General features: G+C 40.1%; 1 protein-coding gene across 2 annotated transcripts; it reads right to left on the bottom strand.

Moving 5' to 3' along the window:
• Nucleotides 1–30,194: 30,194 nt before the first annotated feature.
• On the bottom strand, nucleotides 30,195–43,494 carry LOC120574295. Of its 2 annotated transcripts, XM_039824597.1 has the most exons (7): nucleotides 43,097–43,494; nucleotides 40,151–40,351; nucleotides 38,014–39,008; nucleotides 37,442–37,511; nucleotides 36,445–36,622; nucleotides 34,605–34,770; nucleotides 30,195–30,793 (listed from the first exon to the last, which is right to left on the bottom strand). In XM_039824597.1, exons 2-6 carry the CDS (start codon nucleotides 40,338–40,340, stop codon nucleotides 34,611–34,613), a joined length of 1,593 nt encoding a protein of 530 aa, XP_039680531.1. In that variant the 5' UTR covers nucleotides 40,341–40,351; nucleotides 43,097–43,494; the 3' UTR covers nucleotides 30,195–30,793; nucleotides 34,605–34,610. The 2 variants fall into 2 exon arrangements, with proteins under 2 accessions (XP_039680531.1, XP_039680532.1); XM_039824598.1 differs by lacking the exons at nucleotides 30,195–30,793; nucleotides 34,605–34,770 and adding an exon at nucleotides 37,859–37,890 and having other exon boundaries at nucleotides 36,588–36,622.
• Between the last annotated feature and the right edge of the window lie 28,595 nt (nucleotides 43,495–72,089).

The following is a 72,089-nucleotide window of genomic DNA, read 5'->3' as shown; positions in this document are numbered from 1 at the left end:
TCTGAAACTGAGCTTTGTTGTCCTGAAACATTTGTTTCTGAAAGAAACTTCTCCGAATGTCAAACAAGAGTCTTTCAGGATCAAATTCAGCATATGTGAAAAAATAATTACAGATTGTAAAGAGTTGGTTTGATTTGATCTCTATACAAAATAAATCTTTTGTTTTCTACTCGACTGTTTTCTTATTCTTTTTCAGATTCATTCTTTTTCATGGCAGTTCAACTGTCTGGCTGCACTTCATGAATTACTTTTTTACTTGTACTTCACTTTGTTTTGTGTTACTTAGTTTTGATTATGATTGATTATCTTGTATGTTTTTATGTAATGCACAACAAGTGTTCTTTAAATAAAGCTGTTCACCCAGCAGGAAGGATTGCCTCTTCCTATTAGGCCTGGCAAACTCGATTCCTTTTAAGGACTCGAGTCACTCACTAAACTGATCCGGGTTGTGCGAGTCACTTGAGTCAGTATTGCTAAATCGCTAAGGAAACTCAGTCCTACTCATGAGTCCCATGGTCTGCGAAGTGAGCCAAGGCGAGCTTGCAATGTTGCGGACTGTCTCCTCCACCTAATTGCATTTTAACATACTACATTTACACTCGCCTAAAGGATTATTAGGAACACCCTACTAAGACCGTGTTTGACCCCCTTTCGCCTTCAGAACTGCCTTAATTCCTCATGGCATTGATTCAACAAGGTGCTGGAAGCATTCTTTAGAAATGTTGGCACATATTGATAGGATAGCATCTTGCAGTTGATGGAGATTTGTGGGATGCACATCCAGGGTACGAAGCTCCCGTTCCACCACATCCCAAAGATTTTCTCTTGGGTTGAAATCTGGTGACTGTGGGGGCCATTTTAGTACAGTGAACTCATTGTCCTGTTCAAGAAACCAATTTGAAATGATTCAAGCTTTGTGACATGGTGCATTATCGTGCTGGAAGTAGCAATCAGAGGATGGGTACATGGTAGTCATAAAGGGATGGACATGGTCAGAAACAATGCTCAGGTAGGCTGTGGCATTTAAACGATGCCCAATTGGCCTAAAGTGTGCCATGAAAACATTCCCCACACCATTACACCACCACCACCAGCCTGCACAGTGGTAACAAGGCATGACGGATCCATGTTCTCATTTTCTTTATGCCAAATTCTGACTCTACCATCTGAATGTCTCAACAGACATCGAGACTCATCAGACCAGGCAAAATTTTTCCAGTCTTCAACTGTCAAATTTTGGTGAGCTCGTGCAAATTGTAGCCTTTTTCCTATTTTTAGTGGAGATGAGTGGTCCCCGGTGGAGTCTTCTGCTGGTGTAGCCCATCCGCCTCAAGGTTGTGCAGGTTGCTTTGCTGCATACCTCGGTTGTATCAAGTGGTTATTTGAGTGGCTTTGTTGATCTTCCAGCATCAACAAGGCATTTTCGATGTTTTTCCTTTTTCAGACCATTTGTAAACCCTATTTATTTATTTATTTTATTTTATAAAATTTATATAGCACTTTATCATAGACACTCAAAGTGCTTTTGGGGGAGAGAGGGGGGACTGCTCTCTAACACCACCAATGTGTAGCACCCACCTGGGTGATGCACGGCAGCCATACAACACCTTACAACGCCAGACGCTCACCACACATTAGCAAGTTAAGGAGGGGGAACATATTTAGTGGTGGGGGAAACCGGAGAACCTGGAGAAAACCCACGCAGACACAGGGAGCACATGCAAACTCCACCCAGAAAGGCCTGGATTCAAACCCAGAACCTTCTTGCTGTGAGGCCACAGCACTAACCACTGGGCCACCATGCTGCCCAACTAAACCCTAGAAATGGTTGTGCGGGAAAATCCCAGTAACTGAGCAGATTGGGAAATACTCAAACCAGCCCGTCTGGCACCAACAACCATGCCATGCTCAAAGTTGCTTAGATCACTTTTCTTTCCCATTCTGACATTCAGATTGGAGTTCAGGAGATTGTCTAGACCAGGACCACACCCCTAAATGCATGGAAGCAGCTGCCATGTGATTGGTTGATTAGATAATTGCATTAACGAGAAATCTTACAGGTGTTCCTAATAATCTTTAAGGTGAGTGTATACACCAAACCTACAGTAGGCCTAGCTATGCTACGTGCAGAACATTGTATGTTATTTCAGAAGTGAAAGAATGGCTTTTGTTGTGGATTTGCTTTACCCTGAGCTCGAGGAGAGACTTCACTCGCTTGTCTGCTACAGATCCACTCATGACAACGTAGCCGGCTGATTTGTACGAGAACTCATGAGAATTCATGAGTCATCGAGAACTCATGAGAGGGTCTGTGAGCTTGCAATGTTTCCGGCTCTGAGTCCGCAGGTCATGAAGTTCCTATAACCTGTCTCGGACTGTCTCTCTGCTCACTCAGTCGCTTGAGTTGACTTGTGGAGTTGTGATTGCTTACGAAATTGTAAGTTATAAAGCTTTTGGCATTGCTAGGACTAGTAGTAGCTAATGTTGCAAGAGGTTTTTGTGTGACACTTATCATTTTAGATTGAATTGTAGTAGGACTCAACTGATCCAAGTTAATGATACTAGACTCGCGACCCATAATTTAATTTAAAGAGTCGGGTGAAATATCTGAGTGAGTCACGACTCAAACAGGTTTACTTCCCATTGAGAAACGCCACCAGCTCCGTGCGTTTGGGTGTGTGTGGGGGGGAAGTGGGCAGAAGAGAGATAGAGAAAGAGGAAGCAGATGTGTAGATGCGATTGGAGCAGAGTTGGTGGAATAAGTTTCAATTTTGTATACAGTGCATGCGGTGTCCGAAATAAACCCCAGACTAAAAGCCAAGCTCATTCATTTGCTCATCAGAAACGGGATTTTAACCCCAATGTTATTTATTTTATAACGTTGGCCCTGGACGTAACGAGTCTCCCCTGGTTTTCTGACCACAGTCGGAAACGAAGCAATCAGGAAAGGTTAACTCGGTACATCACGTAACATCTCTGGAGAGTCTCTGACTGGGAATCATCTGTAAGTTAGTTTTCTGTCACATTTACACACTGATAAAAATATAGAGCCTGATCTACTTAAAAAACGTAAGGCAACTTTTTGCATCAGATTATTATGTTAATAAAGCAAGGCTAGTCTTTGTATAGGCTACTTAATTTCTTGTGTATAAGAAATGAGTTTTGGAAGTAAAGTCAACATTAATTTATCAAGCAAATGACTGAACTTGCAAAGTTAAGTAGACTTTACTTAATACATTAAGTAAGTAAAGTGACTTTACTTACTAAATTAAGTGACTTTTACTCAAAAAACTAATTTCTTATATTCAAGAAATTAAGTAGCCTATACAAAGACTAGCCTTGCTTTATCTACATAATAATCTGATGCAAAAAGTTGCCTTACCTTTTTAAAGTAGATCAGGCACAATATTTTGTATCATGCTTGGTCTACTTAAAAAGTTAAGTATGTGTCATCTATGTGTTAGAAATGACAGTCCTCTTAGCACAAGTGTTAGAGACCATACTGATAAAAAGACAGGAGCTGCAACGATTAGTTGATTGATCAATTAGTTTCTGACAGCTAAATTAATCATCAACAATTAGGATACATTTTCAAGAAGAAAAATCCCAGATTCTCTGATGTGAATGTTTTAAATTGTGAACTGCTGATCAGGACAAAACAAGACATTTTAGGTTGCGTATTGGGCTTTGGGAGAGAGTAATAGATTTTTAACCATTGTCTTACATTGTATGGACCAAACTACAAATCGATTTATCAAGAAAATTGACAGATTAAATCAGTGGTTGCAGTTCCAACACTGTATACTATGAACAACTCCCACATGAGCCAAACAATCTCAGGTATAATTATGCATCTTAACCCAAAACAAGACTTGGAAGTCGTTTAGCTCAAATAAATTAATTTATTTGACAATAAAATCAGAACCCCATTCCACAGAGTCATGAACACTGAATGAATCAGTGCCATCAGCACAGGACATGCTATCAGAACCCCACTAACAGTCTTTCTTAGATGTTAGAACACCATAACAACATGAAATCCTAGCTTTTACAAGGCTACATTCAAATCCACAGCTACATTCAGATGACCCAAACATTCAAAAACACCAAAATCCAGCAGCTTTCAAAATTTTAAACTGTAGTGAAGAAATGTCCAGTTCTACATGGTTTCTCTTCCTCTTGTGGCAGTACATGAAAAACTTCTTGAAAAATAGAGTTCAGGTTACTTTAAATGCTTTACTCGAGCTGGAGCTGAATTATGTGTGCCATTTAAAGTGCAAAGAACAGATACAATTCACAATACATATATAGTTGTGCTCATAAGTTTATGAACCCATGCTAAAGTTGACTTTGAAGATACCCTTCACTATACCTAGAGATTGGCATGGTTTTATTTCAGTTAGCCTAATAGCTGGTTTGATTTGCATTGAGATTGATTGCATTTGCATTGGGCTATTTTAATTCCAGAGGCCAAGGGAACTTTATCAGGATGCATAGTTTCCTGGATCCATGAAATAACTGGCCTTTAAAAATAAAAATCTGCCTGCCTATATGGGAATTTAACATAGGGGTGTACTTACTTATACCCCCTGTATTTTAAGGAACAACATTTATTTAATTAAATTAAGACACATTATTCATTCAAAGAAAATTGGTTGAATTTCCCCTCATTTTTTTAAATTAAGGCATTAAGATCAATTTCCAAAATATAATTTTTTATTCCTCTTTTAGTCAACTTAAGCATGAGTTCATAAACTTATGAGCACCACTGTAACATAATAAAGCATGCGCCAGCACATTAAACTCTATCAAATAAATGATTTCCCAACATCATAGAAAAAAAACGAGCAGTGTAACCTGAGAGAGTGCATTGGGAGAACCTCAGAAGAACTGTTTAAAACTCTGTAAAACTTGATAAGAGTGAGCTTACTCAAATCCTACACCTTCAACACCATCTGTATAGCTTTTAAGCATGCAAACAGACCTTGAGATCATGGACTTTGGAGGACATTTTTGGTTCGCATCCTCCAACTCTAGGAAGATCTTCTGAAAGACCTCAAATGTGTATTTCAGTTTATTAGGGTACCTTAGTTCCACGGCATAGATAAGGCCCATCAGATAGGTGCAAGCATGTGCCACATCTGGGATACCAAAAAGGATTTCTGCTTCCTCAACGGCTATTCCAGCTTGCTTGGGGAGACCATCCCTGGCTTTGCTGACAACAAAGATGCCGAGGACAAAAGTAGTAAGAGCTTCTTGGACGGCTGGAGCATAGTCGTCATTGAAAACCTGTGAAATACACCAGAGAGAATAAAACATTTATTGTATAGTAATGTGAAGGATGCATACCTCTTTGTTCCCTCTCCAAACAGAAGGTCAGATTGTTATGTGGTACTTTTGAGTAGTATTATAGCTTAGCAAGGGTGTCTACAGGTATCACATAGTTCAATTAAAATGCCATTTAAGGCCATTCTAAGTCAATTTAAGACCTATTTTTGGAGAAATAATCTTTCGCTCATTCAATTATGCAATGCAGCTTTATATAAAGAGTATCATATATTTGGTGCTGTTAGCTACATACATAAATGGTTATACATCTGTCATTACTGTCTTGTTCTTTCACTACAGAATTTTAAATAATCATATAGCAAAGCAAAATCATATTCCAATCTTCTAAATTCCATAAAAAAAATCTAATCCAATTGTAAGCATAAGTTATCAGCAAACCTTAGAATATTCTTGTACATGTTTCTAGATATCTGTGATGATTTCCCATGTTATACTGCAGCATTTCAATAATGAAATACTACAATATTATAATGGAAATAAGTCCTGGACCTTTTTATCCTTGATTGTACTTAGTGTCCATCATGTGCAAGGCATTTTGATACAATTAAATGAATCAAATCCCATTTCATAGGCACATTATTTAAAATCTCCTAAAATCTTGTTAAATTATCAGCAAACACCTATTTTTGCACAAACTTGTCTCATATTGGCAGGGCTTTGAATCAGAGCTACAGCATAGTATTTTTTTTTTTTACCTGGTAGTCCTTGATCACAACTTCTCTTCGGGACTCAATGTTGCTGTCCTACAAAAATATGAAATTAGATTACTAATTAAACGAGAAATATGAGATTAATATAAAACATGAGATTACAGATGTCAGAAAGCAACTACATAAAACTAACTACTACTACACTGTTGTAAATACATGCCTCATTTAACATGTCGAGGGTCATCAAGTTTCTTCCCAATGGCTCCAACCTTCCTCCTGTACAGGCTCAACAGCTTGGATGTGTATTGGTCCAACTTGCCCAGGAATGTGGACTGCAGTGGCATCAGTGTAACCCTGCAGAATTCCTCCTCGCTCTGACAGAGACCAAGAGATGTAGACAAGACACTGAGATGTAGAAACATAATGAGACAGACACACATGGGCAAGAGAAACAGAATAAGAATAATCCAAAGACTACACTGAAATTACAATTTACAATACAATACAGTATTACAATTACAGACAATAATTTTTTCACAGGTAATAAGGTAAGAATAGCTTTTCATTCAGATAAATATATTGTAAGAGATAAAACAAACTTGTAGAGTCACCTGGTAAGGATACCTTCATCCAGTGTGGTTGTAGAGACAGCTGGTAAATATACATCATAGTTAGTTACTAACCACTGCAATTAACATAAACTACACTATAATATAAAAAGTACAAAATAAAATGCATGAAAAATAGTAATTCAAGTATTCAGATTTGCATTGACCTAAACTTCTTTATTTTACGTCTTCCACATTTATCATTTATCTGATGTTAATTTCATTTCTTTGCAGATTATTTCTGTTTTTGGATGCATTCACATCTTTTCTGAAGCACATTGTACATTTATTCTGCTGTTGTTAGAATAAATTAGTCTGCTGTTTGCAGAACTGGTTGCATAAAGACATTGCCTCTCATAGACTTACATGTACATTTCTTTCCTTATCTCATTAAACAACTTCAGGAAATTTCTATCAACAGTGAGTAATTTATACATTATGGGTCACATTCTGCATAATACCTCCAAAACCATTATGATCTGACAAGTGGCTTTTGAGATTTTAACATCTCAAAAGTTGCAATGAATATTTTTCCTACTCGTAGCTTCTTAAACTAGCTGTTGCTGTGGTAGGCTACTTCCAAGTCCAACAAACACATTAAAAGCCTGTCGTATTAGATAAGACATAAAACAGGATATTAATGTTTTGTTTTAATTGTTTGCTGTCTCAATAACAGCAAATGGCTAGCTGACGTGAGTTTAGAAAATAACGATAGGCTAACTTGTCTAGCCTGTTTAACTACATAGTTTGTTTGCCATCAAACAGACATGCTATTTTTACATCATTTTAAATAAATCCAGGTTACACATACAACACAAGTTCATGTGTAGGGACCATAGTAATACTAAGCAACGTGTCATGTTGTGTCGAGCCTTCATAATATTTTAAAAATAACGATTTTGACATGTATTAGCAGCAAGTTGGCTAGCTGCTAATACACTAGCAGGTCTTGAGGAAAGCCACTTGCTAATCTTCAAATTAAACGAAAAGACGATGACAGCAGACCTGATATAGATATCAGGCCTACTGTCAATGGTTAGATTAGAATCTAACCAGGTACTTGGCAAACTTCATTCTTACCTTAACATTCAGCCGACTCAACCATAAACTCAGCCTCTGGAAATGTGGTCTGCTGTTTATTTTCAATCAGGAGGGCAGGTGTGCGTGCCAGTTGGCGGTTTATGGAACAGTGTAAATGAAACAAGCTTATTGTTTGTTGAGGGTTACGTGAGAAGATCGACTGGGATAACTAAATAATGCATGTACATGAAAGAAAACACAATGTTATTGTATTTTGAACAAATGCAGATGAATTTCAAACAATACATTTTCATGTAAAGATACAAACTGAGACTTTTATTGTTAATTTCACAGATTTAATTTACGTTATATCTACAAATGCTCAGAATCACATTTTTCAGTGCACTTTGTGTGTGGCTGTTTATGATGGGATGTGAGTCCGGAGCAGTGCTGAAGTTACTGTTTGAACACAGTGTTTGGGGAAAACACAACATAAATCAACATACTGTCGAATTATTGATGATTGGAATTAATAAGTCAGTCTTTTTGAGAAACAATGGGTCACTGAGACTTTGTTATTCTACTTAACATGACAACTTTCTAATGTCCGGTTATTAAACCTTTGGGGGCAGCAGTGTAAAGACAGATACACTAACACGCTGACATTTCCGGTGAATCCCTTCAAAATAAAGTGTAGGGTCTGAAGTGAGGATCAGAGAGACTTCAGCAGACTGCAAGTGGGTCTGAAGGGTCAGGATGTACTGCAAAGTACTTTTACTCATAAAATGCCTGAAAACCTTTAGTACAGATACACATCATTACCCAGCCAGGCATGCAGCGGGACGTTGTTTTATTCTACCTAAAGTGAAAACCAAATCACTTCAACATTCAGTCACATCCAGAGCAATGTGTGAATGGAACTTACTCCCAAATAATATTAAATAACAAAAACACTCAGTTCAGTTTTAAACAATCACTTAAAGATTATTACCTACAAAGAAACACAAATTATTTATAGGGAGTCGGTTATAGGGGCTTTTTTTGTTATCACTTATTCTTTAAAAATAGATTCATTCGGAGTAGTGTAATGTTATTTTCCTTTGTTTTTGATTAATTGCGTCAGCTGTAATTATGTAAATATATGAGTTGTATTGTGTGAAATGTTGAGTAATGTGAGATAATGTCTAATGTGTGTGTTGTGTTTAATTTGATGTTGTAAACTGTATTCACACAAAATATTCACAAAATAGACTGCAGGAAGATTAGCTTCTAGCTCCTGCTGAAGCTAACGGGGATCCAAATAAAACAAAGTCTTAATTTGATGTAACACAGAACAGCCATGATATAAATATAATGTTTCTTAGACTGTTGGTAAAATACTGAAACATTTGACGATGTCACCTTGGACTCTGAGAAAACATAACAGAATTTTTTTTCACATTTTTAGACTAAACGATTAATCAAGAAAATAATCAGCAGATTAATCATTAATGAAAATAATCCTCACTTGCAGTTTATCTATAATATAGTTATATTGATACTTTACTTGTTTAAATGTGTGAATAGAGAACTTTTATTTGTAACACAGTATATTATTATTATGAACACAAAGTGTTCATAATAATAATAATATAATATATAATAATATTAATAATAATAATAAAGTGTTGTAAAGTAATTTACAAACTGACTGGAAACCAATATTAATCCAAAAACAAAGATGAAAATAAAAGTTAAATGTCTGATAACAGCATGATAAAACGATCTTTTTACATGTTTGAACAAGACAGAGCTTTTCTGTCTGCAGGTTGTTCAGAACTCCGCTGCGAGGCTTTTAACTCACACAAGCAAAAGAGCGCCACATCTCACCTGTTTTAGCATCACTTCACTGGTTACCAGTTCATTTTAGAATTCATTTTAAAATTCTGGTCCTTACTTTTAGAGCCTTGCACGGACAAGCTTCTCTTTCTATGTCTGACCTGATACAGCATCACTCTTCATCCCAGAGTCTGAGGTCATCAGGTCAGATGTTGTTAGTGGTCCCCCCCCCGCACACTCATGTTAAAATCAGGAGATCGTTCTTTTCAGGCAGTGGCTCCCAGGCTGTGAAATGCATTGCCACTCTCTTTACTTTGTTCAAACTCTGTTGATTATGTAAAAAAGCAGTTGAAAACTACTCAAACAGGCTTTTAGTTACACAAGGGCTTTTATGGCTGTCTGATTTTATGTACCTATGTTTTCCTTGTATTCTTATGTCTTCTATTTATCATATTCCAATTTATTGTAAAGCACTTTGTGATTTTATTTGTGAAAAGGGCTATATAAACAAACTTTACTTACTTACATACAAACTTTCACAATAAAACCAAGAGTGAAAATGATTGAAAGTGCCCATATTATGAAAACAATCACTTTTTCTGGGATTCGGGGCGTTATTTTGTGCCTCTGGTGCTTCCACACGCATACAAATGTAATGCGTGTGCAGGTTATATAAAGATAAATGCCCACAAACCGTTTCAACAGTAAGCGAGGATTTTATTCAATTCACAATAAGTTGTCCTAGTTGGCGATACAGGTGAGAACTTGTAATCACCTCAAAACAGTGGCATAAGTCTTAACACTGTGCCCCTTTAACACAAGAAAACAATGACACATTTAGAAATACAACAAATGCCATAAAACAAACAACACACCCATAACCTTCATAAACAAAGATGCGTACCGGTCTAAAATCAGCCACTCTAAACGATAGACAAGCCTCACCACATCCGCGCACTTTCACACTATACAATACAAACAAACGTTCACAATTCAGATAGCACCACAGTATAAATAGCATATAAATAACATCATGCACAAAACAGGATTTTCACATACCATTGATAAAACCTGAGTACCCAAGAGGAAGAAACTGCTCCACGCTGCCAGGTAATCAGTGTCCAACAAACATTACCCTCCAGCTGAGTTTGACGCTCCCTTATGCCGTCATCAGCAGCGTGCCCGGCTACCGTGCGTGTAACCACACCTGTAGCGGCAGCGCCTTACATTCACCCCCCAGAACACAAATCATTGCCCCGATGATAGGGCTAAGAACCAACCCTTAGGTACCTGCCGGGTCCAATACCTCACAGCATGGAAGATTTACTTAAGTTATCCATAACGGTGGACAGAATCTCTTTTAAGGTACCTAACCATAAATTGTTAAGATGGGCCACTACCTAAGCTCCAGCCCGTCACCCTCGCCTTGGCACTGCAGACCGTGGTAGATGAAAGGGATTGGAATGCACTCCTGCCGTGCTCCTAGCCGACCGTCGCAACCCCACTGGAGACGGGTCTCGTTCCTCCTCTGACGACTCTGGGTCCGACACCTGTTGTGCAACAGCTGCTACATCCCCCATCTCACTCTCTCCTGATCCTTCAGGGCCCACCTGCATGCTCACTTCCACCTCCTCCGGATTGCTGTCCTGTCCCGGGGCGTCATTGCAGACACCCCCATCGAACCCCACTTCTGGAGAAACCTTCTTGAGCAGCACCCCCATGTCCTCTTCTGACTCCTCACCTGCCGAAACCTCGTTCTGCTGCACGCCATCTCTCACACTCTGTCCCAGAGGTGGTTCCACAGACCCAGCCTTACCACAGGGCCTGAGCTCCATCCGATGTACATTACTGGGGGCCAAGGACCCATCCACCGGAGCCACAGTGTACACCCCCCCCTTGGGGTTCGGCCGAGACAGCACTTGGTAGGGAACTGGCAGCCATACGTCCTGAATCTTATGCCGACCCTTAAAGGTGCGATTCCGCCTATAGACTAACTGACCCTCCTGCAAAGCACTCTGCCGAGATGAAGGCCCATGGCTTTGTCTACGTGCATCCGCATGCAGGGTCATTTGCCTTCGCGCATGATTGTGAGCGGTCTTTAGTTGCTGCTGGTGTATATGGATCCAATCATAGGTCGTCCCTCCAAACTCCTCTTCTCCTACTCCCAATAAAACATCCACTGGCAGGTTGGGGGACCTGCCAAACATCAGGAAATATGGGGTGTAGCCAGTACTGGCATGTTCTGAGGTGTTGTAAGCGAAAACCACCTCCGGCAAGTGCTCCACCCATCTCCTCTTTTTTTCTGGGGGCAGCGTCCTCAATAGATCGTGAAGGGTGCGATTAAAATGCTCGCACTGACCATTCCCCTGGGGGTGATATGGGGTGGTGCGGCTCCGGCTCATTCCATACACCTTGCACAGATTCTTTATTATTTCTGCTTCAAAACACCGCCCTTGATCCGAGTGAATTCTTTGAGGAACTCCGTACTTCTGAATCCACTCCCTCACCAAGACCCTTGCCACCATCACAGCCTTCTGATCTCGGGTGGGCACGGCCACTGTGAACTTGGAGAATACATCGGTGAACAGAAGTACATTTTCACGACCATCGCTAGATGGCTCTAATACTGTAAAATCCATGGCCAGCACCTCCAATGGCCGAGCGGCCAGCAAACTTCCCCATTCCGTCACCACTTTCGGCAGTGGGGCCTTAGCCACAATACAGCGCTTGCATCTCCGACAGTACTCCTCAGTACTCCTGCATCCCTGGCCAGTAGCATCTGGCCCGAACCAGCTGGAATGTCCTCTCAACGCCTTGATGTCCATGACTATCGTGCATATGGCGCAGGACTTCAGCACGCAAACTGTGGGGCAGCAACAGCTGTTTCAAACGTCCCCTTCTCGAGTCCAGTAGCTCCCGATACAGTACCCCAGCCTCCTCCGTAATAGTCTCCCACTGCCGCAGGAGCTCCAATGTTTTCCTGCCCTCCGTTACACGTTCTGCCCGGTGGGTTTCTGCCCTCGCCTCCAATATTTCAGAAACGCCACGAACACTGCATCAGCCTGCTGTTTGGAAGCCAAAAAGTCACTAGAATACATTGGGAAGCTTGATGAGGCCCCCATAGTATTCATTGCAGCTGTGAACTGGCCTCCTACCCCGGCTGCCAAAGTAGTTTTCACCTGCTCGATGGTTTGACAAACCCCTGGGCCATCGTCCTTCACATACTGCCTTGACAACCCATCAGCATTTGCATTCTGCTTCCCAGGCCGGTAGCGCAGCTCAAAATCAAACTGAGCTAGCTCCGCCACCCACCTTTGCTCCACGGCTCCCAACCTGGCGGTCGCCAGATGACTCAGTGGGTTATTGTCCGTGAAAAAAGTGAATCGCCGTCCCAGCAGATAGTCATGGAACTTATCTGTAACGGCCCACTTAAGGGCCAGTAGCTCCAATTTCATAGCACTGTAGTTATCCATATTCCTCTCAGAGCGCCGCAACCCTCGGCTTGCATAGGCCACCGGCCTCCGGCCCCCCTCCCCATCCTGCGATAAAACCGCCCCCAACCCTTGATGGCTAGCGTCAATCTCCACATAGAAAGGCTTCGTGAAATCCGCATAGGCCAGCACCGGAGCTGAGGTGAGCCGCCTTTTTAGTACATGGAACGCACTCTCACATTCCAAACTCCACAACTGCTTAAAGGGGACCCCACTAGACCTGGCGCCCCGGCCCTTGTGGGAACCCATAGCCGAGAGAGTGTGGAGAGGGGCGGCAATACGTGAAAAGTTTTCCACAAACCTCCGGTAATATCCCGCAAAGCCCAGGAAAGACAGAAGCTCTGCAAAATTAGCAGGGCACCTCCACTCGGCCACAGCCCGAATTTTCTCTGGATCGGTTGCTACAACCTCGGCCGAGATAACATGGCCCAAAAATGGCACCTCAGGTTGGAACAGCGAACATTTGCTCCACTTCACCTTCAGGCCGTGCTCCCGAAACCTGGAGAGCACCATCCGCAGGCGGAGTCAGGTGCTGACTAAACGATGTGGAAAACACCACCCGCGTCATCCAGGTACAGCAACAAAGACTGGAAATGTCGTCACCAAATATCCGGCTCCATGAGTCGCTGAAAGGTCCCAGGTGCATTGCAAAGACCAAACGGCATTCGATTAAATTCAAACAAGCCGAATGGTGTGCAAAATGCAGTCTTCTGCCGGTCATTCTCTGCTACCACCACCTGGTTGTAACCGCTCGCCAAGTCCAGCGTTGAAAACCACTGGGCACCTCCCAGTGCATCCAATGACTCTTCAATCCTGGGCAGAGGGTACGCATCCTTCCGGGTCTTGGTGTTGAGTTGCCGGTAGTCTACACACATCCTCAAAGTCCCGTCCTTCTTCCGCACAATTACCAGAGGGGGAAAGAGGTAAGGGCTGCAACTCTCCCTAATCACTCCCTGCTGTAAAAGCTGCATTATATGTGCCTTAACCTCCTCATACTGACTTGGGGGAAGTCTGCGATAGCGCTGTTTAACTGGGGCGTTATCTAACAGTGGAATCTCATGCTGTATAACCTCGGTGCAGCCCAACTCACTATCACTTCTAGCAAATACATCAGCATTCTCCTCCAGCAACTCCCTCACCTGGGCTAACTGATGTTCATCCAAATAAGCACTACTGAATTCAAAAGGAAACCTAGGTGACTCTGCTGAAGGCTGCACCAAGGTGGCCTCTTGCATATGGACAGACACTTCCACCTCCTGCGGCCCTACCTCCTGAAATGTCACTGGACTTACACCCCCAGCCACTACATCTGCTACACTTATACGGGCCAGGCGGGTGCGTGGTTCTAAGCATACATCTGTATGGCCAACATTAACAACAGGGACTATCAGCTTTCCTCCCTGCATCCACACATATGAGGTAGACACTAGCAAGTTATGGGGTAGCAACCCTTCCTCAACTTCTAATGCTTCTACTACTACTGATTGACCGTGGGGGCAATTACCCTGAAATCCCGAGGCTGAAACAAGGCACATCGACCCGGCAGGTACTACAACAGTTGAAGAGGCTAACACTTTAGCAAACCCCCCCGTAGTAACAGATGAAGGTGGAGTACATGAAAGACCAGGGGGACAGGAAGAACACTCTTTGCATTTCTTTATTATATTCATCCCAATTATGCCCGGCACCATTCTCCTTCTTTCCCGTGTGACCTCATCAGGGGAGTCTTTCACTACCAGGAGCCCACACTGGGGGTACACCACCCCTGCAATTTCCACATTGAGTCTCAAATACCCCACATATGGTAACGGTGTCCCATGAGCCCCTTTCAAACTAAGCCACCCACAAGCCTTCAGAGCAGCCTCATCCATCTCTGAGAAATGTTGCTGAAAGAAACTTTCAGTGAGCACTGACATATTAGACCCCGTATCCCACAAACAGGCTAATGGTACCCCACCCACCACAGCCTGTATTACAGGAACCGGACCCACCAGTGCCTCGGCTAACTCGGCATGATCACCCAGTACCTCCTCTGAGCCCATTTGTCTCCCTTCCGTAGTTTGGCTCTCCACTACAGAGGGAGAAAGTTTCCCTGCTGTCCCTGGTTAACCTCTCCTCCTACTGCTGCTGCACTAACAGCCCCCCTACCCTCAGCGCTAACTATTGGTGCTGGCATCCCCCTACACATCCTAGCTAGATGCCCCACACCCTGGCATCGAAAACAAATAGGTCTACCTGCGGCGTCAAACCTGGGCTCCTGTCTTATGGCCCGAGGCCTCCCCCCCATCTGTACCTGAAGCTGTGCTACCTCTTTGGCTTGAGCCTCCATTTTTTCATCCTGTCTCCTCATAGCCTCCCTCAGCTCCAGTACTATGGGGTCCGGCCGAGCCACAGACCCTACAGCTGAACACTCTGCTGACGCCTCACAGGTATATGCAGCTCTCCCCCTAACATCATCATCCGCCAACAGGATAGCCTCCCCACATAATTTCTTCATGCTAAGGGAGGAATCCTGACGAAGCAGCTTTTTAAGCTCTCTACGTAACGTTACATCTCTCACATTTTCTGCAAACTGATGTTTAATGGACTCCTCTCCACACAATTGATCACCCCCCTTACAGCGGCTCACCTCTGCCGCAAGGGCGAGTAAAGAATGGGAATACTCTCTCAACCCCTCCCCCTCCCTCTGTTTCCTGTCAAAGAAACATTTTTGTGCTCTAACCAAAGAAGGTGGGCGACCATAGGCCTCCTCCAGCACCGCTAACATTAACTCGGGATTTCTCCTCACCTCTGTTACAGAATGCTTGATCCCCTGCTGAGCCTCTCCTTCCAAATGATCATAAATATAAGCCGCTTTCTCTTTGCCCCTATACCTATGATAACTAACCGAGTTCTCTAGCTCATCAATCCAATCACTAAAAGCTAATGAACCAGGCTTGCCCGAAAACATCACAATTCTTCTCTCCTTTGGCAAATACACAATCTCCAAAGAAGATGGGGAGGGTACAGAGAAGGAGGATGGTGCAGCAGACGCTTCAACAGGTGAATCACTGGTTTGCATATCAGGTTTTATAGTCTCATGCAGCTGTGCAGCCAAATGTTCATTCTGCGTACGCAATCTGTCCATCTCTGCCTTTTCACTTGACAGCCTCTCCTTTAACGCCTGAACCTCGTCCTCCAAATCCTGCCGCGACATGGCGAGCCCACCAAGGAAAGCCGACAGCAAGCGTCCTGCGCTGATCTGGCCAATGCCTTCCCCTATGCCACTGTTTCTACAAATACCACCCAACACTGTATCCCACCAGCCAACAATTGAAGACCCTGCTCACAGCGCCAAATGTAATGCGTGTGCAGGTTATATAAAGATAAATGCCCACAAACCGTTTCAACAGTAAGCGAGGATTTTATTCAATTCACAATAAGTTGTCCTAGTTGGCGATACAGGTGAGAACTTGTAATCACCTCAAAACAGTGGCATAAGTCTTAACACTGTGCCCCTTTAACACAAGAAAACAATGACACATTTAGAAATACAACAAATGCCATAAAACAAACAACACACCCATAACCTTCATAAACAAAGATGCGTACCGGTCTAAAATCAGCCACTCTAAACGATAGACAAGCCTCACCACATCCGCGCACCTTCACACTATACAATACAAACAAACGTTCACAATTCAGATAGCACCACAGTATAAATAGCATATAAATAACATCATGCACATAACAGGATTTTCACATACCATTGATAAAACCTGAGTACCCAAGAGGAAGAAACTGCTCCACGCTGCCAGGTAATCAGTGTCCAACAAACATTACCCTCCAGCTGAGTTTGACGCTCCCTTATGCCGTCATCAGCAGCGTGCCGTGGGCGTAACCACACCTGTAGCGGCAGCGCCTCACACAAACTTGGAAAAAAAACATCCATGCGGTTTTGAGTGAGATAAGGGTTTCTTTATGTCTTCTGCCTTCAGTCTCCGGGTGAGCTGTTCAAAATCTGCACGGCTTTCTATGTCACTGGCCGAAACGAGCTGGCCTACTGCTAGCATGCTAGCGCTAGCATGCTACATCATTGTCAATGGCAAAGCAATGCTACAACACACAAGTTCACCATAATCTACAAAATAACTACTTACATGTCCCTGTTCTGCATGTATTCCACGCAAAGTTGGAAGTGCGCCCTCGTTTAGAAGAAGTCCCCTGGATAATCCTGCCGTGTAACTGACCGAAGTTGGAGAAACAGCCTTTCTTTTACTGTCTATGGAAACAGCTAGCTAGCTGATATGATCCTTACCTACCTACTGCGCATGTGCGACTACCAACAAAGAAGATACAGAAGTGAGATGTCTCACTCTGTAGCTAAAACAGAGACCCGAACACACAGGATGAAAAGAGGAGCTGCAGCAATGTGCAGTACAACAAAAATATGGTGTTTTTTGAAAATGAAACCATGTAAACCTATTCTGGTACAACCTCAAAATACAATTATTAACCTGAAAATCAGCATAATATGGGCGCTTTAAATAGCAAAGATAAAATGTCAGATTACATTGTGGTATTTGTACTTTTGCTTCAGTAAAGGATGTAAATACTTCTTCCAGTGCTGCATTTAGGTTAAGGTCAATGTGTCAGAATCTCTGCTGGAAACCAGTCAAAGTTTAAACTGTTCCCTCTGAGACATGAAACTTTATCAAACTTCACTCTCAGTAACAAGATCTCTTTAGAACGACTTCACCGTTTTACAACACTGATATGAAACAGAGAGAAGCAGCCAATCAGAGGACCAGCTGCTGATATTTCGCTTTTTTGAATGAAGGATGAATGAGTGATGAATGATTGGACTGCTGCTCTCAGTGTTTCCTCTCCAGATGAAGGTGTGGACTCTGCTAGTGTCAGTAGTCAGTGTGAGGACAGAGAGGAGGGAGTCCCTCCCTCTAAAACGACTCTGTTGGGGGAACATGACAGCCAGACCAAAGCTTAGAGGTGAAAAGACCATCTCTAACTGTCCACCACTTAGATCACTCCACATATCATTATTATTCACACTCAAAACTCTGTGTTGTATTCCAGCCCAGAGAAGCAGCACAGACCTTGACCTGGACCTGGACCCAGCTGTGTGTCATTCAAGAGTAACCTGTCGATGGATGATGGTGCTAATTTTAAACAACAAGACAAAAAGTACTTAGTTGTAAATTGTGTTCAGTAACACGTCCGTAATGTCAGTAATTAAATACAGTTTTTGATTGTATTCAAACATTTAAATTAGATATAAAAGTCTTTGATGAGCTTTAATGACTTTCTTTCTATCCGGATCCATCAGAGACCAGACTGTCCTGAAGCTGAACCCAGCTGTGTGTCCATGAAGAGTGACAAATCTATGGGTCATCTTCTAGTCTTCAAAGATGGATGCCACTCTGATGATCAAAGGTGAGGATTTCAAAGTGATGATGAAAACAAAATTATGTGTTTTTATTGTGAGATTTCCAGGTTTTAGATGTTTTTAAAAAGTCTTTTAATAGACGGTGACGGCATGTGTCCTGTCAGCTCACTTTAACTCAGTCTCAGTTTCTAAGTTTGCAACAAATAGTAAAATGTAGAATTACAGTTTATTCACGTTGTTTATTTTAACAATATATATTATATTTTCGGAGTGTCTATTTGCACCCCCGGTACGAATAGCCTCACCTTGTGACGTAACAACAAAAAAACTTTGCTGACGTGCACCAAAATCATGGCGGATGTTCATCTTCCATGACTGCAGAAACTGGCATATTAGGAAAGTTTTGTCTCTAAAGTTTACAACAATTGAATATGGATACTACAGTTGCACTTTCTGTCTTCAGTGAAAGCATACAAACGTTAGTTTGTTAGTTAGTACCATGGTACCTATTTTTTGTATACAGTATGGTCACCTAGCAACCGAGGCTTGAAGACACCAAGTGGTAAACAGTTGTACAACATTCAGTAAGAATTGCTAGGAGAGTGGTTAGAACACTGAGCTTAGGTCTGGGAGTTGGGAGTTCAATTCTTGGATGAGGTGATTTTGTTTTTTTCATTTTGGATTGGATAATTTGCATGCAATTGCGCAAGCCAAGGCCCGCGAACGCAAAATCTTTTTTGCAGGGTGGTAGGGGAAGACTCATGAATATGCCTGCTCTGGTTGGGTTGGTTAGGTTTAGGCAAGAGGAGTGGGATTGGTTATGGTTAGGGTAAGAATGTCAGGGCGATAATATTCCAAAAAGGTGTAATACATGAGTAGTATGGATAACTGTGTGTAAATATATGCCAAGGTACTGTAAATGCACAGGGGTGCAAATAGCATACATTGATATTTGCACCAGATGGTAGACCTGTTCGAGTTGTGATTCACTCGGATCTTTAACCCGAGTCTTTAAATTGACTCACGAATCACGAGTCTCTAGCATCATTAACCCGGTTCAGTTGAGTCCTACTACAATTCAATCTAACATGATAACAGCGGCACACACAAACCTCTTGCAACATTAGCTTCTACTATTCCTAGCCATCTTAGCTGCAAAAAGCTTTATAACTTACAATTTTGTAGTTAACAGCAACTCCACAAGTCAACTCACGCCTGAGTGAGCAGAGAGACAGTCCCGACCCGCAGACTCAGAGCCGGAAGCTCGCAGACCGTGGGATTCACTTCGAGAACTCACGAGCCCTTCGGTGACTTGTGTGAGTTGTTGGTGATTCATGAGTTGTTGATGACTTCGTGAGTTCTCGCGGATTTTACTGACTCCGCGAATCAACTGAATCAGCCGGCTACGTTGTCATGAGTGGATCTGATTCAGATGAGCGAGCAGCGAGCGGGTGCAGCTTCTCCTCGAGCTCAGGGTAATGCAAATCAACAACAAAAGCCATTCTTTCACTTCTGAAATAACATACAATGTTCTGCACGTAGCCTAGCTAGGCCTACTGTAGGTTTGGTGTATAAATGTAGTATGCTAAATGCAATCAGGTTGAGCAGACAGTCCGAAACATTACAAGCTCGACTCAGCTCGGCTCGCAGACAACAACTCATGAGTTGTCGACAACTCACGAGCCCTCGATGACTCATGAGTTGTTGATGACTGTGAGTTCTCGCGAGTCAGTAATCCGGAATCAATCCGCAACTGAATCAGCCGGCCACGTTGGTTGCTGAGTGGATCTGATTCAGATAAGCGCAGTAGCGGAACGAAAGTGCACCTCCTCTCGGAACTCAGGGTAAAGCAAATCAACAACAAAAGCCATTCTTTCACTTCTGAAATAACATACAATGTTCTGCACGTAGCCCAGCTAGGCCTACTGTAGGTTTGGTGTATAAATGTAGTATATTAAAATGCAATTAGGTCGAGCAGACAGTCCGAAACATTATAGCCGCCTCGCCGACAACTCATGTTTTTTTTTTTTACTTCACAAAAACTTATTATTCAAATACAGATGCACATACACATTTAAAACATTAAATGCATACAGTGCATACATGAAAAAGGGGCGCATGGAATTTACATTAAAGAGATTTTAAGTAATTGTAAATGTTCAGAGTCCAGATGGCTTTCTTATTTGTCAGTCCTATTAAAGTTAAAAAATATAATTCCATGTCATTTTTAAATGAATATTCGGTTTTCCTTCAGACCATTTATATTTATGGATATTTTTTTCAAATAAAATTAAAAGATTCTAAATGAAAACATGGCATTTTATCCAAATCAAAAGCTCGCCTTGGATGTAGCATACAATACTGACTCAAGTGATTCAAGTGACTCGCACAACCCGGATCAGTTTAGTGAGTGACTCAGAATAACCTGAATCCTAAAAAGGAATCGAGTTTGCCAAGCCTACCAGATGGGGTATTAATAGAACACATTGCTGTGTGCACGGAATACAAATAGCATTCATTTCTAATTTCACCAGGGTACGAATAGCATTAATTTCTAATTGCAGCAGGGTACGAATAGCACTTCTAATTGCACCAGGGTACGAATAGCATACACTGCTAATTGTACCAGGGGTGCAAATAGCCTCACCCTTATATTTACCTTAACTGCCCTATTTTATGTCTTTGATTTTCTTTTTATACATATTTGTTTGAGCACAACTGGAGGGAGCCTGATAACTTTTATTATTTGATTGCTTCACTGTAATTGTTGTGCATTTGGAAGTCATCGCATACATTATCCTTATTAGACATTAGCTTTACTATTCCACCATCATGGTCACCCCACAGCATCATATTCAAGCCTGTGCTGCACACTGCACTGAATAAAGCTTTAAAACATGTCTAAATTAGATATTGACCATAGATTGCATGTGGCTAATAACTACCTGGATACAAATATAGTGTACAGACGATGTATTAAACCACTGGCAGATTTTGTTTCAGTGTGTTGTGGGTGCAGTGCAGAATTTATCTTGTGTTTCTATCAGGAGGAATCTGGAAGAACCTGAACCCAGCTGTGTGTCCATGAAGAGTGACCAGTCCATGGGACTTCCTTTAGAGTTCCAAGATGGACGCCACTTTGTTGATCAAAGGTGAGGATTTCAAACTGATAATCAGCAGGACTAGTAAACGTTTACCACTACAGGGAGTCCTCTGATTCACTGTTAACATCCATATATCACTTCATGGACCTTTACCTTGTGTTTGTCTCTGTGGGGAAAGGAAATCATTTCTTATGCATATTATTTGATGTATTTTATGATGATAGTTGTTATTCTACATGTCATGGTAATGTGCTGTATAAGTGACTTTAGACTATAGTGAGAAAGCAAAACAGCTGGACATGTGTGTACAAATGCATCACTACTAGTGACAATAGTAATTCAAGTTCATCAGTTCACCTTTGACCTCTGACTACAGTAGGATAGCTGAGATGGTCGACAATGTGCTGTGTTAGCATAAGGCTGTGTCAGCTTCAATGCATTTTTTTATGAGATATAAAAGTCTTTGATTCAGAGAGAATTTCCCTAAATATGTGAGCTTTAATGACTTTCTTTCTATCAGGATCCACCAGCGACCAGCCAGTCCTGAGGTTGAACCCAGCTGTGTGTCCATAAAGAGTGATGAGTCTATGGGTCATCCATATACCTTCAAAGATGGACGCCACTCTGATGATCAAAGGTGAGGATTTCAAACTGAAAATCAGCAGGAAGAGTAAATGTTTGCCATTACAGGGAGTCCTCTGATTCACTGTTAACATCCATTTATCACTTCATGGAACTTTACCTTGTGTTTGTCTCTATATGGACAGACATAATGTAAGCTAATTCTTCATGATTCCTCCACAGAGTGGACCAGGAGAGCTCAGAGGTTCCCAGTGGTCAGTCTGCCCAGCAGCATCAAACACACCTGGACTCCATATTTATGGTCAGTACATGTACAACAACTACTTTTACATCTATTCTGTTCACAATCATCTCCATGCTGCACTTTTTAGACCAGTGGATTGTCAGTCTGTCCAACATGGATCTGATGTTTGCTTCCATGATTTCAGTTTGATTTTTCATTCATATATTCTTCTGTTCCAGCTGCTGGAGGAGGACATCTACACTTTTGTGAAGAACTTTTGCTGAAGAAGATCCAGATGGTTCTGAGTCCAGATTACCCAGAATGCTGAGAGAGTCAGAGGGAGGATGAGGTGTTGGATTGTGAGGATGAAGAGCAGAGGAGGAGCAGCAGAGAGGCATTTTTTGAAGATCACACTGCACTTCCTGAGGAGAATAAAGCAGGAGGAGCTGGCTGACCGTCTGCAGAGCAGTAAGAGGATTTCTCTAAAGACTTAAAGATAAATGGGTCGTTTACTAATGTCTCAAGACATTGTCTCAATGAACCAAAATATATTAATTTAATCATTCTCTGAGGAAATGTTGAAATATTTTCTTTGACTGATTTATCTGTTTTGTTGTGTTTATTTAAGAAATCCTGCTGCAGGTGGTAAATGTAAACTCAAATATAAGCTGCACAAAAAGTTCCAGTGTGTGTTTGAGGGGATTGCTAAAGCAGGAAACCCAACTGTTCTGAATCAGATGTTCACAGAGATCTACATCACAGAGGGAGGGACTGCAGAGGTCAATGATGAACATGAGGTCAGACAGATTGAAACAGCATCCAGGAAACCAGACAGACCAGAAACACCAATCAGACAAGAAGACATATCTAAAGCCTCAACTGGAAGAGATGAACCAATCAGAACAGTGATGACAAAGGGAGTGGCTTGCATCGGGAAAACAGTCTTAACACAGAAGTTCACTCTGGACTGGGCTGAAGACAAAGCAAACCAGGACATCCAGTTCACATTTCCATTCACTTTCAGAGAGCTGAATGTGCTGACAGAGGAAAAGTACAGCTTGGTGGAACTTGTTGATCGCTTCTTTAGTGAAACCAAAGAAGCAGGAATCTGCAGGTTTGAAGAGGTCGTGTTCATCTTTGACGGTTTGGATGAGTATCGACTTCCTCTGGACTTCCACAACACTGAGATCCTGACTGATGTTACAGAGTCCACATCAGTGGATGTGCTGCTGACAAACCTAATCAGGGGGAAACTGCTTCCCTCTGCTCGCCTCTGGATAACCACACAACCTGCAGCAGCCAATCAGATCCCTCCTGAGTGTGTTGACATGGTGACAGAGGTCAGAGGGTTCACTGATCCACAGAAGGAGCAGTACTTCAGGAAGAGATTCAGAGATGAGGAGCAGGCCAGCAGAATCATCTCCCACATCAAGACATCACGAAGCCTTCACATCATGTGCTAAAACATCTCCTTGTGAGGAGGACACTGTTGTCACAATGAGTGTACTCTCTCAGTTAATGGAGCAACTGAGAGGGATCTATAAAGATATGTTATTGCAGCAGCAAGATAACTTCAAATGTTTCATTCAGCTGATCATGGATGGAACTAACAAAAGATTGGATGGTGTTATCAGAGATGTACAGGAGCTGAAGACCAGCTTGGAATTTACCCAATCAAAGTTTGAAGAGGAGAAGATGGGATGCAAGGAGATTGAGTCAAAGATAAGGGCATTTGAGCCAAACATCAATACTTCCAAGCAGGAATTGAATGCAATGCTCAACAAGCTTGATTACATTGAAAATCAGAACAGGAGAACAAATATTTTAATCGATGGCATTGCTGACGAGAAAGGAGAGAATTGGTGTGAATCAGAGAAAAAGGTGCGAGAAATGTTTTCAAAAAACTTGGGCTTAGATGGAATAAATATGGACATTGAGCGTGCCCAGAGACTTGGTCAGTTTCAGGAGAGGGGCAGGCCAAGGAAAATTGTTGTTAAACTTCTTCGCATTAAGGATAGAGAGCTGATTCTTTCCTGCCGCCAGAAATTAAAGGGCACCAAGATCTACATTAACGAAGATTTCGCGAAGCTGTGCAACTGAGGAGGAAAGAGTTGTACGAAGGTTAAAGCTGCCAGAGAGAAAAGGATAAAGCGAGTTTGAAGTATGATAAACTGATCATCATCCCAAGGGATGGACAAAGTCAGTTATTGGTCTAATGAGCTTTAAAGATCAATTTTATATATGTTTGTGTACATGTATGTGAGTCTGTGTTCAGGACTTATATGTATGTAGCCTACTTGATGAAGATAAAATAACTTAGGGTACAAGATATTCAATTAGATTATATTATAGGACTTATTTACTTTTAACTAAGATGACCAGTATAAATAAACTACCTAAAGGTTTAATACTTGCACATATTAATATATGTAGTCTAAGGAACAAAATTCAAGACCTGTCCTTATTTTTGCAACTAAACCAAATAGACATACTCATGATTTCTGAAACTCATCTGGATCACTTCATAGATAATTCAGATGTGGATATAGGGGGGTATTCAATTTATAGAAATGATCGAAACAGGTTTGGAGGTGGTGTGGCCATTTATATACGGGATCATTTCCCTGTTAGACTGAGACATGACTTAATGGTTGATGATGTTGAAGTGTTATGGTTACAGGTACATCTTCCACATTTAAAACCGATTATTCTTGGTTGTTGTTATAGGCCACCTAGTGCCAGGATAGAGTATGTAAATGGTTTATGTAATATGCTAGACAAGGTGACTGAGGAAAACAGAGAGCTATACTGGCTGGGTGATCTAAATATTGATTGGCTATCTGAGATTTGTCCTCTGAAGAATAAGCTTAAAACCATGACAGACACCTGTGGTTTATCTCAATTAATGGATCAACCTACAAGAGTTTGTAGTAACAATACAGGATCTTTAATATCAAAATGTATTGATCATATTTACACTAATAATCCTGTGCTCAACACCTATTTCTGTGACAGTTGGCTTTAGCGATCGCAACTGTATTGCTGTCTCCAGGAGAACTAAGCTACCTAGAGCCTGTCCTAAAATTATTATGAAAAGATCTTATAGGGTATTTCATAAGTATTTAAATGAATTGGATAATATTAAATGGAATTTGATAAGTGACATTGATGATGTGGATATATCCCTTAATTTATTTATGGATTGTTTTATGAGAGTTGTTAACAATCATGCCCCATTAAATAAATTTACAGTTAGAGCCAAAGGTGCTCCTTGGGTTGATACTGAGTTAAAGAGCATAATGGCTCAAAGGGAAGAGGCTAAAAAGGTTGCGGTTCTTTCTAACTCTCTTGAGGACAGAACATTTGATTGTATTTTAAGGAATCAGGTGACCAAGGAGAACAGAGTGAAAAAGAAAAAATATTTTCAGAAGAGAATTGAAGATAGTGGTATAGATAGTAAGAGAATGTGGAATGTACTTAATGAAATCATGGGGGAAAAATCTACTTGTACTTCTTTTGTTGAATTGAATGGAGTTTATTTGACTAAGCCAATACAGATTGCAAATTATTTTAATGATTATTTTGTTAATAGATTTCTAACTTTAGAGAGACAATGAAATACACTGTTGATTCCAACTCAAATGAGCTAATTGAAAGGTGTATTATGAAAGATAAACTGTGTAGTTTTGAATTTCATCAGGTTAATGTTGTGCAGGTGGAAATGTTGTTGAGATATTTGACTGTTGGAGGGTTTGTTGGTACAGACAACTTGGATAGTCGGCTGTTGAAGTTAGCAGCTGGACATATCTCTAAACCAATCTGTCACATTTTTAACAGATGTCTGGTTAGTGGTGTGTGTCAAAAACTTTGGTAGGAGCGTAAGATAATCCCTTTACCGAAAGACACAAAATCAACTTTCTGTGGCCCAAATAGTAGGCCTATTAGCATTTTGCCTATTCTAAGTAAATTATTGGAAAAGATTGTATTTGAGCAAGTGCAAGATTACTTTACTAACAATGATTTGACCACTATGTTTCAGCATGCTTATAGGTATGGTCATTCCACCTGCACTGCAATGACACAAATGTCGGATAGCTGGTTAACATCAATTGATAACTCAATGCTGGTGGGTACACTACTACTGGACTTCAGTGCTGCCTTCGATGTGATTGACCATGACATTTTGATTTCTAAACTTTTTTTTTTTTTTTTTTTTTCGCAAAAAAAAAGTGGTTTAAAAGTTTTTTTGGGGAAAGAGTTTATTTTAATGGTGGTTTATGCATTATCTTGTAGCAAGTCCCTGGATTGTGGTGTTCCTCAAGGAAGTTGCCTCGGACCTTTGTTATTTTTAATTTTCACAAATGATATGCCATACATACTCAGTAAGGCTACATTGACTATGTTTGCTGATGATTCTACTCTTTATTATGCAGCCCCTACATGTTCAGAGCTTAATCAGGTTCTGTCTTGTGAGATTAGCAAATTGTATAACTGGATCAAAACAAATAAACTTGTTCTAAATATTTCAAAAACTATGAGTATAATATTTGGTTCTAAGTATAGATTATCTGACAATCCTAAAATTAATATACAAGTAAATGGTCAAAATGTACAGCAAGTAAAAAAAGTGAAGCTTCTTGGACTTTGGCTCGATTCTACATTGTCATGGTCTGATCACATCAACAAAGTTGTTGCTAAAATGGGCAGAGCTGTTGCAGTAATGCATAAATGTGCACAATTTCTAAATTCACGGTTGTTTAGTCGTGTTGTTAGTACATTGGTTTTGTGTCATTTGGATTACTGTTCTGTTGTATCCGGGGGGACTTCCTTCCTTTGACACACTGAGCTGCTCTCTCCTCTCCCTTTCTATTACTGTTTCTATTACTGTTACTATTACTATTACTATTTGTGTGCAGCCCGTCCCAGAAATGCTTGTTACTAATCCTAGCTTCTGGGGAGTTTACTCCCCGGAGTCCTTATGCTTTTTTTTCCCCCAGCGTATTTCCTTGGAGAACGTTGGCACCAAGACCCTGGTTGCAGCTGTCGCCGTGGTCCTGCTGCACTCCCTGCTGAGCTCAGCGATGCCCTGCAATGTCATGCTGCGTCCTGCTGAACCCTGCAGCTTCCCGCTACATCCAGTCACTGTTACATTATTAATGTGACTACTATCGCCACTGTTCATCACACCCCCAACCGGCTCGTCAGACACCGCCTACCAAGAGCCTGGGTCTGTCCGAGGTTTCTTCCCAAGAGGGAGTTTTTCCTCGCCACTGTCGCACTGCTTGCTCTTGAGAGAATTACTGGAATTGTTGGAATTGTTGGGGCTTTGTAAATTATAGAGTGTGGTCTAGACCTACTCTATCTGTAAAGTGTCTCGAGATAACTTATGTTATGATTTGATACTATAAATAAAATTGAATTGAATTGAATTGAAAAAATTGTATGGTCTGCTGCATCATGCAGTCATTTAAAAAAATTACAAGTGGCTCAAAATAAGGCTGCAAGACTGGTTCTTGGTTGTTCTTCGAGAACTAGTGTTGCAGAGATGCATGAACGTCTTGCTTGGCTGGTGGTCAAGCATAGACTATCTGCTAATATGTTAGGATATTTTCATAGAATTATTAACACTCGGATTCCAAAATTTTTATGACAATATAATTTATTATTCAGATATGCATTCACATTACACAAGAGGGGCGAATAGTCGACAGATTTCTTTACCCCTACCTAAATCTGACTCTATGAAGAGGACCGTGTTTTATAGGTCAATTGTGTTTTGGAACAATCTTCCAGTTGGGGTTCGTGAAATCAAGGGAAAAACTGATTTAAAAAAAAGACTAAGACTGTATTTGTTTTCAACATCATAATATCGTCTGGATTGGTTGAGCGAGGTTGTATCATGTGCTATGTTGTTTTGCATTATTTTACTATTATTCTAATCAGTATTTTTTGTATTGTTACTTTTTCTTGTTCTTTTATGTGTATTTATATATGATATTTTTGTGAGTAATTGTGATTGTAATTACTCATATACACGTTTTGTATGTATTGTTTGGACCCCAGGAAGACTAGCTGTCGTCTCGGTGTCAGCTAATGGGGATCCTTTTAAATAAACAAATAAACAAATGTGCCACATCCCAGTCTTCTGCTGGATCACTGCTACAGTTCTGGAGGATGTGTTGAAGAATAGAGAGGGAGGAGAGCTGCCCAAGATCCTGACTGAGATGTACATCCACTTCCTGGTGGTTCAGTCCAAAGTGAAGAGCATCAAGTATGATGGAGGAGCTGAGACAGATCCACACTGGAGTCCAGAGAGCAGGACGATAATCGAGTCTCTGGGAAAACTGGCTTTTGAGCAGCTGCAGAAAGGCAACAGACCTAACAGAGTGTGGCATCAATATCAGAGCAGCCTCAGTGTACTCAGGAGTGTTCACACAGATCTTTAAAGAGGAGAGAGGACTGTATCAGGACAAGGTTTTCTGCTTCATCCATCTGAGTGTTCAGGAGTTTCTGGATGCTCTTCATGTCCATCTGACATTCATCAACTCTGGAGTCAACCTACTGGCAGAAGATCAAACAACCATCCGGTGGTCTGAAGTGTTCAGAGACAAATCAACATGTTTCTACCAGAGTGCTGTGGACAAGGCCTTACAGAGTCCAAATGGACACCTGGACTTGTTCCTCCGCTTCCTCCTGGGTCTTTCACTGCAGATGAATCAGAGTCTACTACAAGGTCTGCTGACACAGAAAGACTGACCAATCAGAAAACAGTTGAGCATATCAAGAAGAAGATCAGTGAGAATCTTTCTGCAGAGAGAAGCATCAATCTGTTCCGCTGTCTGAATGAACTGAATGATCGTTCTCTAGTAGAGGAGATCCAACAGTCCCTGAGTTCAGGAAATCTCTCCGCAGATAAACTGTCTCCTGCTCAGTGGTCAGCTCTGGTCTTCATCTTACTGTCATCAGAAAAAGATCTGGACGTGTTTGACCTGAAGAAATACTCTGCTTCAGAGGAGACTCTTCTGAGGCTGCTGCCAGTGGTCAAAGCCTCCAACAAAGTTCTGTACTTGCACACACAACTATCCAGATTAAATGGAGTTTATCTTTATTCTGAAAAAATAACTTTAGTTTGTATTTGTATTGTTGATTCCTCTTCAGACTGAGTGGCTGTAACCTGTCAGAGAGAAGCTGTGAAGTGCTGTCCTCAGTTCTCAGCTCCAAGTCCTCTAGTCTGAGAGAGCTGGACCGGAGTGACAACGACCTGCAGGATTCAGGAGTGAAGCAGCTGTTGGCTGGACTGAAGAGTCCACACTGCAGACTGGAAACTCTTAGGTTACACTGTAAAAACTTTACTGTAAATACTTTTTACAGTAAGGGTACTGTACTTCCATTTACAGTATTTTATGTATAAACTGTGAAATCAAAAACAATTAAATACCGTGATTTTAGTTATATTTACAGTAACTTACTGGCTAATTGTTGCCAGTAAGTTACTGTGAATATGTTTTACAGTAAGGGTACTGTACTTCCATTTACAGTATTTGTGTATTAACTGTAAAATAAAAAACAATTAAACCCTTTGATTTTAGTTGTATTCACAGTAACTTACTGGCTAATTGTTGCCAGTAAGTTACTGTGAATACGTTTTACAGTAAGGATACTGTACTTCCATTTACAGTATTTTGTGTATTCACTGTAAAATAAAAAACAATTAAACACTGATTTGTTGTATTTACAGTATTGTTTTACTGTAAATACTGTGATTTCAATTGCATTTAAATACAAAAAAACAGTTAAGCATTGTTTATGTATTGTATGCAATACAGTACTAAACAGTAGATAATCACTGTAAATTCAGTTTCTCACTGTACAATTTAAATACTGCATCACTGTGATTTAAAATTAGCCATCATTAAAAGAATCACCCATATTCTAAAACATTGCAATCAACTGCAGACAATAAGAACATTTTTAACAGTTATTTATTTAAAAATATTTAGTGAACAGGAATGACAAACAGGTACAACATAAAAGGGATAATGGACATTGGACAACATGCCATTATACCATCCAAAGTTAACGCACGTTCTATGTTTGTAATGCAGCCCAGCAGAGTGTGTTAACTTTGGATAGTCTAATGGTGAAGTCTATTATCCAATTATTCTACTGTTGCTAAATTTAATTTACAACTGAAGAAAATTTTACAAAATGAGGCTATTTCATTACAAGTTTTGTAAAGTTACAGAGCAAACGGTTACTAGTTCATTCACTAGTTCAGCATGACTGGTTGCTATGACGGAACAATAATACAAATTGAAACAATACGGCAAAATAATTTAACTACTTTAAAGCCGTGCAAATAACATTACCACATTCTAAAGAGCAATAAATAACACTATGGCAATATTAAAATAAAATAAAACATTGAACAGTAAAAAAATGTAATATTTAACATCTGCATGAACATTTAAAACGGAAAGGAAAATAAACTTCCCCTGCCACTTGACAAAAGGTCTGGTCTCTTGCATGCCCTGACCTTGGAAACCTTGAATCCTAGTTGGAGTCCTGAAATTAAAGAAGAAAACACATTAGATCGTCTGAATGGTTTCGAAAACTGTAAAACTCAACTGTTTAACTCTGGGGGAGTTGTAAAATGAGCCCATTTCCAAAAAAGTGGAGTGTTCTTTTAACAAATACAACTTTTTATTTAAATAATGTAGGCTACTAGTAAATGGTGAAATTAACATTTAGAAAGATTAATAAATGCTGTAGATGTGCAGTTTATTAATAGTTAATGTTAACTAATGTAGTTAACTAGAGTTTAATAAATGGAACCATATTGTAAAGTGTTACCAATTTGTTATACACCGATTCAGACGTCTCGTGAGTTCAGTGTTGGACAGAGCAGTTGTTTTAACCATTCATTAAATGTAATCGATTCAAAGGAGTCATTCGAGTATCGAACGTGTCATTGGCGGACTACGGCATGAGTTTTATTATCCCGGGAGTTTAGGACAATGCACAAGATTTTTGTCAACACAGGAAACATTTCATCACTGGATATTTTTTTGTTTGTTTTTTTAAAGTGTTTTTATTTCAGCTGATGCGGGACAATTTTCAGAGTACATAAGGCAACGTTTTTATTTAGCACAATTCACACCCAGCGGTAATTCCACGGGGAAAAAAAATCTCTGAATGCTCAACATGAACATTGGTCTTCCGATCTTTACCATTGTATCAATTCTCAATTGATTTTGATTAATATGCCTGAGGGAGCGAGAGAGAGCAAGACAGTTTGAAGACTATGATAGTGTGAACGCGGACAGGGCTCTCTCTCTCTGCTCGTTCTATCAGTAACACGCGCCCTGTCACAAGCGCAGCAGTCATCTACATCACACCGTTCAAATGGCTTTAGTGGGACAAAAATTTGCTTTGGCGGCTGAGAGAAATGGAGGGAGAGTTATTAATTTCCTTTTAACACCATTTAAAAAATGTAAAATGAATAATGAAACGCAATGTGGCAGGCAGGCGGTGTTGATTCTGTGGCGCACCGCCACAAATTAGTATATATGTGGGAAACACTGATTTTCAAGTTTTACGGCTTTAATAGTGCTGGGCAAAAAAAAAAAGATTTTTCGATTAATCGTTTTTTTTTTTTTTTATAAATGTGGTCGATTCTAAATAGATATTTTTCCATATTCAGGGCTCTAATTTCGGCGTGGTATTTCACACATAATTTTAATCATTCCCGCTGGTCTCCCACTTATAATTGGGAACTGCAAACATTGATTCACTTTAGCCTGTAGGTTGAGTATATTAATCCACACAGATTCTAAAACCAAATCAGTCATTTTAAAATGTTTTCCGAGACACAATATCGGAAACAGTGTGTAGCGGTGCTGGGTCTTCTCTCTCTCTGTGCACAAGGCAAGCGCTGAGGAGGCGATATACACTCTCGCGTTTTGGGAGTGACCATATAATGAAACAGTAATGTATCCGTGCACTAGTTCTTAAAGTGAACGCAGTCATATATGTCGGTCCTTAATTTTGTTGTTGAAACAACAAAAGACAGCTTTAATTAGGAATCAGAATTTGTAGCCTAATATTTAATTTAGTCAGGACTAATAGACTATCCAGTGTCATTTTACATTTGATTACTTTATTCAGTTTCTGTAGTATTTCTGAATACTAGTGTTAGACCAACTCAAACACTTTTATCTTTATTTGTATCTTTATTCTATTGTAATTATTTATGCTACCTTTTCAATTTAAATTTAGAGATTCAAGCCTCCATGTGTTGCATAAACTCTTAACAAAATTACCCGCCGCCTTGGAAACAGCATCTCATGAGCATATTTTAATGCTATTAAATAGCTCTTTTTATTATTAAACGCGTCCCGCAGTTCAGCAACAGTAGCCTAGACTGCATTTGATGTGATAAAGATTTCGATAAGTTGTACTCTTTTAACACACTTTCAGATGCTCATTCATGTTTATCTCGCGCTGTAACTGCTATTATTAAAAGGTGGAAGAGAAGATCATGTGCGCTCCGCGCTGCTGCTCATCTATTCTTGAGCTGCGCCAGAGCGATCTCACGCCACAGCACCAAAACGGTACTTATGTTTTAAGAAAATGGACGTAAATTGAAATCTGAGACTGTTTCTTATGAATAGTAACAAAACACAAAGATTATTGTGAGTTATTGGATGGGAAGTGTGCTACAATGTTCCATTCATTCATCAACTGAAAACAGGATGACTAATCGATTCTTGGGATTTAAGAATCAATATCGATTTTGTAAAAATGAGAATTGATTAAAATCTAAAAATCTATATCTTTTACCCCAGCCCTAATAAATAAGGTAACAGTTTGTTTTACTTGCATACAGACCCTTTCCCAAAAATTTGAATATCATGGAAAAGTTAATTTATTTCTGGAATTCAACTTAAAATGTGAAACTAATATATTATATAGACTCATTGCTTGCAAAGTGAAATATGTCAAGCCTTTATTTGTTATAATTTTGATGATTATGGCTTACAGCTTGTGAAAACCCCAAAATCAAAATTTCAGAAAATTAGAACATTACATGAAATCACTGTAGTTACACAGTAATCCCATGGCCATTAAACCAGGTTTTGGTTCTTTTGGCAGTGTGGGCAGGTGCCAAGTCCTGCTGGAAAATGAACTCAGGATCTCCATAAAGCTTGTCTGCTGAAGGAAGCATGAAGTGCTCTAAATGTCCTGGAAGACTGCTGCGTTGACTCTGGACTTAATAAAGCACAGTCCAGAGTCAATGTAGTGTCTCTAAATGTCATGAAGTGCTCTAAATGTCTACCAGGACATTTAGAGCATGCTTCATGCTTCCTTCAGCAGATTTTCCAGCAGGATATTCACCTGCCCACACTGCCAAAATAACCAAAACCTGGTTCACTGGATTACTGTGTAACTACCGTGTGATTTCACGTAATATTCAAATTTTCTGACAAATTTTGTGGTTTTCACAAGCTGTAAGCAAAATTATAACAAATAAAGGCTTGCAATATCTTACTTTGCAAGCAAGGAGTCTATATAATATATTAGTTTCACATTTTAAGTAGAATTCCTGAAATAAATTAACTTTTCCATGATATTCAAATTTTTTGGAAAGGGTCTGTATGATTTAGTCAATCAAAAGCATTCAACAAGTCTCTCTCTCTCTTGTCAGTTAACATTGATAAGCTACATTATGTCTTGTTTTACTTTTTTGCCATTTACATCTGAGTGAAATACAAACTTTACAATGACGTCTGGTTAAAGGGATGCACTCGACCAGCTCACGTGTAGGGTTGGGCATCGTTTGGATTTTAATGATTCTGATTCCAATTCAGATTCTTCCTTTTGATTCCGGTTCTTATTGATTCTTGATTCCAATTCCGATGGAATCGTAATTTTTGAAACGATTCCAAGTAGGAATCGGTTCTCGATGCCCGATCCTACTCACGTGTCTGTCCTGCTGCACGCTAAATCCACGGCGCGTTTTTCTCTTATCAGCTCGGGCACCAAAGCAAAGTTGTTACTATATTTCGGTTTAATATTCCACTAGTAAGACAGATTTACTTCATAGACTGCCTTTTTTATCCCCATTCTACCCTCTGTTGTCGGTGTTTCTTTTTCTAAACACAAACACTGTTTACACGCCTGGTATCTGTTGTTGGTATCTGAGTAAAAAAATTATTTTTACGAGTACATTGAGCTCAGTATTCGGCCCGATATAGATACCGGTGCATCCCTAATAATTATTATTATCAAATTATGATTAATTATATTATACCCACATATACCTATATTATTAATTATATTATAATTATTATTAAAGCTATTATCAGAAACTCACCTGTTTCTAGCCAGTTAGCAAGTAGAACTCTGTGAAGTCCCTGATGAAGGAGATTACATTGGGGTTCATGTATGAAGTCTTCCGCTTCACCACTCTCCCAGTCGTCTTGCTCATCTGCTCCTTGGCAGTGCACTTGTTGGAGTCAGGATTAATCCTGACTAAAAACCTATGAATATGAGTATAGGAGTTAGGGGATGGGTTATTATGTACATATTAATGAATAACTAAGAGCAGTGAGCAATGTAGAATCATACATAAAGGCCTGCTGACAGAAGTATTTCACATCTCAACAGGAGTTAGTCAAGGCTGTCTACTTTCTCGATTACCATTCCTCTTCGAAGGTAGACTAGATCATGCGGCCGACTAGATCATGCAGCAAGCCACTGATAACAGGCACAATGGGATCCAATGGACCCCATTTACAGTTGTTATTGGACAACCTAGACTTTGCAGATTATATCACATTATTGCCCCAACAGTAGCTACAGCGGTAGCTTTACTACTATGGGCCAACAGTTAACATAGAAACGATTAGAGATACATTTAAATGCCCTCTGTAAATGGTGCCCTGCTGGTAGGTTTTACAACTTGACCTACTTTCACTTAGGTGCAGTAAAGTCAATCAGATGTCCTGATCTGAGTAACGACAGTACAGTGGGACGTCTGCCTTCAACAGAGCGACAGTAATAACCTAACATACCATCATTACTGAGTTTAAACTACATTCACGGTTATGTTCGCACTGAATAACGCATTCAATAAACAGAAACATAACTCTTGCAGCGCACATGAACAGATGCGCAACATTAGCTCACACATAAAATAGCACCCTCGTGAATTAGCCTTTTGCTAACGTACATTCATAAATCCTGCATAACATCGTCCCGTACCTACAGGACCTCAGACTGACTTATTGATGCACGCACAGAGTAGTGTCGACAAACTTAGTCCAATGAGGGGAAAAGGGAAAGTGTGATAGCGCTCCACTTTATTAACGCTTTTTCTCTCTCACGAAAACCGCTGTGTCCAACGTTACTAGAGGTAGAGCGAGCTACAGCTGACAGGGGAGAGAGAGAGAGAATGTATCACTACAGCCAATCTTGTCTTTGTGTCTTTGCTAGTTTAAGACCGACGCACTTGTCAATTTCCCGTCCAGAGCCCGCGACTAGGATTAGTGTGTTTGACCAGGGGGGGGGGAAGACACATCACGATGGTTGCTCTCCATCGTGATGTCGGGCAGCCATCACGATGGACGATGATATCGTCCTTCGGCACAACCCTACTGGCAAGATCTGGAGAAGCTGGCACAGAGCTGAATGAAGTGGAGAAATATTGTCAGTGGGCTATGCTCCTTGGAGTAACAGGTCTAAGTGAGCAAGCAATGAGGAACTGTTTAGCAAATCACAACTGTTTACAGGACATAAACCACTCTCAACTAATAGACAACTCTCAACTTCAATGGCAACCAACTCAGTTGGTTGCTATTGTTTTCCTCAAAAAACTTTTCCACTGAAGAAAGAAAGACATGGATATCTTGGATGGCATTGGGGAGAGTAAAGTATTAGGAAATTTTCATTTTGAGGTGAACTAAACCTTTAAGTTTAAAATAAAAATGTTAATGTTCTCCTGGTCCTTATTTTAAATAAAAAAAAAAAAAATCAATAATTATCGATATCGACCAATATGAAACACTTATATCGTGATACAGTTTCAGCCATATTGCCAAGCCCTATTACATAACATTTTAAAAGGGAGAAGATGATTTTGAACAGCTTTTCAATTGTCAATTTGCTTTTACATTGCAATCTTTCAATCAAACTATTTAAGATAAAAAAAATACCTCTGAACAAACTCCAGTGTTGTGCTGGCTTCCACCTGATATTCTAGGTTGAATACATAGTAAGAGGCGAAGAGAGTGGCCAAGGCAGTGGTGAAGTCCGCCATGTGAGCACCAGGTGGGATTACGACCCTCCCCTCGATCGACAGCATCCATTTTTTTGCAGTCAGGATTGTCTCTCCTTAGTAGGGACAAGAGTCATCACAAATATGATATTTCATAGCAATACATTCTGTAAAAGATTTTCTCTACATAAATTATTGTAAAAACAGGGCAGGGAGCATACATATCTTTGAAGCAGTGCATTAAAGGATTAGTTCACCTCAAAATGAAAATTTCCTGATAATTTACTCACCCCAATGCCATCCAAGATATCCATGTCTTTCTTTCCTCTACAATTGTTTGGATTGAGCTGGGAACTACGTCATTACGTCGAAAGGTCACGCTCAATATTGCTGGCGGACCGGCGATATCGAGCGTGACCTTTTGACGTAGTTCCCAAATCAAAACAATTGTAGTTAAAGTATATAAATTATTCTTTTCTTTTTTTAAATGACCGATTGTTTCGCTAGACAAGACCCTAATCCTCAGCTCGGATCCTGCACAGCCCCCTAAATGTTTTCCTCAAAAAATCTTAATTTCTCTTACACTGAGGAAAGAAAGACATGGATAGCTTGGATGGCATTAGGGTGAGTAAATTAACAGGAAATTTTCATTTTGAGGTGAACTAATCCTTTAAGCAGCAGTAACTGGTTTGGTGATAGAAAAACAATGAGTGATACAGGCATAGCAAGCAATCTGAAATAACAATCATGACATTATAGGTGGCTACAAAAGATGAGACAGTACTCCACATAACTTAAATTTTTGAAGTGACTGCTGTTCCTGACTGGTGCAGAGGCAGAGAAACAAACTGCATTCACTAGTGTTTTCCAGAAACTTTGCTTTGCTTGTGCCCTATACATTCAAAGTATTCTTTAACATTGAATGTGAAACTTACCGAGCATGATGATCCTTGGAGTGATTGGGAGAGACAGCTGGGCCTCTGCGTCTGCGGGAGTGGTAGTCTCCTATGCCAGCAAAGACAAGAGTTACTTGAAACAAGGTGGTATATTATCTCTAGGTAAAAAAAGCTTTTTGAAATTTGATAAGGAAGCAATGAGCCTTTTTTTTGCTCCGAAGGTTTGTGCATGTTTACACAAACAAATGAACTAAGTACCACAATAAACTTATCAATTACATCACTACATCAATTTTCTCTTAATTAAAATATTGTGCACATAGTGGACAACAGTGACTTTACCCAGTATTTACCCAAGAATAGAGATAGAAGCTTGCACCATGTGGGTTATATTGTGAGGTGAGGTCTATCAAGGAAATAGTGCTCAACCACCAATAACATAAACCTAACACAAACCTGTATACTTGAACAATTAGAGGCTCATCAACCTGCATTAACAATTTGGGGGGTGTAAAATGTTTCACTTTTATCAGGGAAAATGACTCTCAATAAATGTGACAATTATTTGTTGAAAACTCTAAATAAAAGATTTAAATAATTAAGGAACTTACATCAGCCATGAGAAAAAGTGACTCCTCTTGCTCTTTGAAGTGTGCCAACATCACAAGCAGCGCTGCTAGGCCATCAGATCCTTCTCTGTCCTTCTTTATGGCTTCCTTCAGAACAGCTCTTACTTCTTTCCTCCACTTTGTAATCTGACTACTGAAGAAATCCAGGAGTCTTTTACCCTTTTTGTCCAAATCTTCATTCAGTCTTGTGTATAGTTCAACATTGGTGAGAGTGGTGAAGTGTGACAATAAAAACTTCTGTGATAAGAGAAATGGCCACTCTTTACCCACATCCAGAATGCTTGGGGAAGGCTTTGCGTTAATGTATTCCCGCTGTTTGGCATAAGTGATTGCCATTAGGTCTTTAACTCTTCCTCTCTCAGTGCCCTTGAGTCCCTCTCGGCTGAATATATCCATCATCTCAAGCTTCTTTTCCTCTAATGATGCTGGTGTTTCCCCATCTGGATAGTCCTCTGGCTGCCAACGAACACACCCATAACTGTCGATTCTTGCACATGAAGTTACTGCTGGCTGGTCATCATCACCATCCTCATCATCTCTCTGGGTGCGTTTGTGCTTCCTCAGACGGGAAAGAGTGTTGCCTCGATTCAAATATTCTACTCTGGTTTTGAGCTGATTTATAATGCTGAAATAGCCACATCCAATTAACTCCCCCTCTTCATTTTTGTCTAAAAAGCTATTTGGATATTTTTGAGTTATAGCTTTAGCCACTACCACACACTCTCTGCGAGTAGGGTTCAAGGAATGCTCTCTCATCGCATCAACAGTGACTTTTATCAAGTGTCTGCGGTCATCCGGAGCTGGCCTCTCACCAGCATCTACTGCTCGTCTAAGAGTCAGCCTGACTTTGTTCCATGGCACCTCAAAACTGTTCACCCATGCAGAGATGTGACTATTAGATGATACGGGGCATGTGCTGGAAGAGGCAACTGACAGTGGCTCAGACGATGAAGGGCTCAGCTGGGGATTGGAAGGACCTGCATTACACATGTATGAGTGAAAGCACAGAATAGTCAGATGAAAATAAGGTTTGACCCTTAAAAAACAAACAAGAGGTTTCTTAGTTGTTTACAATAGTATCAGATGTTCTTAAACTAAAAAAAAAATATTCAAAATGGTGGCTGTCAGGTCCCTGTAGGGTGGGTCAATATAGGGTTAAACCAACAAACATATATATATATATATATATATATATATAAAATGGATTCTGGTACAGTTCAAATATACCCACTATAAAAAAATACTAAATAACAGACTAAAAATCTATTTAAATCTAACCTTGGGAAAAGGGTCAATTTCAAGATGGCCAACAAAATGGTTGCCATGGCTTTATCTCAATTACTAATCAGCCTAGATGGGTGATTTGAGGTCAACTGATGGTCAGAACAAACAAGAAAATTATTTTACATTATTACATTATTTATTTTACTTTTTTCAGCCACATTGCAGGTGTATATTAAAATCAATGCGTTTAAAAAAAAAAAAAAGAGCAGATGCAATGCATGACTATGTGATCTGCATGGATGGGGGAATATGGGAAATATCTTAAATGCTGTTTTTATCTAGAGGTTATTTGCTTTAAAACCACTAAATCTTCAGGCCATTTTCTCAAAATTGCAATGCAAACACTGTCCTTCTATACTGTATTGCACTGTTCTTACATACTTGGGCCTATAATCAAGTTATTGGGCTCTTTGGAAAGCTGTGTGTCTATAGATTTGCGTGGAATAACTGCATCTAGTACTGAGACAGCATAGCAGAGGCATGAATATAGTTTTTATTTTTCCCGGATATACCCTTTTTTTTTTTTTTTTTAAGCAAATTTGGCTTTATATGCTGCCATTAGCAAACTGCATACCCAGAAAAGCATTTATTGCCATGGGGATTTCAATAATTCCAACATCAATCTGTACTCCTCAAGTTCTATCAACATGTCACCTGCCTGACCAAAGGGGACAGAATCTTGGACAAGGTATACACTAACATCCACATATAATAAGCTGAAATCAGAGTTGTTGTTTTTTTTTTTACAAAATTATGATTGAATGATTGCTGATTTATTTAGTTATTAATTGTAGCGGATCACCTAATATATGTTAATTAAAACAACTAATCTCACCTTTCAAGGAATGAATAATTTTTCTGCACTGAATGGGTGTGAGCAGATGTTTGATGTCATCTTCTTGAATAAACTGCAGATCATCTGGTCCTTCAACACCTACTTTCACCAACTCATTGACTAAAGTTTCAAGCTTTGCTTCATCTAGCTGTGGTAGCACGGTCCGTATGGCCTTCTCAATGGAGTCCATTACTCATTCTTCTGAAACACAGAATGATGCAGAGCAACAAGATTAAGACCAAATTGATTATATACAGAAAGAGGGTAATAATCTGCAAGCTTATCTACAGTCAAACACTGATAATGTGCTTCTGAGTTGCTTTGCAAGCAATAAACACCAAGATCCACAATAGGCACAGACTGATACTGCTGGACAACAAAATGCACGTTTGCCTCATTTACCAGTATCAACAGTATTTTCCCAAGTAGATACCCTGTGTCATTTTGGTCCACTACAACAGTCATGCCTCTTTTGTACAGAGTGCCTTTGAAAGTGACAGAGGGTGTTTCAATGGTGTGTTCTGGGTGGAGACCCTTGAGACTGACAGCTCTCTGAATGCCAATCTGGTACAGTTGGTCATCAAATTTACTTGGTTGGCCCATTTGCAGAGTTGGAGGAAATAAGTTACCAACATGTAAATATGCTTGTAGCAACTGGTGTCTTTCTGCTAAGGTACTGCAGAGGTTTTTAAAGTTATGCAGTTTCCTTGCACACTGCTTAAAATATGAGTGCTTGCTTTCAAAGCGCAATGTCCACAACCTAATGAGGGGACCAAACTGAAGAATGAGTTCTGGGTAATGAACAAGATAGTGGTGTTTGGGTTTAAGTGTCTTTTCTGGGAATTTGGCAGTTCTTAGCTGGATGTATTCCTCAATGAGAATCTTAAGGTATGCTACTTGGTTGGTATGGATCTGGGGTGCACATATCAAATCCACAATTTCTCTGAGCTTTAAACACAACTGCCACACCTCATCATCAAGTGGATTTTTGATTCTGTCTCCAACCAGAATAGGAAAGAGACGTAAGAGGCACCAGTTTTGAGCAGCATGCCCTCCCAGCTTCTCTGCATTCGTTTTGACCTCACATGGCTTGTTATTTGCATCACTGCCTAGGTATGTGAACTGTGATATAGTCCGATTCAGTTGACCATAGGTGAAGTGTTTGCCCACTGTCACTAAGTGCTTAATGTACATAGCCAGATCAAATGAAACAACCCCTTCAAACAGGTCATGACCAAGGCATGGAGGGAGTCCTGGCTGGCAAACATGAAAATATTTCAACTGATTGAAAATTGAGTCAAACTTTACTCCACTGTTCATTCCCTGGTCTACCTGTGCCACACTGTTTTTGTAACTCTCTATAGTTCTTTTAGGACCAGATTTGCAGGGATCGGTTTGAAAAGACACTCTGTCGATGACACAGTACCGGCAAAAATGTGTGCTTTTACTGAAGTTTTCAGTAAACCCGCCAATACTGTGTGACCCCAGATTATCACCAGTAATGGCAATCACAGAGCCTTTTATCATCTCCTCAGCACCATATTCAATTCCATTTTCCTCGATTTCTTTTAAGTCACCGACTAAAGTGGAGAACACTTGTTCTTGTCCAAAAAATTGGAAATCCTCCTCTCGGCACAACATAACAAGTTGCATTGGATCAATGGAAGACCTGTTGTGGGGTGCAATCTCTGCAAGTGTCATGTACATGGCCAGTATTTTGTGTTTTTTTCTGCCTGAGCCCAGTGGGTTCGCAACTTCGAAAGAATCCTGATACAAGATGAGAGACAATGAAGATGGTGAATCTTGTAAAAGTATATTCTCTTTAAAGTTTCTACCATCTCTCACATCTTCCAGAACATCAGGATTTGTTTCTGTGTCAGCTTTAGCTTGGGCATACTGCTCTTTAACAGAGTTCTGAGTGAGGAGTGATTTTATTGTATCCTTGATGGGCACATACTGGTAGAATCTCTCTTTGCCTTTAGCATCAATGCCCAAATAAGTCTTAACTGGCTCAACATAGCTAAATCTGCTCTTAAAGAAGGTTTTACGGGTTTGATCTGTTCTAAACACCCCTTCGTTGCACATTTTCAGAAGGTTGTCTTTTGAGAGATTATCAAGGAGCCTCTTAATATCACTTTCAGGCACATTTAGATTGGTTAACTCTTCATGCATCCTAGAATATAGATGAGTCAAGCCAGTGTTGTGCACCTCTTGCATTTCCTCTATTAAGGTCTGAATTGTACTGGCTGGTAACAGCATTTTAGCCTGCATTCGGAGATAAAACATGGCCAGATTGTTCATAAAATCATCTGTGTTCACTTCATCGTTTGTGTTGTCATTATCATCGTCAAAGGTTGTCTCAAAAGTGTGATCTAGTTCAATGTCTGATGACATGGAGGCACAGGTGACTTTACTACTAGCACTGGTAGAACTTTGGCTAATACGTGGAGAACTAGATATACTCTTGTGTTTCCGAGTCAAGTGTGAGGCAAAGGTTGAACGGACACGGAAATGTTTTAAACAATTAATATAAGGGCATGACACTTTTGTGCCATCTTTAATATGACAATGAAGATGTTCACGTAAACTTGGAAAATTTGCTGACACATAGTTACAACCTTCAACAGTGCAAGCCAAATCAACTCCATCAATTTTCCTTTTAAGTCCTGGTTTAACTGTCTTCTTGTGAAAGCGGTACATGTGGCTTTGAACGGCACCACGCGTCACAAAAGTGGCAAAGCATTTTGCTACGCCACATGGAAATCTAAAGTTAGCTAGATTTCTGTGTATGCTCAAATGACGAACAAATGCAGTTATTGAAGCTGTGGTGAAATTACAGTGCTTGCATGAGTAATTCATTTTGACGGCAAGCTAACTGGTTATACTCCTAGCACTAGATGATGATTTTTTTTTTTTGCTCCTAGTAGTTATGGTAAAGTTACTTACTGGTTTTCTGGAAGTCCCAATAAGCAGTTGGTGAAGGATCCGCGATTCCAAAATGGAAACTCCGGCAGACGCCACGGGTGAAAAAAAAATAACATCTCCGTCGGAGCTGAATTCCCTGAATTCCTCTCAGGCAAAAAAGTGAAAGATATCAACACAAAGACGAAAACAAAATAAATACAACCTCAAGACAAAAGCCGTGTATAAAGAAACGTAGCTAAATTTGAGTAATAGTCTGTTATTAAGCCGTGAAAACGTCTCCGTAGGAGCTATCACAGAAAAGTTTTTGCTGAATTCCTCTCAGGCAAAAGCGAAAGAAATCAAGACAAAGTCGAAAACTAAATACAGCCACAAGACAAAGCCGTGTGTAAAGAAACGTAAATTTGAGTATTACCGGAGCTTTTCTGTCACTGACGACGAGTCAAAAATTCAACTGCTGCTTCTTTCGCGCTTTTTTCCCCACAGATTCTAGAGCTTTCTAGACTGGGTAAAAACCCCGCCCACTCTGTCGGCGCTTTGATTTTGCCCTGCAGCTCAGAAACAGCTCTGGAAACTTGCACGTTTATCTCTCCTGCTTCCGAAGAAAAAAAGATAACACTGATTTTTGTAAAATAAAAATCCCATCGTACGTATGTATGAGTTAACCAGACAGCCTCAATTTTGGCAAGTAATGCACATGACATACCCAAAATAAAATGGAACTGCTCATAAGTCATTCTGAATAGACACAACATATTTAGAAAGCTTGAGAGTTTTGGCTCAAGTTTAAAACTCAAAATTAATCAGATGTTATTAATATTGAGATATATAAGCTCAAAAATGAAAACAACAAATATTAAGAATATATTTATTAAATGTATAAAAATATTAATATTAATATACATAATTATGTGAATGTACTATTGCAACTTATAACCAAAGGTCATGCTTCATTTAAAATCTGATGATATCTCAAAAAAATTATGTGTTTATGAAGCCTATATTTTTAGACCATGTCAGGGGAGACTTTGGAAAAGTTTAAGATAAGGCTTATCAAATATTGTATTTTCCTGTTGACACCCATTTACACCCAAACGCCCATTTACAGTCACAAAACAAACAAACAAACAAACAATATTCTTGGAATGTTATGCGAATTCTTTAAAAATATTTATTGTATGGAATAGAAAGCTCCATGTGCATCAGAGTACAAGTTACATGACACATTTTAATTTATTAATATTGCACTTTTACTTAAAGCTCACCATCGAGTATTTATATCATATTCCGGTAATGAAACAATAATCTGTGTCCGTCCATGTAAAAGGGGTACAAAGAAAGATATGATTAAAAAAATTACAGTAGTTAACTTTACTATTTACAGTACTATAGTGGCTAATTGTAATTTTTTACAGTAATGCTTTGACTACCGTGATGTCAACTGTAATGCATGGACTACTGTGATTTTTAAGGTCTTACTGTAAACTTTACAATATTCTACTGTAAAAATCTTATACAGTAATGTTATTGTGAAATCTACAGTAAATAACTGTAGATTTCACAGCCATTTTTTACAGTGTAGTGTTGAGTTATTTGAAAACCATGACCCTCTGAGCTGTTATTTTTTCAATATATTAGTTATTAAATGGACTGACTTCAGGCCAACCTTTCAAAGAGAAGATGTGAAGCTCTGTCCTCAGTTCTCAGCTCCTAATCCTCTAGTCCTCTAGTAACTCAGGAGCATGTCAACAGTGTATTGTCTTAGTTCACGGTATTTTGCAAGCCATCTTTGGTTCGATGAAGACAGAATTAGCAGTGCTCTATATTGTTTATTTATTGTCTTAATAAACACACTAACTGAATGACTCTGCATAAATAAACCTTTCATAGTAAGACACATAATCCCACCCCCAGGTAATCAGTTCATTGAGAATGCATGATAAACTGCACTTGAATATACAATATATAATATACAGTTAGGTTCATATGTATACTGTACAATGACACCATTTTGTTATTTTGTCATTGTACTTCAGGGCACTAGATTATAATTGGACTAATGATTATGTGTTGCAGATTCAGCTTCAATTGAGAGAATTCACAGCTATGTTGAATGGACGATACAGGAGTTATGGTTGGATCTCATATGTCAGGGGACCAAAGCAACAACAGGCGTCTGGTCAACAGGCTGGGAATCTGTTTATTTGGGCCTGCATGTGTCAGTCAGACAGGCAGAAGAGTGGTACAATATTGTACTCAAGTAAAAGTACTTGGTTAGGTTTCATCTGAGTCCTCCAACCCTTCCTCCTTCACAGAGGGCATGTCGGTAAGGTTTAGGACTTCTTTTTCCTCAAATAGTTACTTCCACACACAGCTGTGAAAAACATCTGCCTGAACCAACACACCCCATCAGTGTTGGTGACAGTCATTTTAAACTCTGTGTGTGTGTGTGTGTGTGTGTGTGTGTGTGTGTGTGTGTGTGTGTGTGTGTGTGTGTGTGTGTGTGTGTGTGTGTGTAGTCTGTCAGGCTGTCTGGTCTCAGGAGGAGTGAAGCTGCTGTCAGCTGGACTTAAGGATCCAGACAGAAGACTGGACACACTCAGGTATGGACAGATGGACAGACAATAGCAGCTATCACACTGTTTCTCTGTCACTAACTGATTAACTCTGGTTCGTGTTTAACGGAGGATATCAGTGAAGGTGTATGAAGCTGATTCTGACTTTGTTTCTTCCTGTAGGACTGACCATGGTGGACTGCAGTGGTTGAGACCTGGTCTGAGAAAGTGTGTGTTTTTAAAGTTTGATTCATGAGAACTCAGCTGCATGTTGCACTAGATTTTAACATTTTCTTGCTGAAGTACGATGATTAATTTCTCCAGAGTTTCAGTCAGGATCTGTTTTCTGTCATTGTGGCTGGAAAGATGTTAGAATTCAATCAACAAATCTAAAATCCACAAGCACAACAAACTGAACAAAGTGATCCAACAGAAATAATTTATATATCTAATTAACAGTCGATCCAACCGAAAGCTAACTTTGTTTCTTTTGACTGTCACTAAACTGGAGGAAGTTTAATGAACTGTATTCGCTGATTCTTGGTATGAACATTAGCTTCGGTACATCGGTCAGAATGCATTTGACGGGACCCCAGTATCAGTTTACTGCACTCTATTGTGTTAGGTTGAAGGAACGCAATGCACAGGGCACTTATTCACTTCAGACTAAATCTGTGAACCTGAGGCTCTGCAAACAGAAATGGGAGCACAAAGTTTAGGGCATAAAAATACAATCCAACAATAGGTATGCTTCACATTCTTAGGATACAATTATACATATTCATAACTAAACAAATGAACATTTAGTTCATTTGTTTTTGGAATTTAGCCTTTATATCAAAGTATTTATACATTTACAAAGGTTGCCATCATAAACCAAACACATCGATATAACACTTTAACACAATAGAAAGCCATTACGGTATTGAGAATATTCTACATAGAGGCTTATAGTGCGTTCCATTTGTACTTGGAACTCGGATTTTCCGAGGTCAAAGTCGGAAACACCCTCCTTGACCTCGGACCACCAAGGACCATAATGGCAAAAATCCATGATGGCTGCCCCTTGCATCAACAGTTGTGAAAGCTGTAGTAATAAGTTATAAGCACTTCTATGTTATGTGTGTCTCACTAAATCAGTTGTAGACTGGATAATGGCACTGGAGACTGTACCATTATCCTTATTTTCAGTGTTTCTCTTGATTCAATGAAAAAGCTGACAAAATTGACCAAAATAGTCTTCTTTAAAACAGGGCTTAAAGTATTCCGGCACTGTGCCGGATCTCCGGCATGGGATTTGTTTTGATGCACTGAATTTAACCAATCATCCACCACCTACCAATGAAACGAGTTCTAGCCAATCAGATGCAAAGTAGGGCGAGTCTTTGCCGAAATGTGTGCGATGCCGGTGTGGTCTCCGTGGTAACACGGCAAAAAAAAAAAAGGTTGATCAAACTTGGAGCGTGTAGATACAGCTTTAGTTGAGAAATAAGTTAAAAACAAATGGCGCTGGGCATGTATAGAGGACAAGAGGAAAAGGATGGAGACAGGAAGTGGTCTGGGCAACAACAACACAAATCTTTAATGTCAGATGTCTAAATATGAGTTAGGTTCATAGGTTCACCACACGGTCATATTATAATTATAAAATGATCTTGCGTTCCTCCACATAAATATTAGGTTTTGTCTGGGACAGAGGGTACATATTTAACTGCAGCAAACCTACTGATCTGCCACTTAACATCATATTGAGCAAAACACAGCTGTTGATCTTCAATATTAACCCTAACATCAGTTCACACACATAATGTTAGGCTTATCACCTTGTTAACGTTAGTTGTAGTGGGTGCATTTCTATGCAACAAGCTATTAAACAAGCTAGGTAACGTTACATTGTATTACACTAACATAGCGAACATTTTTGTCATGACAAATTTATTAATTACTCAGCATCATTTCTATTTGAGAAAAAAAATAACTTCATCTGTTGTTAATGTGAATAAAATGGCCTTGAACAGCCAACTTACTAGATTCCACAACCAACGTTACTGTAGCGAATCCAACTACCAGTATGTTCTCTCTCTCTACCGTGGTCGCCAGACTTGTTGTGTGTGGGTAAAGCAGGCAGTGGACCAAACCACTGTGAGGTAAGAGAGGGGGGACTGAAAATGTTTCTAAACTTAAAAAGCATTTTTGGGGGTTTGTATTGTTTTACTATTTACACAGATATTTAAAGTATACATCATTACGTTTTTACAATACACAGCATGGTTTTTAATGATATTTCTAGGGGGAGGACAACCCTTAGATGGGGGCGAGGGGGATTTACGCCTATGCTTGTAAATGCAACGCATTCAACTTGGGTGTGATATGATCCCAGCTTTGGCTTCCGAGTACCGAGGTAAATGGAATGCACTGTAAATTCCTATTGCCTATACAGCCCCGTTACATTGGTAAACACTGCCCTCCAGTCAGTCCTTCCAGAAAAATGCAGAGTTTTCTTGTGATTGCTGCGGGCAAAAATCCTTGATTATGCGGCAAGTTTTCTTAAAAAATGTGATGGAATATGCGGGATATTGATGCAATTTTATGCAATGAAATTGCGGGAACTTGCAAAAATTGCACGAATTTGGAAAAATTGCACGAATTTGGAAAAATTGCGGTTTGATGAAAAAGAGAAAAAAAAATTATTCCCCCAACACCCTGCTTTTTGATGATGTTCACGTTGTATAATTACGTCACTTCATAACGTTCCAATGGCAACAGGGGAAAATGGCTGCTTTTTTGTGAAGTAAACGCAACATTTTTTTACTTTCTGCTGAGATATATGTGACTTTTTTGCAATGAAAATGTGGGGATTATGAAATCATGCAAGCCCTGCATATTTTGCCCGGAAATCGAGAATTTATGCGGCGAAAGTGCGGCGTATTTGAAAAGATGCGGCCCCTGCATAAATATGCGGACTTTGGCTGATTATGCATTGAATTATGCGATCGCATAATCAGGTTTTTCTGGAGGGACTGTCTAGTGGAGGAAAGACCAATTAAATAGATGCAGTTGAATAGCACTGTCACTTTCCCAAACTGACTCTAAATTACCTCTTTCATCAATTAAGCAACGATTTCCCGGTCAAACAAACCAATAATATGAATACTAAGGAATACAGCCACTAATAAAGGTTATTTCTACATTATATAAGAGGGATTACTGTAAGAATTGGTCATGCACTCAGCATTATAAATCTTCCCAGACCGCATTAGTTAGCAAGAAAAAAACAAGAGTGCAACACACAATATATATGAAAAGGAATTACAAAAGCTCACTTCACCAACCAAACTATGAAATGTGAATCATTATACTGCACTTACTTTATCATGGACACATGAACACAAATAAAACCTGCATTTTCCACTACAGAGTAGGGTCTCGTATCCACGGCTATAAATGTACCAAACACATTGATATTGTAAAGATGTAGAATAAAGTGAGTCGAGGTGGATTTACCTTCCAGTTCCTCCCTGAATGGAGACCTGGGACCAGATGTATGACACATACACACAAATATTTTCACACATAAACTGGTATTTCTATAAACAGAAGGTGTGCACGTCACACTGACTTCAGACCAGCATACACATGGTTTTAGAGCCAGCTGCAGGTGATCAGTTGGAAATGGGAAATAAGGCTGAGAGACAGAATCGTAATAATAAAACATTGTTTGTTGCTGCTGCTGTGTTTCTTGCTGTAATTGGTTTTGTTGTTGAGCAAAGTTAGTGGTTTTTGTTAAAGTGAAACTAGTCAGTGTGAAGTGTGACTTTGGGAGTGGGGCCTAATGACTCCCAGGTGCTTTGACTGATTAGTGAGGGTGTGGCCTCCCACCGGTAGCCAACACCAGTCCCCTCTTTGTATTTAATATTGGTTGTTACGCCCCAGTCTAGGGGTGCCTAGGACGCAACATAAAAAGGTCCCATCTTCCCCGTCTCCCAAGTAGCCACAAACAATTCCGTGATTAGATTAACAAAGGTATTTATTTTACATAGAAAAATATATGTATGTAACAAATGTATAAAGCTTCAGGGTGGCCTACCATAAAAGTAACAAACAAAACAATCCTAACTGAGAGATAAGCAACTAACCTAATAAACAAATGGGCAAAACAAAAGACAAAAGACTTACCTCCCTAACTAACAAAAACATGAGAAAACAAGCTCAACACATCTTATGTCCACTTACTAAAACAATGTTATAAAAAAAAAAAAAAAAAGGGGGGTTTTTTTTTTTTTTGGGGGGGGGGGGGGGTTTTTCCCCCCCCCCGGGCCCCCTTTTTTTTTTTTTAAGGGGGTTTTTTTCCAAAAAAAAAAAAAAAAAAAAAAAAAAAAAAAGGGGGGTTTTTTTTTTTATTTGAAAAAAGAGGGGGTTGCCCCCCCACCTTTTAAGGGGTTTTCGCTGCAGCCAATCACAGGGTCGGGCCTGAACTCCTCCTCCAATCCACGGATGGCTATGGCACACCTTCATTTGCATATATAATTAGAACAAAAGAGAAAAACACAGGGCACCCACAGCACACACACAGCAGACCATACACAAATATGACCACAGTCATAACACCCCCACACCCAAGAATTAAACCCACCCCTAAAAAGGTTTAATTCCTAGACGTCTGAGGAACATCTGGACAAAGCGTCTGCTATCACATTCTCTGTACCCTTCTTGTGGTGAATCTGCAAATTAAAATCCTGCAGAAGAAGAGACCAGCGCATAAGCCGCTGGTTAGAGTTACGCATGTGGGCGAGGAAAACTAAGGGGTTGTGGTCGGTGAACACCTGTATAGGCTGGAAGCTAGACCCAAGATAAACTTCAAAGTATTGTAGGGCCAGCAGAAGGGTGAGAGCTTCCTTCTCGATAGTGCTATAATTAAGCTGATGCCTATTAAACTTCCTTGAGAAGTAACAAACAGAATGGTCAATAGCTTGATCGTCCTCCTGCAAAAGCACCTGCGCCGCACGCGCTGGCGTCAACCTCTAATTTAAAAGGTCGCGTAAAGCAAGGCGCAGCGAGAACAGGTGCATTACACAGTAACGCCTTGGCAGACTCGAAAGCAGCCTGACAAGCGGGGGACCAAACAAGTGGTTTTAGGGGACTTACAAGACTTGTGAGAGGAGCCACCACATCAGAAAAGTTTCGACAAAAACCACGATAATATCCACACATTCCAAGAAAACGGCGCAACGCTTTCTTGGACTGTGGGACAGGGAAATCAATGATCACCTGCACTTTTTCAGCCAAAGGACGCACCTGCCCCTGACCTACCTGTTTACCCAAATAGGTAACAATGGCCCTACCAAAGTCACACTTAGCGAGATTAAGAGTAAGGGAGGCCTCGCGGAGACGGCTAAAAATAAGGGACAATGTATGGAGATGGTCAGACCAGGTGGAGGAGTAAGCAACTACATCATCTAAGTAAGCTTCGCAATTGTCGACGCCAGATAACACGGTACGCATTAACCGCTGGAAAGTAGCGGGTGCATTACGCAACCCAAATGGCATAACCATATATTGCAGGAATGTGTCGGGTGTGACGAAAGCTGATATCTCGGAGGCCCATGGTGTTAAAGGAACTTGCCAGTAACCTTTTAACAGGTCCAGCTTTGTCACATATTTAGCGGAGCCTACACGGTCTATGCAATCCTCCATCCTGGGGAGCGGAAATGAATCGGGTTTGGTAACTGAATTTACTTTTCGGTAATCGTTACAAAAACGAGAGGTGTTATCTGGTTTTGGAACCAAAACACAGGGAGAGCTCCACGCACTGGTACTTGGAACAGCTAATCCATGCTCAACCAGATAACTTACCTCCTGCTGCATCATAGCCCTTTTTGTCGGATTTACTCTATACATTTTACGCATTTTGTTTAATAGGTTTGTGGCCCTCCACGTTGATGTCGTGGTATAGGACGGATGTTTGACTAGGATGGTCAGAGAAAAGCAACAGGTTATCCTCAATCAACTGTATAATATCTGCACGGGCCGAATCAGACAGATGGGACAAAAAGCCCTCCAAGTTACTCAGTACCTCTGAATTTCTCAAACGAGCGGCCGGCGTTAAACCACTTTTCTCTGTCAAGCCATCATCAGCAAGACTGTAACAAGGAAGAGTATCGGACACGGACATCACGGGCGCAACAGGAGATGGCGGGGAATCACTCACCCTGGAAAAGTAACGTTTCAACATGTTAATATGACATACTCTAGATTTTCTTTTCCGATCTGGAGTTAGAATGACATAGTCTGTGTCACTAATTTTACTTTCCACCGTATATGGACCCGAAAACCGAGACTGCAAACTAGATCCAGGTAACGGAAGCAGAACCAAAACTTGTTCCCCTGGTTGGAACACACGGAGCACCGACTTTTTATCATAACGACGCTTCATTTTAGTTTGGCTTTGTGCCAAGTTGTCACGGGCTAACTGACATACATGATTGAGACGTTCACGAAACGAATGGACATAATCCAGCACGTTATGCTCCGTTTTTGGCGACTCTGACAACCACTTTTCTTTAACCCTTGTTTAACTCTCTCCCACTCTCCCAAGCTCACAACCATATCTCAAGAGACACCGTACCTGTCCACCGTAATATTCGTTCACTCTCTCCTTCTTCTCTGGCGGCATGTTCTCTATCTACTCTCCCTCCATCTGACTCTTTCTTACTCATGCCTCCCAACGCTGCCACAGACACTCTACTCTCTACTCTATCCTCCTCTCTCGACTCTCTCTGCCCTCTTACTTCACGACCGGCTCATAAGTCCTCCCCAGTTCTGTGGTTATCTGACTCGGTACGTGCTGAAAGATCAACTATACGGGCAGCGGAAAGGAAATGGCGGAAATCTAAACACCCAGATGATCTGCTTACTTATCAGTCTCTTCTTTCTTCCTTCGCTGCCTCTATTTCTGCAGCAAAAAGCTCCTTTTATCAAACCAAAATGGAATCCTCTTACTCAAACCCCAAAAAACTTTTCTCCATCTTCTCTAACCTGCTAGATTCCCCCAGTCCACCTCCTCCCTCCTCCCTTCTACTAATCCACTTTGTCAACTACTTTGTAAAAAAGATAGATGACATACGCTCTTCATTCTCCACCACACCTTCTGAAATCACCTTACCATCCATCACATCTAGTACTCTTTCCTCTTTCACCCCTCTGTCTCCAAATCAAATTCTTACTTTGATTACCTCTGCCCGCCCAACCACCTGCCCCCTGGATCCTATCCCTTCTCACCTTCTCCAGTCCATTGCTCCCGACCTTCTTCCTTTCCTCACCCATCTCATTAACATCTCCTTATCAACTGGCTGTTTCCCCACTGCCCTCAAAGAGGCAAGAGTGACCCCACTACTCAAAAAACCAACACTCGACTCGTCTGATCTAAATAACTATAGACCCGTCTCCCTTCTTCCCTTTCTATCTAAAACTCTTGAGCGTGCCATTTATAATCAACTCTCTACTTATCTCAACCGAAACCGCCCTCCTTGCTGTCACTGAGCAGCTTCAAAAAAACAACCTTTCAGTTTGACCAGGACATGGTCAAACCATATACCCCAACCCACTCACTTCGCTCTGCATCAGCCAAACTGCTTGCTGCCCCCCCACTGCGAGGGAGAACTAATCACTCAAACAAATCCCGACTGTTCACTGTCCTGGCTCCTAGATGGTGGAACGAGCTCCCCATCGACATCAGGATGGCTGAAAGCCTACACATCTTCCGCTGAAGGCTAAAAACACATCTCTTCCGACTACACCTCGGATGATAAAAAAAAAAAAAATAATAAATTCTCTTGAACCTGCACTTTTATACGTTTCTTTGTAGCTTTGCTTATTTAAAGCTAATGTACTTGCACTTACTACTTGTTGTCTAGAGTTTGGACCTTCTCAGTTGAATGCACTTAATTGTAAGTCGCTTTTGATAAAAGCGTTAGCTAAATGACATGTAATGTAATGTAATGTAATTGTGTGTTTTCAGTCTACACAGCTGTAAATCTGTCAATCACCATCAGATGTATTTATAAACTTAATGAATTGTTATAACTGGATTGTTTAAGTTGAAGTATGTTAAACATCATTCAGCTGAATATGAAATGAATGTTTAAATGATTTTCTTTCAGTAATTGTCAGTAAAATAAATCAACAGATTATAACCTGCAGTTGTATTGTGTCTTGTTCTCTACATTAGATGTCCGTGAACTGGAACTGGGGTCCATTCCAGGAAGGAGGTTTAAGTTTTTGGTTCCAGAACAGCTGATTTGAGTTGGTTCAATCAACTCGGAGTAGGTTCACTCAGGGTTACGCACGTACACCGCCACTATAAAAAGGCAGCATGATGGAGCCATGATTCTACGATTCACCATGGTAACAACCACAAACAAACGGGTCGGCGCAAATACTCATGCGCACAAACAGCGAGTTTGGTTTGAACATGCATTTCGTTAAAAAAGCAAGACAGCGGCTGCTGCTGCAAAAGAGAGAGAATTGGTGTGGGAGAAAATTTCTGCTTGAGTCAATGCATAAGCACTAACAGTGTATTAATTTCATATTTAATCACAGTTAACTTATAATATTACTGGTGAAAACTGGAATTGTATTAAACCTAATTTCATTTAGGTGAAATCCTGCGGGCGAAAAAGTAAGCTATACTAATCCCATTCTGAGGCTGCAGCACCATGATCATTAACAGAACTATAATGTATAATTTTATTTCATTTATTTATTTATTTTTAATGGCTCTCACTGGTTTGTGTCCAGGGAACGCTACAAAAACGTTTAAAAAACATTTTAAGTCACACTTTTCTGACGGCTCTGCACACAGTGGCTTTACTATTACAGTATGATCCGCTACACTGTTATAAAGAAATCTGCCGTTTGCAAAAAATGTAATGCAACACAAAGAATCTGCTTGGATGTTAAAGCCTGTCCACGATGTTGGATGTTAGTGATATGAGGACGGATAAGGTATCTACATCTAATGGACTGTGATTAAAAAATACCTCTCAAATCGGTTATGTGGAAATGAAAATACATCTATAGTCGGGACTCAATATCATCTCCTGACGTAAACTCTTGTGAATTAATACAGCTTTTTCATCAACGGGATCGTCGACAAAAGGACACGACATGTTTGAGAAAAAAACATTTTATATTCTGCCTAACATAAACCAATACGTTTTTTTATTCATGCAGATAACAAACTGCATAAAAATGTGCCTGATACAGACTGAATGAATGAATGAGGAAATGAGAAACCTTGAGTTTCTTGAAGAAAACCTGCTCCCGACCAGGTTAGGTTCACAGGATCAGTGAACTGACTCTGAGGTTAAGTTACCTCTCTTTCTGAAACAGAAAACCCAGAGTAACTTCTCTCTGAGAGGGAGGAGACTGCAAACTACTTGAGTTTTTCTCATTCTCCTACCTCTCAGAGGGAGGAGAAACTCATTTCCTCATTCATTCATTCAGTCTGTATCAGGCGCATTTTAATGCAGTTTGTTATCTACATGAATGAAAAAAACGTATTGGTTTATGTTAGGCAGATTATAAAACGTTTATTTCTCAAACATGTCATGTCCTTTGTCGCACAATCCGCTGATGAAAAAGCTGTATTAATTCCCAAAGTTTACGTCGGTATTGAGTCCCGACTATAGATGTATTTTCTAGTGATGCCAACAATGAAAATTCTTGGCCGAGACCGAAAACCGAAAAAAAGGAAACCAAGACCGGAAACCGAAACGAAACACCGAAGAAATTAAGCCAATTAGTACCATTGCATTTATGGCTATGACTGTGTACTAACTTTACTAAAATCAAGGCATTGCAATTGTATAAATTAATATTAAAGTTTAATTAAAAAAATATCTAGCAGAAATATGGCTACAATCTGATAGTCACATACAGTATACAGTAGCCTAAGAACAGAATAGCTTACCTATTGTTATTATTATTATTATTATTATTATTATTATTATTAATTGAGGCACTTTCTTGCAGGATTTCACTGAACATATAGACAACGAGGGAATGGCCGCGCATCCCTCATCTGGTGCAGCGAGCCACAAGTCTTTTTTCTGGCGCTCTGATCTCCTGCGCTGGGCGCCGTTCGTCTCCGCTCAACGCGGGTTCTCCGCATCCATCGCGGCCTGGATCATTTCCGTGGCCCCTGCTTTATTTCCGCATCCAAGTAATGGTCTTTATAACGCGGATCAAGTACAGTCGCGATGAAGTGCAGAGGATCCGAACAGATCTCACTGAAACGTGTGCTGACAGACTCTAAGAGCTACTTTTCATTGTTTTCACTCGTGGTCCGTCTCAACCTCTTTGCTTAGGAGACGCTTTGCAGGTGGAACGGATCGGGTACTGACACACGTGCAGGTCGCGTTTTCTGTTTGCGTCATCACAACATTTTCGGCCGTATTGTTTTGGTGATAAAGGTATTTCGGCCGAAAACCGAAAATGCCCTTTTGGGCCATTTTCGGCCGAAAATTTCGGTGGCCGAATATTCGGTGCATCCCTAGTATTTTCATTTCCACATAACCGATTTGAGAGGTATTTTTTATCATAGTCCATTAGATATGTAGATACCTTATCCGTCCTCATATCACTAACATCAACCATCGTGGACAGGCTTTAACATCCAAGCAGATTCTTTGTGTCGCATTACGTTTTTTGCAAACGGCAGTTTTCTTTATAACAATGTAGCGGATCATACTGTAATAGTAAAGCCACTGTATGCAGAGCCGTCAGAAAAGTGTGACTCACTCTGAAACGTTTTTTAAACGTTTTTGTTTACTTTTTCGCCCGCAGGATTGCACCTAAATGAAATTATAGATGAAATACAATTCCAGTTTTCACCAGTAATATTATAAGTTAACTGTGATTAAATATGAAATTAATACGCTGTTAATGCTTACGGATAGACTCGAGTAGCAATTTTCTCCCACACCAATTCTCTCTCTTTTGCAGCATCAGCCGCTGTCTTGCTTTTTTAACGAAATGCATGTTCAAACCAAACTCGCTGTTTGTGCGCATGAGTATTTCCGCCGACCCGTTTGTTTTTGGTTGTTACCATGGTGAATCGTAGAATCATGGCTCCATCATGCTGCCTTTTTATAGTGGTTGTGCACGCGCGTAACCCTGAGTGAACCTACTCCGAGTTGATTGAACCAACTCAAATCAGCTGTTGGAACCAAAAACTCTGAGTTTCCCATCTCAGGGTAAATCAACTCAGACATCAGGGTTTGGTACAGATACATTTCCATGACATGAATTGAAGTAGAATTAAATTAATAAATTTGGACTAAATGAGCAACGAATCACAAATTAACCTCATTGGTGGTTCTGCTGATCTTTTTGTTTTTTTATTTGTGGTAGAAAATTACTTATTATTAATAAAACATGTTAAATACTGTAACAAATATGTTCATGAACCTGTTTTAAGTTAACTGATTAAAATAAATAATCTAAATAGTTGCTGATTAATGTTCTATGTATTACCTAGTAGGGGTGGGAATCACCTCACAATACAACTAATGTCACGATACAATGTTATTGCAGTTTTAAACACATTGCAATAGTCTGCAATATATTACAATTTATTACCTTTTTTTCCAACTTCAAATTTTTCCTAATTTCAAATGACGGAAACTTTGTCAACATCTGTTTAATGTAAAGAGATACATTTCTCAGTTTCTTCTCACTCTCAATTTTATTGCTGCAAAATGGGATTGTCAAGCAGACAAACTGACCAACACATATATAATAATAGATCAATATTTGGTGTCTATGTATCGATACAGTATCACCACAGAAAATATTGCGATACTTTGGTGTGTTGATGTTTTCCCCAACCTCTAATAACTAGTTGTTCCAGTTTTGAGATTGTTTGTGTTTTTTGACCATCAAAAGAGTAGATGTTTTATTCTATGTATGTTAAAAATGACTGGCTGAAATAGGACTGCACCCGACGTGAAGATGCTGCAATACTTTTTTATTTCATCAAATCCACTTGTCTATGTAAAGATACTTGACAATAAAAACAAATCAGATTCATATTTAATGTATGTACTGTGTTACGGGGGTGCAGTTTTATTTCGGTAGTCTCTGCCAATGCCAAAATAAGACTGCACCCCCCTAACTCAGGATTGTAAAGTCTAACATTGACCCACTTACAGTAGCTTTACTTACATGTCATGACCTCTACTAAAAGTCCTGAAAAGATTGTCATCGTCAGCCTTTGCAATCCTGAGTTTTACAGACGTTAAATATATATCTGAATTATTTTTATTGACAAGTATGTTTGCACAGACGAGTGGATTTGGTGGAAAGAAATGTATTGCTCCGGCTCTGTGTACCTGCTGGCTGTGTATGTTAGGTTGTAGTACTAAAACATGTTGCAACCTGTGTTGGTGAATAGTAGTTTTATTTAGAATTTTCTGACAGGAAGTGTGTTTTATTCCCAGCGGCTTGACAGTGATGGTGAGAGGAGAGCGGTGGTGACTAGAGGTCGACAGATTAATCGGTAGGCCGATTATCGGTAGGCCGATTAATCGGCCGATTTTTGGGCATTTTTTACATAATCGGCATCGGCCAATATCAAGCCGATTAATAGGCAGGCGCATCTGCGGGCAGCCTGGTGTTGTTGTTGTTGTTGTGGAACACGTGTTTGACGCACACTGCCCCTAGAGTCAATTACCAGCAGAGTGAGCAGACCTCATCCAGTGCCTAAGGAAGGAGCTGTTCCTCGGCGAAAACGGTAAGGATTAAATTCTTATAAGTCCTATATTTAATGAAAAACGTATGACATGTTACTGCCAACTTCGAGAAAAAACATGAATAGGCGACATGACGTTCGGCTACTTTGGATATTGATAGCTGTCATGTCATGCTGTCATGTCACAATAATTAAGCTAGAATTTTGCAATCACAGACTGGATCTGATGCTTTTATTATTTGTTCTGTTTGTGTGTCTATATTTGAGAGGGTTGTCATCTCAATGCAGAGAAAGAAGTTGTAGTTAAAAGAGACCACCGCACCATAGGCTAGTGAAGGACTGGCTTTGCTTTACTAGCGTCGTTGCTAGGGTTGGTACAGAGTAGACCCGGTGCTAATATGGCACCTGTGCCTTAACGACCCGTATCTAACGGAACCGAATAGCAACGCGGATTTCTGTGCCTCATTTCAGCGCCACTGATATGCCTGCGTTGCTCTCTGATGCTCCGAAAACGAATGTTGAATAACAGAAACATTGCAGCATGTGACGCTAGTTAACATTACACTCGTCAGCAGCTAACGTTAGCCTACCGTTAGCTAGCAGATGGATTAAAAACGATTAAAATGCTGACAGCTAAACGGTGTAAAGTGTGATTTATTTCACTGTATAGGATCCAACAGCAGTATGTTAAGCAGTGTGCAGCTGCCGTTGTCTACTTGTCTGAAGAACAACACAGACGGCATTCAAAGTTGTTGTAAAATACCCTTTTGCCATGGTGGTTGTTTTTGTCGTTCAACAGCAATTTAATAGTGAAATACGTTGTTGTTGTTGTTGTTATAAGTTATAGTTATTACATTTTTATTAAATCATTTAATTTTGACCATATGGCCTAAAGTTGTTTTCCCCCCTTTTGCGATAATTAGGTTTTGTCCATTTGGCTTTGTCTGTCAACAAACAAAACAAACCAAAAATACATGTTTCAGGACAGTTTTTGGGAAGATGATAGAAACGTTTTTAGCCTTGTATCACTTACAATGCACTGAATTATTAGCTGATTTATAAAACAAATGTTAGATTTTATATCTATACCTATCTATAAAATGACTTGAAGAAGATACTATACAAAAATACTAACTTAACCTTGTATTTTCCCCCTTTTTTAGTCATTAAGTCTGATGGCTGAAAAGAAAACCACCCCCTTATGGCAGCACTTCACCCAGCTAACAACAAAACAAAGAAATGCTGCTGGTTGCTACTGTGTGTCAGCACTACTATTGTTAAAATGGTCAATTTATTTTATTTTTCTCAGATGTTTGATACATGCTGCTAAGTGCACTAAACTTTATCTTTTGATTGAAAAGTTTATTTGACAAAGTTAAGTTTATTTTCTTTCTTTCTTCTTACCCGTTTTGTTTATTTATACAATATATGTTTTTACATTATACATGTTTAATGTAGGTATACAAGTGCAGATTGGTGTTCAAGTGTTCAATAAATGTTTTTGTTGAGAAATTTTGTGTATCTTAAGTACTTATTAGTGTTAAATTTTATCTTTCAAATAGAGGTTAAAAACAAGCAAATATTGGCCAAAAATAATCGGCAGCATATATCGGCCATCGACCAACCCTGATTTCAAAAGATCGGCATCGGCATTGGCCTGAGAAAACCCATATCGGTCGACCTCTAGTGGTGACTCTGCACATCGGGGCTTAAATGAAAGAGGATGCATGGAGATCTCAGACAGCTGGCAGGATTATTCATCCCCTTCTTCCACAGAGTGTCCTGACTGCAGTCAGGTGAGTCCAACTGTCCCCTGTCCTGCTGCTATTTGTTTAAATGTCCTCATGCCGCTCTGCAGTTTCTCATTCAGCCAGCAGCTGTACTGCAGGTGCAGCTTACCTAAAGTCTAACTTCACTATCAGCAGGAAGCATCTGCATTGAGGTACAGAGAGAGGAATTCCCTCTGGCTGCATGCATTCTTCAAACCACACACAGAGTATTCATTCACTTTTAATCCCTGGTACTAGTTTAATGTGTTGATGATAATGTTTTATTTTGTCATTCAAAGACAGATAAAAGACAAACCAGACACAGAAGGAGACACATGCTTTGAGATTTGATTTTATATTAATACAAGAAGTGATCTTTGATAGAGATAGAGAACATGTGTCTCCAGGTGTGTGTGTGTGCGTGTGTGTGTGTGTGTGTGAAGCTGGAGCTCCTGAGGTGGTCACACAGATTTAAAGTCCTTGTTCAAGGACCAAACTGTGGAGGAGCTGAAGCAGACATACATCTGTATGTTCAACAGTCTGAGCAATGTCACGCACTAATGGAGCTCTGAATATCTGTTCCTCAAATATTGATACATTATTTTGTTGTCATATATAATGCATATATGAAGAAGAAAGATCATCACAGTATGAGAACCTGGAATCAGAGAATATTTGGGATTTATTAAAGGATGATAGAATGCAAAACCAATTTTACCTTGTCATAGGTGAATAATGACAGTTCAGTGGGTAACTAGGACATACATAGAACCTTTAAATCCCATCCCCTCTTTTCTCTGCAAATCTCACAATTTGAAACTGCCTCTGAAAATGGGCAAATCTCAACAAGCCGCCTAGTTGACGTCAACTCAGCAGCTCCTCCTCATTTGGCTCTAGTCTCTCTCTTTGTCACGCCCCAACATTTACATAGGCTACACAACTGACCTGAGATCAGTTAGTCTTCTGAATCTAGGTCGGGCAGATCTCAGAAATTGTATACATTGTTCATCTGCTATTCAATTCACTTCTGAGACTTTTTTATGCGAGAAATCAACTATGTAGAGGTCAAATATGTGTCATTTTACGAAAATGGATGTCTAATTGCAAATTTTGTCTGACTGTGTGTCGGAGTTCAGCGGCCGGTGCTGCCTGCGTTGCTGCCTCGATGCCCGGCCTTCCTTCCTTCACAGACCCCGGCCTGCTGTGAGGTAAATGGAGCTCTGTCATGGCTGGCAGCCCACGGCACTCCATACCCGCGCAAAGTCACCGTTTTGTGGGTTAATGGACTACCAAACGCCGCTGCCTGCACAGAGCTCCAGGGCCTGCAGCTCCCCTCTTCCTGCTAAATGCACGGTGTCTGTGAGAGCGCGGTCACCGAGCTTGTTACGCCAGCAATCTCTTACCACAGGTTCCAGTTAATCTTTTAATGTGTGTAATTATAATGTGTTGAGTTATTTAAACAAACAATTGGTGAAATAAACGCCTCTTGTCCGCAAGTCTCATTGATAGAGCCTCCGGCTGGATGGAGCTCTATCAATGAGAGCTAGCTAGCCTCCTCTTAGAATTCCTCTGAAATTCACAAAAATTTATAAAATTGAAATCAGACAAGTGTTAGCTAAGCTTTGTAAGACATTGGGGAACCTGCAATATACATGTCGTGACAAAATTCAAACTGTAAATACACTATAGTTATGCCGAAAATGTAGCTAGCTAGCTAGCCGCAATCGTTTCCCATTGTATTGAATGGGACACATAGCTGCTAGTGTTACGCCCCTGACAAAGGGGAGAAATAATCACAAGAGTGATGCGCTGATGTTTCCTCACTGAGAACTTTAGTGTAATAATTTTACAACAGTACCACATTAATTGCATTTTACAACAGTACCACATTTTACAGACCTACAGGAAATACAAGGCTTACTCAAGTCACAATAGCATACAGTGTAATTTACTGAAACATATAAAACATTTTCAATATAACTGTTAAGCACAAATTAGTTTTAGCTCAGTAAACCATAATTAAATTTATCACAAATGTCAATAAAGTACTTGAAACACATTATACAAATAACAATGCGAAATATATTATTAATATAATACATGTTAATTCACAGACATAAAATGGTGTCTACTGTCAGTACGGAGCAATTCTTCTCTGTAACAGAGCAGGGGCTCGGCTCACACACACACACAAGTATTACGTTCTGCAAACTTTTATTTATTTATTTATTTATTTTCAGGCCAATGCACATTTAATGAACATGTACAGCTGTACGCTAAAAGTGCCAGATTGTAGCCCAAAGGCTAATTTCCATCTGTAGTCCCATTTGGCAGATATAGATTACAATAACAGGGCATAAGAAAAACACTATTAACATTTGCTATTTAAATTAGGATAAAACAGAATGAAAGAAAAAAATAACAGGACAAATTATTAGTAAATGTTAAAACAGAGACACAACATACATATGCTTCACTAAGCTAATACAGTATAGCATACAAGTAGGGGTAACCCATACTTGGTTAGCTCGAAGACAAAATATATACAGTAATAACATTTGTTCTATGAAGCAAGGAAAAACAAATCAAATCAATCAATCAAGACACTTTATTATTAAGTGTTAAGACAAACTTAACTCTAACTTACTCAGAATGTTACTAACACACACCTTAAACACTATTGACATGTTAGAAAGTAGTAAGTTATTAAATGAACTCCGTTTTATCAATAACATACCTGAAAAAGGGGAGAAATAATCACGAGTGTAATGAGGAAACGACCGCGATTTCCCCGGGAACTTGGGCGGAGACCAAAGCAATCGATCTCAGGCTCATAGATTAAGAGTACTTAGTAGATCACAGATTAATACCTTTACCCTTAAATTATGCACCACAAAATAAAGTAATCAATGTAATGTTTACACATTCTTCTTACAACTTTTTACCCTTTGTATGCGTGACAGATTTTAACTTTTTAACAATTATATGAATTTTATCAATCTCTATGAACTATGTACTGACTGAGTGCATGAACCTTTTAACCTGAGCTATTTTAAGATCCTCACATGCCATGAATTTACCAATCAATACCTTTTAGTGTATAACAGGCTATAAGTATTTTCTTTAACCTGTCACACTCTCCCCGACAAAACAAATGTCGTCCCGACATTACCAACATTGTCTTAAGTCTCAAGTCTCCTATGCACTGGACCTAGAAAATCCTCTTCTGTAAGCAAGTACTTGAGCAGAGGTCAGAGGTCACAGTTCAAATATAACCAACAAGTTATATGCACATTGACCAGCTGTATAAACAGTCCATAAGCAGTCTCTTCTCATGCTACTGAGCAACAGTCCATCGGTTTCAATGATATGTATGCATAGTCTGAAAATTGTCTCTTGCAACAGTCTGTGAAATCAGTCAGTAGTTCATAGTCAAACATGTCAACTCAGTAGTCTTATGTTTGCTGAAGTCCATACATGTAGGGTGGCTGAAGGTAATATTGCTGTGGTGATGGCAGCCATGGAACCAGTCCTGGTGTAGGGTAAACAGGTAGCAACTGTGGTTGTGGCTGGATACTATAACAGGAAGGGATACCAAGCTGATCATAGGTAATACGTCTTGGAGGGTGTCTCTCTCTTTGTGGCAGCTGGTAGGCTGGTTCCGCAGGTTCAGCAGCAGCAGTTAATGAAGGAAAGGCATTCGGTGGATGATCATCAGACAGATTTTCAGGAGGCAAGTTCATCTCCTCAGCAGGCAAGTCTTTAACTGTTGTTGTCTCTTCCAGCTGCTTTTCAACAAGAGGCTGTGCCGGTAGCGTATCAGGAACTGGCACCAAAACTGTCTGTTTTACTGGTGGGGGCCTGTGTTCTGACTCTCTTGCTGGTTCAGCATACCTCTCCTCGGGTACTGTAGGAGATGTGGGGACCGGTGGCGGCTCATGATGAAGGTCATATTCATCCTCGCTGTCTCCATCAGAATCTAGAGGCTGTGATGCAGGCTGAGGTCTCTCTTTTTTCTTATTCTTGTCATCTTTAGTCATTTCTGGTTGTGTCTCAAAAGGTAAGTGGTCACAGGACATGAGCAGGTTTCTGTGCAGGACCCTGGAGCGTCCTCTACCCTTTTCTGGTCTCACTTCATAAATCGGAAGGTGTGAACCTATTTGTCTCACTACTGTGTGAATTGTATCTTCCCAATAGTTACGGAGTTTGCCTGGTCCTCCTCTTGGTGTCAGGTTTTTAATCAGAACTCGCTCGCCAGGCTGTAGCACTGAACTCCTAACTTTCGTGTCATAGTACTTCTTACTTCTTTCAGCAGCTTTCTGAGCGTTTTCATTTGCAATGGTGTATGCTTCTTCCATCCCTTGTTTCCATTTCTCCACGTAGTCTCGCTGGTTACTGGAACCTGCCTCTGTGCACAGTCCAAACAGCATATCAGCTGGAAGCCTGGGTGATCTCCCAAACAGGAGATAAAATGGTGAATAGCCAGTCAATTTCGCAATGGGTGCAGTTATAGGCGTAAACCAGTTTGTTCAGAGACTCCTTCCAATTTGACTTTTGTGTCTCAGTTAGTGTCTTTAGCATTTGCAACAAGGTTCTGTTCATATGTTCCACTTCACCGTTCCCCATCGTTTGGTAGTGTGTTGTTCTGGACCCCGCCATGCCACTGAGTTTCTTTAACTGATGGAACAACTGATTTTCGAATTCTCCCCCTTGGTCATGGTGGATGCGGGAGGGGAACCCAAACTTCAGGGCAAAGTCATTGAAGATGAGATTTGCAGCAGTTTTTCCTGACTTTTATGTGGTGGCATAGGCTTGAGTGAAACGTGTGAAATGGTCAACAATCACGAGGATGTACTCATATCCCCCTTTACATCTGTCGAGATGGAGGAAATCTATACATACCAGTTCAAATGGCTCTGTTGTCACAATGTTTGTCAGAGGAGCTCTTGTTTCATGGCCTGGCTTTTTCTGCTTGACAGAGCTACAAGTTTTAGTCACATAATGCTCGATGTCAGATTGCATATATGGCCAAAAGAAGCGGTCACATACTAGTGATACAGTGCGTTCAGTACCTTGGTGTCCCATGTTATTGTGCAACTCTTCCATCACTTTACCTTTGTACTGCTCTGGTAGAACTAACTGCTTGCGGGCTTTTCAGAGAAGTCTTTGATGTACTGTCTGTAGTAAGTGAGTAAACCAAGCATTTTTCTGAGCTCTATATAAGCAATACCTTTTAGTGTATAACAGGCTATAAGTATTTTCTTTAACCTGTCACACTAGCTGCTCCTCAAAAAGACCCCTCTTAAATTGCAAACCGAAATCATACAAGTGTTTTTGTTTTTGTAAGACCTTGGGGAAACTGTAATATACATGCCGTGACGAAATTCAAACCGTAAATATATTATAGTTATGCCGGCAGCTGGCCGCGGAGCCCCGGTAGTGCAGTATCCACAAAGGGTGACTTTGCCCTGGGTATGGAGCCCAGCAGGCTGCCGCTTTCTCATCAGACTGTGTGGAGCTCCTAAAGTCCGACACGTCTTACCAAATTTGCAATTAGCCATCCATTTTTGTACAACGGCCCATATTTGAGCTTTATATAGTTGATTTCTCGTATAAAAAAGTCTCAGAAGTGAATTTGGTAATGAAACATTGCAGTGTCTGGAATATGAGATTCTGTCACTTCTCTAATGTGTGTGTATTTGGGTTTCGCTCAACCAATCAGCGCGCGTCCCTAATGTGTGTGTATGGCGATTCTCTCAACCAATCAGCGTGCGTTTCTAATGTGTGTGTATGGCAATTCGCTCAACTAATCAGCGCGCAGCTCATCTAAATATTCATGAGCATACCATATTTGGAAGAAAAACTCTTGTTACAAATAGGGCCAAAACACAGGGATGTATAAGGGCCAATAAAATATCAACCAGACCATTTTCAGCCCAACCAATGTTACATATCCCATTAGGAGACCATAAGGAACAGTGTGAAATACCCTATATAATTATTCTATCATCCCTTTAAAACAATAATAATAACTTTATTTTTATAGCAACTTTAAAAACTTTGGCCAAAGCAAAGCGAAACTACTGTCTCCAAACTTAAAGAGTAAAACCTGATATTATATTCCACTGACATGACTAATAAATGTGATACCATAACCATATTGGAATAACATAATGTTGCATTATTTTCAGCACATTCTCCCAGGTCCATCCACTATGCAGTTAAAGAAGTGATTTAAACAAGTGAATCACTTTTTAGAATAGTTGATTCTTCCAGTAGATGCTGACTCTCCGTCTGCCTCCTTCTCCTTCAGGGCGCTTCCTACTGAGCCAGCGGCATCATGGGATGTTCCACCTCCTCCCTTGTTGACAAGGCCGAGGACAAGGGTGTTGATGCCCTTAAAGATAAAACAGGAAAATGTAAATAAGGGCGCTTCCTCCTGAGCCAGCGGCCAGCACAGTCACCAGACTTAAACCCTATTGAGCTGGTTTGGGATGAACTGGACAGAAAAGTGAAAGCAAAGCAACCTGCAAGTGCCACACATTTATGGGAACTTCTGCAACAGAGTTGGGAAGAAATTTCTGAAGAATATTTGATTTCCATTGTAGAAAGAATGCCACAAGTGTGTTCAGCTGTTATATCTGCCAAAGGGGGCTACTTTGATGAGTCAAAAATGTAGAATACATTTTGGTTTAAAAACTGATTCCATGATTTCTTTTATAACTTAAATTGTTCATTTGTTCTATTCTTTCATTTCAGAGTACAATAAGACATTGAACTGCATGAATTTCAATAAAAATCTGGAAGAATTGGGGTGTTCTAAAACTTTTGACCGGTAGTATATATATATTATTATATTTGAATACATATACATGTTTTATATATATTGTTTGGTATTTGAGTTGGGTATAAAAAGGGGAAAAGTAAAAGGAACAGACTGTTGAAAGATGCTCTATAAAACACAGGATTTATAAAACTATAAAAGGAAAAAATAGGAAAAACAACTTAATGAGTGTCTGACTAATTATAGAGAACAAAGTAGCATTTCAAAGATAAAATAGAAAAATGTAAATAAAGTAGATCCTTACCTGACAGGTGGATTCTGAAATAAACCTGAAAGAAAAAGGGAACAACTGAGTTAGAAGTGAAAGAGTATTTTATTATTGCATATGATTTTTTTTTTTTTTTGGGGGGGGGGTGCACTGGAATATCTGTTTTCCTTCTGTGTTGAATGTTATTCTAAGAATAATACAAACTCATGAAAACATTTCAGATCTGTATTAATAATGCGAATAATGGAAAAACACATGCAGTTTGTGTACATTTACCATAGTTACAGTAGTAATTTTGGATCCTTTAGTTATCCAGACCTAAACCCCAAACTCACCTACAGCCTCTTTACCCAGGGCTGTTGCACAACACACAATCCCAAGGGTTTTTTTGTTTGGAATTTTTGCTGCTGTCATTCCAAGGCACTGTGTGTGAAACCATCTTGTGCAAGTTCCACACTGAATCCACACATGTATTACATTTATTTTGCAAAAACATATTCCCCAAAATTAAGCATATTCCTATTTTTGAAAAGTATATCTGTAGTATAACTAGCAGGAGACAAGTTATAATTGAGGTAAGTTTGGAGACACTACCTTATTTAATCATTTAATGAATACATATTTTGGTTGTATCTCTTTTCTGTGTTGTAGTTTGTAGACGGTCCCTAAGCACTGTCTTACTGCCGGCTGCTCGTAGAGTCCAAAGTTAGTTCTCTAGGTCGAAGGACGGCTCGTTTTGATGAAAATCAATTTGTAGCTCATTGTTTACCTTACTACGGTAGGAAAAATTTGTGATTTAATAACATTTCGCTATAGAGCAATTGATCCCAGAAGTTTGAATCTGTGAATATCTTTCTAACTTTACCGAAGTAGGCTACTGATAACTATGCCTGATGTATCAAATGTGTGTAACCAATCCTTTTGTACATACTTGTTTCAGAGCAGAGGGCAGCGAATGTGTTTGTGTAACTAGGAAAACGATGTAGAGGGTCAGGGCAGACTTGATGCGTTTTATTAAGGAACAATAAATCTCAATAGTTATAGTTCAGGCGTTGTCAATGACGTCATTTGTCTAAAAACTAAACTAAACTCACTTAACGGAAAACTTTCCGGATTACTCGACGCACTCTCCGAAGCCTCGGTACATCACGTCACATCTCTGGAGAGTCTCTGACTGGGAATCAGCTGTAAGTAAGTTTTCTGTCACGTTTACACTTCACAGTTTGTTTGTGGCTGTTTATGGGATGTGAGTCTGGAGCAGTGCTGAAGTTACTGTTTAATCACAGTGTTTGGGGAAAACTCAACATAAACCAACATGCTGTCGAATTATTGAGTCTGTGTAAGAATCAGTGGATCACTGGGGACTTTTTTATTTTACTTAACGTGACAACTTTCTAACTTGTCTAAGTAGGCTGCAGCAGCATAGCTGGAACACACCGGTGCGGTGTAGCGATGAAGCGCCTAAAGCCCCCTCTGTCTTTTCTCTCTGATAGAAAGAGACAGGATGAGTGGGAAAAAGTGTGTGTGTGTGTGTGTTTGTGTGTCAGTGGTGTAGGCAGAAATAGTATTTTGGGTGGGCCAGTACAAAAGTGAGTGGGCCATTTTCAAAAAGGTAGAAGTAGCAAAAAGGACAAACTGAAAAAACAGCAACAATTTTACCTTCCAACATATCAGTACTGTCTACAACATGTTCAACCAACAAAGCTCAGTCTAAAAAGTTTGTACACAACAATATAGACAAAAACCTGTCGATTTTAACCTATTCAGTCTAAAATATATTTGCAGGCAGAATGCACAGCACTGTTTTAAAATTAACAATTTTTTTGCACAAAGTGGCAACTAAACATGAACCCAAACAGCAGAGAAGGCATTTACACACTGCATGACATAGAATAGCCTACATCAGACAGAAATCACACAAGTAACGTATCCTTTGTGCATTCATAACAGCATTGTTGCTTCAGGACTATGGTCAGATCATGAGCAGCAAATGCACTAGCAGCAGTAAAAGAAAATCAAAGAATGAAAACTTACAGCCAAGCATTGTTTGAATTATGAAAGACAATGAAAAGTGGCCAGCAAGGCGCCAAATGTTTGACAGTGTATCGAGTCCACGGAAGTGACAGGATCAAGAAAACTCAAAACTACGTCACTCACAGATAAGTTATCTTCTTATTTAATGTGGACAAAACACAAAACACATTTCAGCTAGAAGCCATCATCAGTTCACCATTTCTTACTAAATAGGAAGGTTACTAGGTTACTTCATTAATAATGCAAGAAGCATGAATCCCGTTTTACTTTATGTTACCTCTGTGAGGGCCAGCACTCATACAAACTCCTCTCGCGCTGATGGGCTGTCAGCTCTGCTGGGGAAATGTCTGCATATGCTGCAGAAAAGCTGGTCCTTATTTACACTGGATTCCATCCAAGATAACTGTCCATACCAATTTAAAGAGAAGCCATTGTTGTCGCGGTAACTTTTAACAGTACATTGCTTAACATATCCGTGGTATATTGTCTAAAAGTCCAGCTAGCTAACGTTAGCTGCTGAAGGCAGCCCGGAGAGTCTGCCTGTTGTTACCATAGCAACCAACTACGTTCCGAAGGCATCCTAATTGTTTGATCCTCATATGGTTTAAACAGTTTCATTTTAATCAGAAGAGAAGACACATTAAACACACACAACTAGTTCTGTTACTATTTCTTTTTTTTTTACATACATTTGAATATTTTTCATAACAAAACGAGTTTTGATCAAACTTGGCTAGACGGGTCAGTGAGTAAAGTGGGCAGGTGCCGCCCTGGCCCATTACTGGCTACGCGCCTGGGGTGTGTGTGTGTGTGTGTGTGTGTGTGTGTGTGTGTGTGTGTGCCTCTCTCTGTCCGTCCGTCGGTCTCTCCCTCCGTGTGCCTGATCATGTGTCTCGCTGTGAGAAGTCAAGACAGCCAAAATCACCATAAACCTGGGTGTTTTATTTTGAAATGTGTTTTATTTAGGGCTGCAAGTAACGATTATTTTAATAATCAATTAATCGATGAATCGGATAAAAAAACAAAAAAGCATTAATTTACATCAACTCAATACATACTTGTTGTTTTAGTTAATAGTTGTATTAAGCATACCTGAAAACTAGTCGCTTTTCGGTGAAAATCGCTGTTTTGAATGGGAAAATGTCATCCATGTGAGAAAAAAAAAGGTTTTTATTATAGCGAGACGACCGTTATCTACCGGACCGAATAGCAACGCGGATTTTGGTGCCTTATTTAGGTGCCACTTAAATGTCTGTGCTTCTCTCTGATGCTCCAAAAACGGACGTTAGAGGGAACTGAAACATCGCGCACGGAATGCTAGTTAAAAAACACTTGGCAGCAGGTAACGTTAGCCTACCGTTAGCTAGCAGCTGGAGTAAACACGGTTAAAATGCTGACAGCTGAACGGTGTTAAAGTGTCTGTATTTCACTGGAGAGGATTGTAACACCAGACTGTAGCTGTAGTAATTTCACCCTAAGGTCCTTTGCACCATGACCTCGAGCCAAACAACCCCCAGAAGCTTTTTTCACCTGGGTTGAACATTGGGAGAGTTATTGTTATCAGCTGAATAGCTTAGTGCAGGCGCTAATGGATCCAACTGTGTATCTCGTAAGTTACCCCACTAATAATGCCCACCACAACCCCGAAAAGAGATACAACAAAAATATTTATTAATTTAACATGTTTTTTAAAAGTAAGTGCTGTAGTACAACTAGCAGGAGACAAGTTATAATTGAGGTAAGTTTGGAGACACTACCTTATATAATTTTATAAATTTAATTGTGTGTATTTCCACAGACTGCGGAACGTTTGCGTCCCGACTCCATCCCAGTTCCGTCAGTCCGCAGCCCTCCGCAGCAGATACGCAGAGCTTCTATTTTTGACGGATGCCGGGGAGCTCCGCAGCAATTCAGCACACGGCAGATAGTGCGGGACAGGAAGTTGAGCACAGAAACAAAATAAATATCCGGTTAATTTTCAAAATAAAATACACCGTGCTCACGGCGGATCATATTTCCCTGCACTACACCTTGAAAACACAGCACAGAGTCGTTTCCCCTCTACTCCTCTGGATGGAAACTAACTGGTGGTGGTTTTGTGGTTCTATTCTACCTGAATTGGTGAGAACTTGTGGGTCCTCGTGACTACAGCTGTCACTCACGGCCGCAGCCGTTCCGCAACAAATCCGGACCCGGTGGGTATTGACGGACGGTGGAGCACGCAGCAGACACGCAGCGGAGCCGGTCCGCAGCTGTTACGCATCCAGTGGAAATCCCTGGTAATCGATTAGTAGTTGTAAATCTGAGTTTCTCCGCAAAGAGTCATGCAAAAGCACCACTTTAATTCTTGTGTTTACCAGAGATGTGCTCGTATGTTTCTTGCAAATAAGTCATTCAGCATGAAAAAAGCATAAAACATGACTAATCGACTAAAGAAATCTAAGTTGAATAAGACCAAAACGACCGATTAGTCGACTAATCGACTAATCGACTAAGAGGGAGCAGCCCTAGTACTTACAAACTTTCCAATCCATCGTTTTATGAGTACATAACCTATTTGTACTACTTGTAGAAGTTTGGTATCATTTTGGGCATTATTAGTGGGGTAACTTACGCATGCACTAAGCTATTCAGCTGATAACGCTAACTCTCCCAATGTTCGATCCAGGTGAAAAAAGCTTCTGGGGGGTTGTTTGGCTCGAAGTCATGGTACAAAGTACCCTAGGGTGAAATTACTCCGAACCATCACTTTCAGATGACCAAGTGCTATAAAAGAACTTTAAAATTAAATTAAAAAGTACAACACACACAAATATATTTGTCAACAATAACTGATATGGGACAAAGCACAGAACA

Source organism: Perca fluviatilis, chromosome 15 (genome assembly GCF_010015445.1).
Source record: "Perca fluviatilis chromosome 15, GENO_Pfluv_1.0, whole genome shotgun sequence".
Classification (NCBI taxonomy): Eukaryota; Metazoa; Chordata; class Actinopteri; order Perciformes; family Percidae; genus Perca; species Perca fluviatilis.
This window is presented reverse-complemented; position numbering and strand designations above follow the sequence as displayed.

What these genes read in the sequence shown, in the direction of transcription:
- LOC120574295 (XM_039824597.1), bottom strand. Translation starts at nt 40,340, where the DNA reads ATGGACTCCATTGAGAAGGCCATACGGACCGTGCTACCACAGCTAGAT. An exon ending in AATTATTCATTCCTTGAAAG is followed by an intron (nt 39,009 to 40,150) that starts GTGAGATTAGTT and finishes TGTGTAATGCAG; the next exon opens with GTCCTTCCAATCCCCAGCTG. An exon ending in TCCAAGGATCATCATGCTCG is followed by an intron (nt 36,623 to 37,441) that starts GTAAGTTTCACA and finishes GTCCCTACTAAG; the next exon opens with GAGAGACAATCCTGACTGCA.